Raw genomic sequence first — 72,089 nt, 5'->3', positions numbered from 1 at the left:
TGATGAAAATAATGATGATGACGACTTCGTCGACGGTGATAATAATGTCGATGAAGATGGTTTATTTCTAAGTAGTGGAACTACTTCAACACAAAAATGACACAGGGGATTATCAACGTATCATCACTATTGACCGTTAATACCTGTAAGACATCCTAAAGTATATTAAACCCCAGTGTACTCGCAATCAGCCTTGTTTTTTTTCTAATTCACGATATATGTATACATAATTCAAAACTACTTCCCTTGAATACTGGGCGTGTGTCACGTCGCTTAAGGCTACCTATTCATTCTAATACGCAATGATTCTAGGATATATTATCTTCTACACTGGCACTGATTTTTTTTTCGAAAAAAAAGCAGCAGGCCAGGTCGTGCATTATTGAGTGCCTTTTGCAGGACTGTGGGGTGCGAAGATGCACCGGGACCCATTTAGCGACAGGTGGCTTTGCTAAGTGGTCGCTGATAATATATTCAGTGCTTCTTTCCTTCCGCGGTGCTGGTTACACCGGACCGATTGCGCACAGAACAAAACAAACAATCGGATGTTAACCGTTTGGGCAAATGCATTTGAATTCAGTATGTTCAGGTCAGAATTCCCCGTTTCGTGGTTCTAGGATGCATCTTGCATGGTTCAAGGTTAGGTTTAAGGAATATGGGAAAGTTGTGATATCTGCAACATTTGCAAGGCAACAAAACATTATACACTTTGTCCATGTGAAGTGCAAAATCATAAATGGTCATTATTATCTACCTAATTACTAGTATTCAGTCTAAAATTGCATGTGTTATGCAATTCAAGTTTTTACAATTCCAAATGATTATCCGACCTAGCATCGGATACAAATCTCGTCCGGATTTTTGTTTTCTTCATAAAATGATGCGTGGTTATTATTTCACATCATGACATTTCCTGAAGCCGTGTTTTTATTTTTTTTACAACCAATCCTTGAACTTCAACTTTCAACTCTACACCTGGCAGCCCACCTTTCCTGAGCCGAAACATAAATTATACAATCATGTTGTATCTGTATAACTTCGGGGGAATAAAACGCGTTTAATTCGCTTTCCATGCCCAGCACGCTTATCGCCTTGGTGGGACTGGCGTATTCCGTTGTCCATCGGTTGATATAACGAACTATCCGACGCTTCTTGAGGGTTCGAGAGCTTACGTCACCGGGCAATAGTCCCTATACTATCATGACTAGTAAAGGGTTATCAGATCAAAGTGAAGCGACTGTAGCTTGAAATTTTCGCCGTGATTGATGTTTCTCTTAATGGATGCATCGGTTACTGTACACTCATCTTCATCTTAATCTTTGCAAGTGGCAAGACAAATACTTCCTATTTTGACCATATCGAAACCGAACAATTTATGACCACAGGCATTAACATTTCAGTCGATGCTATTCGTCCTTTTTTTTTACTAGTTTCACGAATATGACGACGATAATGAAGAACATCACCCACCCCCCCCTTATAACCTGCAATATAAATTATGATATTGAATTATTGTATAGAGTAAAGGCCTACAATTGATTATTTTGTAAGGGATTGCTTCTAAAAAAATACTTCTGGATTTGCCACGCATGTTTTGTTATTTTCGCAATTATTCCGGTTGCTTTCACCATTCACAATATATCCCCCACTTAAATGTAAGAGGTGTTGGTTGAGGTCAATTCTGTCACGACATAGCCGAAGAGAAAACAAATAAGATCGTAGAAAGGCTTGAGCACCTTTTAACGGAAGTCCCTTAAATGCATATACAAACCTTCCTTGAGCAGTTGAGTTTAAATTCTCTATCTCTTGAATGGTTTCAAAGAAATGGGGAAGGCCTTTATGGCAAATCAACGAGTAATGATGATGCGAATCCAATAATATGTTTTCCTGGTTTGTTTGTTCATTTCAAAGTAGATGTTATCGTCATCCTTTACTTATTGGTAGTTCTTGTAATTTTTTTCTTGGCGTATAAATGTTACTGGTCATAATTCATCATGGCCACCGTCAGCTGGCCCGTCTGTTTTATTGTGCTTTGTTTTGGTTCGTTTTTAAAGTGGTACCCTTTGCAAGAAAAAAAACCAGCAAACAAAATGTGGATTTCGATGCGTCCCAAATGATAATCACTTAATAAAGCTATCATGATAAGATTTACCCATGTTAAAAAAAAACTATTTTCGTCAGGGGGTTTACGCCAACCCATGAACCGTCCAATAACCGAGCAAGAACCGTCATCAATTTCTTTGGCTTTTCAAAATGATATCATTTTTTCAATGAAAATATTAAAAATAATTCCTGATGTGAATCAGTGAACAGGTGAAGGAATAAACAGAAAGCCTAATTTGACACAGTGCTTCGAAAGAGGTTACTAATCGTTTGAAAAAAAAAGTTTTTATTTTTTTTCCTTCATCGTCCATCTTAAGTTAGTCTTGATAATACAAAAGAAAACAGGTATATTTACGATCTTAGCAAAAATAGGTGATATCAATTCCATAGCGGTTTATCAGTAAAATATTATTTCATATACTGTCAATACCATAAGGTACATTGCGTTTCCTAAAAATCAATTACAATATCATATTGCCATTGCGTTACACGTAACGTGCCTCCATACAGACGATATCAATGAAAAATGCATGCATATCGATATGCAGCCATTGATTATCGATCGCTCGGGTAAATGTGCGAATAACGTGAGAAAATCGCGCCCTTTGTTTTTATTGCATCGCTTCCCCGCGCTCTGAACCCAATAACCGTCTGATGCGCTTTATGAAAACAACCCTGCAAATTACGTCTATTGGCACACTGATACTGATATAATCAAATTGATTAAATAACGAGTCAAGAAAAAGTCAACTGCTATAGTTGACCTATTCGAGGCCCTTTCTTTTATTGACATTATTCGTTCAATCTAACGAAATTGATTTATTCCGTTAAGGTCTCTCTTTCGTCACTGCTTTGGCTGATAATTTATTTGTGGAAAGGTGATGAGTCCTTTCTTCTGAAAGGATATTTAATAAATTAGAATATTACTGAATGATTTGTCGTCATTGCTCTTGGCTACCAAAAATGACGTCATATGTGATAACTAATTAACTAATATAATGATTATTTTTATCTGGAACTAAGTTTTTCATTGAAATAAATAATGAGAAAAATAGACAATGACAAGATGCAGAGAAAGAGAAAGAGGGAGATAGAGGGGGGGGGGGGTAGTCAACGTGAGAGAGGGGTGATAACGATATTTAACTAACCCCGGGTGATTTTGTTTAAGAAAATATAAGACGGTTTAATATTCATGTGTTCTCTTTTCATATAAATTCGATACTATATTTGTACCATATACAATTCATTCATGTTCCTTTAGTTATTTGTATGAACAAGTAGATAGTGATTGACTGGAAAATGTACACGCATGCAATAATTGCTGCAGCTTTTCAAGGAAGTTTGTTCTAAAGTTCGTCACCTACATAAATTTATGGGTAAACGATTGATTACCATAGCGATTGCTGGTTATCATATCTCATTTGCCGTGTGCTTTATCTTGGCCTCTATTTACATGTGTACACGATTCCATCAAATTTAATCATGGTGTATTTACCAGTCTTCGATGGACGGGGGACAGTCACGGCCTTCGTGCAAATTGCTCGCTTCGTGTTTACGCATTTCATTAGTTAGCAAAACTTTAATAAGCCATTTTCTTCGAAGTGAGGTTTATGAACTTGGGATATTACTCTCTTTTTCAGCAAGGATATCTAGAGGGGGGAAGTTCACCCTGGCAGAGGAATGCATGTTTGATGAAAATAAAGTTAAATATGATTTCATTTTAATTTGATGACGTCACATGTCCCTGATTTTGTCGCGTTATAGAAATTTCCATAAAATATTATTTTGTTAGAATAAAATAGAAATTGAAAAGAAAATACATGTGCATCTTCAAACGTGTATCATATCAAACCCTCTTTTGTGAAAGTAATATTGTTAGTACTGTATATAATTTATAGGATTCATACCTACATGACATGATTGAGTAGTTACTTGCATTTGATGTCACAAATTCCAAGGAATTAAAACAAATATTTGTTATTCTTTGATGAATTATCGTCAGTCCTTGATTAAGTTGATCTCTTTTATCTTAATTTGTTAAAACCCTCCTGTTAGTATGGTTATGGCGAATTTCTTCAAAGCACGACAACTTTAACATTTTAATTCTTGATTATTGATAAAATCTTTCTTTTTTACTTGAGACAAGGGGAAAAACAAAGATGTGGTAGGAGAGGGCATGGAGGGTGACATGGAATAAGAATGAAAGAGAGAGAGAGAGGGGGGAGATATAGCGGTAGTAAAGAGAATGGGAGGAAGGAAAGATATGATTTTTTCTGAATTGTCATTTCACCATGGTATGGTTGTTCAAAAAATCTAGATGATCTTGCTCGATCCTCTGCATGCTTAAGACGTTTACAACGATTGAGCAATGACATGACTAACCTGGTCATGTTATACCATCATGTCGCAGTCCTACAACCGAAACCGACCCCCAGACCGATCAAAGCTATCACGTTATTTTGAATAGCATACGATCGATCGGTTTGGAGTCGGGTTTCGTTGGTGTGACTGTTCGCATTAGCAACATCTATTTCAGTTGATTAGAGACGATGAAAACAAGAAGATGAACGCGATCGAATCATCGAATTAGCGGATGAAGTTCGGCACCCTCTGATCTCCATCATCTAAGAACATGATGAGGCACATGCTGTATCAATTAGTGGTTCCAAAATACCTCCAAGTTGTCTCCTTCATGCAGGGAGGAACTCACTCTCCAATACCACCTTCATAACCTAACTCTTAATCTGCTGACGATATGTTAATGTCATTAATGACATCGCTCATTACATCCCCAATATAATGTCTGTGTTATGGAGACGATCATTAAAGAGGAATTTCGACGGAATTCTGGTGGTCTTGTTAGCAATTAATTAGGAAAGGTTAATTAGTTTCTTAAATCTTAACAAGACTGCTGATGAGTCAAGTTGGGTACTGTAATAAACCAGATGATGCTTTTCGCTATACTGATTTCAAAACCCGCTACACGACCTCATCCGCTGGGTTTTTACATAATGAAAGATGCCAGGTCATATTTTGTAAATTAGCTTTTGATTAAAGTTCTTGAAGCTTCAAAGAGTTGGTCAGTTCGCTCCCATTTAACAGGATACAATTTATTGATAGCCAACGACATTTAAGTTCTGAGGTACATGAACTCTGAATTCTGGATGACACTTCGGGATGTCATCAGAGTCCCTCATGATGGTCTTTAATCTGCCGGTGCGGCAGGGCTCTTGTTTACAGGAAAGCTGACAGGCAGGCATCAACAGCTTGTCCGCCACTCCACTTCCAATGTTTGTAATTAAGAGTAATAAATTCCAAAATGATGAAATGACATTTCGTTACCTGCACGCATATATAGCCTTCGTACAGTGCATGCCATGGTTGTTTCCATTGCCGCTGCAATGCGTGTGTGTCATACCCTCCCATTCTAGGGTGGTGCCTGTCTATTTTTATCAGCGATTCATGGAAAAATTAACAAAAGATGAGTTTGATTTATCTCTTATTAGAAATCATGTCTTTCATTTTGTCACAGTCAAATCATCTGTGTTCATTACACTTTTCTTTTCCCTCCATTTTCTTAATCCCCCGTAGCATTGCCCTTTCGTCTATATTATGAATACACGAGCAACATATACCGGTAGCTATATTCACATAAAAACACAGTTAATTAATCCTTAGTGACACGATTTATGTCAAAATATGCATTAAAAAATAATGAAAAATTGCAAATCTATCTAAAGTCTTCATTCTGTCAGGATGCATTTTTACACCTGCATAAAGGACTTGGCTTCTAAGATAACTATGCTGTGTTTTTACTATTTATTCACATTAAATTTTATCACTTGAAATACTTTCATGATAGTGAAATTAGGAAAGCCGACCTCATTCACAATTTAAGGTCGTGTGTTTCTTTTGTATTTTTTTTTGGGGGGGGGGGGAAGGGGGGGGGGGGGTGAGTGGGGGTCATGGTAATTAATAATTAACATGATAGCGGACAATTTTGAAGAATTTTAGATAATTAATATGAGGTAATGAGATGTTCAACGATCATTTTGCTAATAAAAAAGTAATGGGTGACACGTATCATACGTAAATGTGCCCATTTTGATCATTTTGTTGCATATACCCACGCCCCAAAGTTGCGTTTACGCTATGTACTGCTACTGTTTCGCATAAATTATTATCTTATATATGATCGATTTGAAGAAAGTTCATCCCAGATTAGGTCGATAAAAATAGATTTTCTCTATCCCCCATCCGAATGGATATACTAACTCCTAATTCTAACCGGAGAAATGCTGGCGGTCAGCTCTGTAGATTCGATTTTTAAGAAATTATGGATTATTTTAGCAACCAAATCAGACATTAATTTATTGCCATTGACCTGAACCGGAATGTATTGCTATTCATAAGCAGCAAAAATTGTGTTGATTGGTGTACATTGATGACCACACCAGTCATTTTACACTGGTGTTTAATTATTGGTGTTATAGTTAAAAACCTATGGGTGTTATTACAACGCTTTCGGTTATTACTTTTACACTCTTTGGTGTTATGTTCAATCACTAGGTTTGGTGTAATTCTAACACCTCAGGGTGTGGACCTATAGGGACACCAACTGGTGTCAGTTTTTCATTATTTGGTGTGATATTCAATCTCTAAAGTCCATTAAAACACTTCAGGGTACCAACTGTTGTCAGTTTTAACACTACATTTTTTGAATTGTGAATCGTACACCCTTGTGGCGCGGTCACACGAAATAAAATGTCTTCAATCGGATCGTTGCTATGTCATTTAAAATGATACAATACCATTCGTCGTTCTGGTATCAAGTTTGCTTGTGTGACACATTAACAGTTGATTGGTAATAAAAAGGGCTTATTTAATGAATGTCACATATATAGCAAAATTAAATGAAAATTAAGAAACTAAATGAAACTCAATAGAAATTTGAATGAACCTCAATTGAAAACCAAATGAAACTCAATTGAAATTCAAGTGAAACTCAATTAAAAAAACTTAATTAAAATTCAAATGAAACTCAATTAAAATCAAATGAAACTCAATGTAAAATCAAATGAAACTCAATGTAAAATAAAATGAAACTCAATGTTAAATCCAATGAAACTCAATGTAAAATCAAATGAAACTCAATGTAAAATCAAATGAAACTCAATTGAAATTCAAATGAAACCAAATGTAATAATCAAATGAAACTCAATTTAAAGCCAAATGAAACTTCATTGATAAGGAAATGATACTCAATTTAAAATTAAATGTAACTCAATTGAAAATCAAATGAAACTCAATTATTGAAAATCAAATGAAACTCAATTGACAATTCAAATGTAACTCAATTGAAAATCAAATAAAACTTAATTGAAACTCAAACACATCATGAAGATATTATACACCAGAATTTCAAACCTTCACAGTCATGAATACTTAAATCTGAATAAACCACTGGGTGTCTCTTCGTTTCAAATTCGTTTCAACCTTTCAGGAGTGACATAACAATAAAAATGAAGGATCAAGGACGTTCTGTTCTAATAGAGGTCATATTCTATCGCGGATATATAATCAATTTGAATTAGCATTGTGACTGTTATAATGCAAATCGACTTTTTTTTTAACAGAATCAATTTCCGGCTCGTTTCAGACGCTTCATATACGCTAATCCTAAACGGTTACAGTCAGACGTTTCTTAAATCGTCCCGTTGAAAATAATCACAAGAGATTTTGGTTTTAAGGATTATTTACACAATGGTCGCGAATACACTTTCAGGGATGGGGCCAGGTAAGACCCCCCCCCCCCCTCCAATAAATTGAAAGTCGATTTTATATTTAAAGTCTTGCAATGGATAAAAAAAATTGGAAAATGATTGCTAATCTGACACTTGCAAGAGAAGGTGTACAGGACTGGCTACAGTTGAAGTAGATATTGATTTTCTAATTTTATTAAAGATTGGGGGGGGGAATGTTTTAGTTTCCTTTCTCTCATGATTCAAATAATAATCATGCAAATCTTGCTCAAAAAAACCAGACAGATTTTATATGACAATATAAATATATGAAAAAAGGAATGAATTAAGCACAAAGATTTAGCACAAAGTCGATTGTTACATTATTTCCAATTGATATTGGTATTTTATATCTTTGCTTATTATGTAGTTCTTTCACTGTTTACATCTCATTTAAGGACGTTCCACAGTTACGTTTGTGCGCATTATGATCTGCGCATAGTTTACACTCTGCGCGCTGACGTCACAATGGATGTACAGGTGATTAATTAGCTCTGGGTATGAGCTGATTTTTCTCATCATCTGCACTCTAACTACAGATCCGATGCGTTATCTTATGAAGCTAAAAAATGGAATTATTCCATGGACCATTTTTAAAAATATCTCTACAATTTCAAAATACTTAACTCTGCAGTGCTGCCAAGAATTACGAATAAGTCCCCGAGTTTGAATAAATATTTTTTCTTCACATAGATACAAAGCATTCGGCACATTTTTGGTGTTTTAAAAAGCACATTTGCTCTAATAAAAATGCTGATAGTTTAAAAACAAGCACATGAACCCCCATTTTTTAATGTTTGTACCTCTTAGGTATACCTTCCTCTACAACTTTGCAAATTTTGGTGAAAATGACATGGATTTTGAATAAAGTGCAGCATTTATTGTACTTTTGTAGTATGTTATTGAAATTTCACATTTTTTAAGATTGGGTTTTTGTTATCTTTTACGCCATTTTTAAAAACTAACAGTGCTGTTAGACTTAAAACTGCAAACAAATAACACTATAAATAGATTATCCATTCTAACGATACAATTATTAACTCTCTTGCGAAATTTGATGACTTTTTCATGTATTTTGACTGAGTAATAGAGGTTTAAACTCATTGTAGTAATCTTGCGAGGTCTAAAAATGCCAAATTCTTTTGAATGCGCAATTCTTAACAACATTAATTTGGATGAACCTTGAAGCTCTATAGCAAAAAATCAAGCACATGGACCTATGTTAATTTTTGCATATTTCGGATATGAAGGTTCTAAAGTATCTATGTGCAAAGTTTGGTGAAAATGACATGGATTTCACTTTAACTGTGGAACGTCCTTAACGTAGGGCCCCACTCACAAGCTGTGAGCTATAGGGGTCTTAGAAAACCTCTCATATCATACTTTGTATCATCACTTGTTAATTGATTTGTACTTGTATGTCTGTTTTTTTAATAAATTTAACTTGAACTTGATTTGCGTTCAGAAGTTGTGCAGCCCAACTCAGAAACATTCCAGTAGTCATTTTTTTTCCAAAGCTGCATGAACATATTCATAATTACGGGATGAATTGAGCTCGAATCATCTATTTTTTCTCCATTGCCAAAGCTTTGGATACAAAGATCCAATTACGCAGCCCCATGGTTAAATATCAGTTTTCAAATTAAGGCGTCGCACTTTCCTCGCTGATGGTTGAAACATTAAACATTGTCTCGCCCGCAGTGTTTGCCTTAGCCTCGGCAAGGTTGGACGGCCATATTTGATTTTCGGATAGTTTCCGGATTCTTGGCCCGTCAATGAAATATTATATCGTCAGTACATAAACATGTCGCTTAGGGTACTCCCCCTGGGGGTGGGGGCTTTAAGAATGTACTCGTAAAGGGCATTACACCCGTTTTAATTATTCCATTCATTTATTTATCGAGACATTAGATTATCATTATCTCATTTACTAATGATGGCATGGTGATAATTAAAATACTGTTACATATTAATATCTGTAACGGTAGTACTTTGCACATGGATATGATGTACCTCTATGGTAAATATTTGCGAAAGTAATGAAAATATGAGAATTCGAGTGAAAATCCAGTTCCGATATCTCTTCTAATTTTCTTCCTCTTTTGTTTTTAATTTATAGGTGAACAGGCAAGGACGTGGTCGGAAATTTGGTCATATGACGGATTAAAAGGTGAGTTGATAAAGTTCATCCCTCTTATACTAAAACCATCTCATCATGACTTTGTGTATCTCATACCTAATATCCCCCTTATCGTGTTACATAGTATTGTTCAAACATAATTTCTATTGTTTAAATATGATTTTTACTGACTAAAAGAGTTCATATTTTGTCGGCTATAGATCACAAGATTATCATGATTATAGACCAAGTGGATAAGTAAAGAAAAAAAATATGTGTATTAATTAACGAATAATCAACAGATAGAGGGAGAGTTGAAGAGATATCGAATTACTTGGTAATACTAGGATAAAAAATGATTAATGGTATCTATTTTTTTTTTCAATTGATAGAAAATCGAAACACAATGTTTGTCCATTGTTTAAAGGACAAGTCCATCCCAACAAAAATTTGATTCGAATAAAAAGAGAAAAATTCAACAAGCATAACACTGAAAATTTCATCAAAATCGGATGTAAAATAAGAAAGTTATGACATTTTAAAGTTTCGCTTCATTTCACAAAAGAGTTATATGCACATCCCGGTCGGTATGCAAATGAGGGAACTGATGACATCACTCACTCACTATTTCTTTTGTATTTTATTATATGAATTATGAAATATTTTGATTTTCTCGTCATTGTCATGTGAAATGAAGTTTCATTCCTCCCTGAATACATGGAATTCCATTATTTTAACATTTGTGGTTCAGGCAAGGAGGTCCTAATCGTCAAATTCGTAAAAATTGAAATATTGTATAATTCAAACAATAAAAAACAAAAGAAATAGTGAGTGAGTGACATCATCGACTCTCTAATTTGGATGTAACTGGCTCGTTCATATAAGTATTTTGTTAAAAATAAGTGAAACTTTGAAATGTCAGAACTTTCTTATTTTACATCCGATTTTGATGAAATTTTCAGCATTGTGCTTGTCTGATTTTTCTCTATTGATTCAAATCAACATTTTGTTGGAGTGGACTTGACCTTTAAAGGATGTGCGTTCCTGAAAATGATATTCGACTGAATTTATGATCTATAACGAATTTCAAAATCAATATGTCATTCAAAGTAGCTCAATAGACGGAGTATACGTGGTAATTTTTTAATAAAATGAATTATATTAAATCTTCATAAGCATGATTACGGGTTTTTGTGTACAATGCATGGAGTACAATGGTATATAAATTCACGTTAATAGATGAAATACGACTCTGTTATTTCGTCACTTTAGCTCCTCTTTTAGACAAAACGAATGCTAAAATGAGTTGAACCCTCCCACAAGATATTTTGTCCTTTATACATTGCCAAGAAAAATATGACTTTATGGAAAGTGGCTAGGCGCCGAAGGGATATGTGTTTAATAGGTGTCGTGATGGATAGGTCGCATTTATCAAAATGCATTAAAAGCAATTTTTATTTGCAGACGATTTATCAGCATGTGAGTGTATCGATAACGGGAAGTGTTGGAAAGAGGCAACCATTTCTCGCCAAATGTCGAAGTAATGCACAAGTCTGTGTTATTCCTTTTAAGGTTATGTGTGAAAGTCGGGCGAGAGGGGATCGGGATGATATCAACTTACATGATTTTCACACGTTAAGGGTGAAAGGGTTGGCAATAAAGATCTTTGAATCCTGTATTAACGAGTGAAAGAGAAAGAGAGGGGGCAGATATAGAGAAAAGGAAAGACAAAGAGACAGAAAGAAAGAGGGGGGGGGGAGAGAGAGAAATGGGGGAGAGGGAAGAGGAAGAGAGGTTATGATTATAACAAGTGAAAGAGTTACAAGATGACAAAGGACGTTACATACCTTAAAATAATGTGAGAGTGGGGGATTCGGAGAAGGGGTTAGCTTGTAATAAGGAGTGATAGAGTTAGAAGATGATAGGACTTAAAATATAGGATATTTAGAGAAAGAAAGAAAAAAAAAAGAGGGGTAGGGTAGAGGGTTGAGAATGAAGGAACATTTGCTCTTGGCGCTGGCATCTTTCATATTTTAATCCCAACATTAAGCATGAATTTAGGAAGCTTAATGGGTCAAATCTCCATCTTCATCAAAGAAAGATAACTGCTGTGTCATCACTGACAGCAATCTTACCCGCGGTCAAATCGACCACGACCTGCGCACACAGTACCATACATGAACCCATTGTATTGATGTGGCAAGTTCCACAAGTTACTGTCGCATTACCCATATAGCTTATAATGTTAACTTACCTCCCATTTTTATGGTTGTCTTACATCAGTACACAGTGTGTTTGTGGCGCCTCAAAGCCATTCGCCGCCAAATCTTAGCCGTATCACACCCGCAAGCGAGGCATTTTACCCCCACAAAAGTGTATGCGTTCACAGCTTGCGCATCCGTTGATTGCTACCCTCCCCGCCAAAAACAGACGTTTTCCATGAATAATAGAATACCACAAGCTGTTACAGTGGCTATAATAACTTTAAAATGCAAATAAATTGAGTGCTATGAGCTGGAAACAACAGATATGAACACGATATAAAGCTGTTGGTCTCCAATCATAAATAAGTTAAAGATATGTCATGGAAATTATAATTGCCATCTTTACTCTTAAGTTATTATTCTAAATGTGAAAGGTTATTTTGTTTGATAAAGTAGAGTATCTGCTTGTGTGTTCTGTTCAGATGTTTTTATTTTTTCGAACTTTGCCATTGCGAATTCTAGACTCATTCTTTAGTGGCATTATCTATCTTACACTGTAAAAAACTGGGGTGTTAAAACTGTAACTGGGTAAATAAAACTTTAATATTATTATTATCAACCCGCATCATGCTCAGTGTTTATTTCGTCAGACCTCATTCACCTTTTTTTCAACCTTCTTCCTCTAGTTTTCGTCTTATCCCTGTCTTCATTTTGTATTTGATCATTTTTCTATGGAAACCTTACTTGAATTGTCACTAATCTACACTCTTAAAATAATTAAGCAAAAATGCCCAACTTTTAACCAACCCTGGGCAACATATTGTCCACACAACTATTGGTTAAAATCTGCCCAAATTGGGTAATAACAACTAATAATTTGGTAATTTGCTCAATAAATTGGATAATAATTGCCCAGAATATATGTATTTTATACCAACATACATTACCCAACACAGTGGACAGTATGTTGCCCAACATTTTAAAGTGTCTAGATATTGTGTTAAATTTACCGAACGGAAATCTCAAGGTCATTGTCAGTTTTCCAGACCTAATACACAAATGAAACCATGGAAAATAATTTTATTTGGTTATTTAGTATCAAACAATATAATTAATATTACGGTATTTCCTGGTACCACCCCCCCCTCCCCCCTCCTACTGGATCCGATCGGGCGAATTCCTATGGCAATGGCTAAATATACTTTGATACACTTTCTGTTTAGATATCTTTTTTTTGTTACAAAGAAAAACAAGTACTGTCCCCACAACATGAATTTGAGAAAAACATGATACATTTAATTCAAAGAATATGAGGACCGAGGAATGCTATACTAATGATACCTGGCAAAATTGTGTATATAAATTGAAAACACGTGTAGCTATTGTTTTCAATCAATGCTAAATGTGCAATACACGTAACAATCAAATTCCAGAAATTAAACTGATTAACTTCCTCTGGAAGGTGTCGAGGGGATATGTGATTAGATCTCCAGGAAGAAAAAAATGTGTTTGTTGTGAAGGAAAAGTGCCTTCACCCCACGACATTATTTTTACCACGCACTCCCCAAACTCGGCGGTAGCCTGGGGACTATTTTGTAATCATGCGTTCTCCCGCATCCCCGCGTATATAGTATCCCAGGCTCGGTTCAGTTTGCCCGCATATGCATGTACGGGGAGGGGGTGTGCGGTTCCAGTGAACGCCGTGTCGGCGGATCACCCCTTCAAAAGCCAGCTAATTGGTCCTACATTGGGCATTTGATGGGTTACGATCTACCATAGATTAATCTGCATGTTTCAATCCACTTAAATGACACGAAACACGACATCAGCATGACACACCGGTGACGAGATTTTATACAGCTAATTGTTTCAAACATGTTGCGTGTTTTGCGATAGAGTAAAGGGATAAATCATTTACACTAAATTTTATTGAAATTAATCATATTCGTGAAAAAGTAGTAGACCTATGTTTTGTTCTGATGAATAATATAGGAGTAATTAATAGAAAATATATTTTGTCAAGGCTATCTATTGCCGGTTGGGCTATTACATCTCCCCTAGGGGCGGCGGAGCGAAGTTTAAAGTTGGGGGGACTGGGGAAAAAGGCATCTTTTCTTTCGAAAAGGGCACTATTTCAAAACAAGAAACAAATTACTTATCTACAGGTGTGTAATGACTAGTGAGCCAAAATGTTGAGGGAGAGGTGCTAGATATGTCGTATCACGTTAAATTTATAAGAAGCTGTGAGCGAGCAAAATTTTTGATATTCTAAAACGAAAATTCAATTTGTGATAGATTTTGACATAATATTCAGAAAAAGGGCACTTACAAGAAGGCAAGGGGGCACTTGCTCACACATAAACCGGATCCTTCTCGGGTGAAAGGGCACATAACACGTTCGAGAGGGGGCATTTTTTGTAAAAATTGGCACTTATATACGAGAAAAGGCACTTGGTCTTGGTAACACCTTAAAGGGATGGTCCAGGCTGAAAATATCTTTATCTTAATACATAGAGTAGAATTCACTGAGCAAAATGCCGAAAATTTCATCAAAATCGGATAACAAATAATAAAGTTATTGAAGTTTAAAGTTTAGCAATATTTTGTGAAAACAGTCGTCATGAATATTCATTAGGTGGGCTGATGATGTCACATCCCCACTTATAGTTTTCTTATGTTATTACATAAAATCATAATTTGTGTGAATAATATGTCTCCCTTATAATGAAATAAGTTGCAGCAATAAATATCTAATGCACTAAATCAGTTGTCAATCCATTTTTTCTAGTTCTTGGAGGAAAAAAAATGAATAAACCTAATGTCATATAATAAAATACAAAAGAACAAGTGGAGATGTGACATCATCAGTCCACCTAATGAATATTCATGACGACTGTTTTCACAAAATATTGCTAAATTTTAAATTCAATAACTTTGTTATTTGTTACCCGATTTTGATGAAATTTTCGGCATTTTGCTCTGTGAATTTTACTATATTTATTAAACTATAAATTCTTTCAGCCCGGACCATCCCTTTAAACGGGTCCTCATGTGAAAGGGGCACAGTACATGTTCGTGGAGGGACATTTGTTTTCTTGCGTAAAAGAGGGCACCTTTTCAGGGCTTCAAAAAGTGGGGGGCACTGTGCCCCCCGGATCGCCGCCCCTGATCTCCCCCATATTTATTTGAGTAACATCAAGCTTTTTATGTTATTAAACTAATAATGTTTTTGAAAGAATATCAGACTTGTGTTTTTTTACTACTTCGTTCCCCATTATATTGCGATTATGTGTAGAGTCTAAACAACCATGCTCTTATGGAAGATTAGATATTTGAAATTAACCTTTGTGTGCAGGGATTCTTGACAATAGTAAACAAGTACTGTAATGTATGAGAGTATTAACAGCTATTTATGAGAAAATTAAAAACACCGTTTTTGCTGTGTAGCATATGTACGTTCCCACCTTGAAGTTGTTTCCATTCATTTACATTGCAAAAACATTGGTGTTAAAACTACACTATAGTACCACCCAAATGCTAATTCAACACCCCTAATTGGTGTAAATATCACACAATTGTTTTGTTTTTTCATTTCAACTATTTAGTGTTATTATCCAAACTCCATGGTGTATTTGTATACATCTGTTGTTTTAGCACCTTAATTGTACAGTATCTGAACCATAATCTTCCAAGTCAAATGCAAATCAAAAAGCTTTTCATTGATATATTTTCCTTCACAATATCTGAACTACTGAAATTCGTTTTTGTCTCGCCTGCATAGCAGAGCGAGACTATAGGCGCCGCTTTTCCGACGGCGACGACGGCGGCGGCGGCGTCAACATCAAATCTTAACCTAAGGTTAAGTTTTTGAAATGACATCATAACTTAGAAAGTATATGGACCTAGTTCATGAAACTTGGACATAAGGTTAATCAAGTATTACTGAACATCCTGCCTGAGTTTCAGGTCACATGACCAAGGTCAAAGGTCATTTAGGGTCAATGAACTTAGACCATGTTGGGAAAATTATTTTCAAAATCTTAACCGAAGGTTAAGTTTTTGAAATGACATCATAACTTAGAAAGTATATGGACCTAGTTCATGAAACTTGGGCATAAGGTTAATCAGGTATTAGTAAACATCCTGCTCGAGTTTCAGGTCACGTGACCAAGGTCAAAGGTCATTTAGGGTCAATGAACTTTGTTCAAGTTGGGGGTATTTGTTGAATTACTATCATAACTTTGAAAACTTATGGATCTAGTCCATGAAACTTGGACATAAGGTTAATCAAGTATTAGTGAACATCCTGTGCGAGTTTCAGGTCACATGACCATGGTCAATGGTCATTTAAGGTCAATGAACTTTGGCCGTGTTGGGGGTATATGTTAAATTACCATCCTAACTCTGAAAGTTTATGGATCTAGTTCATGAAACTTGGACATTAGGTTAATCAAGTACCACTGAATATCCTGTGCGAGTTTCAGGTCACATGACCATGGTCAATGGTCATTTAAGGTCAATGAACTTTGGCCGTGTTGGGGGTATATGTTAAATTACCATCCTAACTCTGAAAGTTTATGGATCTAGTTCGTAAAACTTGGACATAAGAATAATCAAGTATCACTGAACATCCTGTACGAGTTTCAGGTCACAAAACCAAGTCAAAGGTCAGTTAAGGTCAATAAACTTAGGCCATGTTGGGGTAATTGTTGAAGTGCCATCATAACTTTGAAAGTTTATGGATAGAGTGAATGAAATGTGGACATGGGTGTAGTTGACAGTCTTAAGTCTCCGTTCAAATGTCATTTATGGTCAATGAACATGGTATTATGTCATTATATGAATGATGTTTTTGTGAATGATTATTTTATAGTAGTTTTCAAAGTTAGCACTGCTGCTATATTAAATTGCGTAATGCAGGCGAGACTGCCAGAGGCGTTCCACTTGTTTTGGACAAACATGCTTTAAATCTACACTAACCTGCTAAACCTACTTTTGGAAGGGTCTTTGTATTAAAGACTAAAACATTCATGCACTCACATTTAGTGCCGAATCAATGATAAAATCCACTTTGCCACGGGTGAGAAGCTATTTTCGCTTGACTGCGAGTATGAAGCGTTGACTTCATGTATTTTGTTTTTAGTGTTTTAGTGGTAATATCCATGTTGACGAAATTGAAATTCACCTTCTTCTGTGCCGATGACTATTGCTTAATGCTGCGGTCACATCGGTGAAATCGACTCCAGACCGATCAAAGTTATTACATTATTACCGATGACATACTATCGGTCGGTTTGGAATCGATTGCGTTGGTTTGACTGTAACATTAGCCTTGAATGAAATGTGTGTGATGTAAATACAGAACGGTATTAATGGAAAAGGGGAAAAATACATCTGAAATAAAAAGGAATATACAGCTGGAATTCACTTCATTCTTACTGTTTTATTTTTGTATATAATTTATATCTTTCTTTAATCGAGTTCACGTCTAGAATCTATTTCCAAGATTCAAGTTTTTAAAGTTAACTCTAGATTTGTAAAAATATAAAATGTTTTTTTTTTCATAAACAAGATTTTTAAGGAATGATTATCTCTCCTCATTAAAGAAATATAAAACATATTTAGTAATCTGAAATAATCTGGCTTGGCTCGAAAGAAAGGGTAATATAATATATTGTAATTTTTTTTTCTCAATAACTTTTTTATTTCATTTGGGTTTCCATATCAAACAATTTTCCTTTTACCTGATGGGAATCATGTCGGTATTTCCATGGTCAATAAGCTACTTGATATTTGTTTGATGTATGTTATGTATTTTTTCTCCCCAATGACAAATAAGTATTGATTCAGATTTGATAACATTTTCTTATTTCGCATCCTTGTATTTCGATGCATTTGTTATAATTCAAGGTCCCAGTTTTATTTATTTATTCATGTTTGTGTAATATTGAACCTAAAAATATTTCGTCTACAATATTGTAATTGTCAATCTGTTTATCTTCTCGTGAATATGGAAATAAATTTTCTTTAAAACAACAATTCCAAAAAGAAAAAAATATATATATACGATGGGATGGCTGATATCACTGTAAAGTATTTTTTATATTTAATTTCATTGAAGAAAACTTGCGGTTGCGACCTTTTTAAGATTCAAATCATTTTAAGCAAGCATATTCATATATTGCAAAGTCGACCTCCCCTCCTAATAAATCGACCCTTGCAATTAATAATTGCCCGTCGAATTGGAGTAGTATCACAATCAAAAATATTTTGAGAGAAAACACCGACTCGACTCACACTCTTTATAATTGAGTTTACGTCCCGGGATCTCTCGATCATATAGTGTCCTGTCCTTCTATACGGGTAGGAAAAATAATTCGGCGCCGCGGGGCGGAGGGGAGGAGGGACTTAGAATGTTATGACCCCGTTTTTGAAGGGGCTTTATCTTTTGCATTGACACAGCGGAATATAACGGAGGAAGTGATGAATGAATCGACTTGGGATCTTGAAGAAACCAAATTGACATCTGCACAGGGAATAGATAGTTGTTAACTTGAATCATTCATTCCCTCTGTCAGATTTAATTATCGTTTGAATCCTGAACAAATAGACATGATATTTACGAAGTTTGTACTATCAAATAGTGCAATATGTACTAATACTTGATGTGCCATTACCCCCTGTTTGTTTAGAAGTATAAAAAATAGATTTAATTGTTTTTAATGTTCCTAGAGGATTATTCATCGATCGATCTTAACCATGCAACGGGACCTACAATTTGAAATAATTTGATGCCAATGTATTGTTTATTACCATCTACATGTAAAGAACAGATGTGCTGTTGCTATTATCTCTACTTGATATCGTACGTCTGAAAGGTTGCTTTCATTACGAGCAATTTGTATATTTTTATATCTACACAATTTTACGATCAATAAGATTGATCGGTATGTTTATTTCCACCTAAGATCGATATGTATGTTTTTATCTACCTAAGATCGATATGTACGATCCTATATCTTGGGCAGATTGATACGTTTCTATCATCTGGTTTGTATGTTTCTATCTACCTAAGATAAATTTGTACATTTTTATCTGCCAAAGATCGGTTGGTATGTTTCTTTCTACTTAAAAAGTTCGATCGGTATTTTGTATCAACCTGAGATTGATTGGTATGTCTCTGTGTACCTAAGACCAATCGGTTTGTTTCTATTTACTTAATATTAATTGGTATGTTTCTATCTACCTAAGATCGATAGGTATGTTTATATTTATAAAAAAAATATTTATGGAGGTGCCGTGGCCGAGTGGTCTAAGGTGCCTGGCTATTCATAGAAAGTCCGGGGTTCGATCCCCGGCCGCGGCACCTATGTCCGTGAGTGAGCAAGGCATTTAAAGTTCAATTCTCTTTTATCCTGCTTTCAAATAAATGGAAATGTTATATGCATTATTGGTAAATTGGTGTGCACTTGTTTGTTAAAAAATATATTTTTACCTAAGATCGATCGGTATACTTTTATCTACCTAAGATCAATCGAAATGCTTATATCTACCTAAGATCGATCGGTATGTTTCTATCCACTTAATATTGATTTGTATGTTTCTATCTACCTAAGATCGATTGGTATGTTTCTATCCAATTAATATTGATATGTTTCTATCTACTTAATATTGATTGGTATGTTTCTATCTACCTAAGATCGATCGATAAGCTTTTATCTACCTAAGATCAATCGGTATGTTTCTATCTACCTAAGATCGATCGGTATGCTTCCATCTACCTAAGATCGATCGGTGTGGTTCTAACTACGTCATATTGATTGGTATGTTTCTATCTACCTAGGATAGATTCGTATGTTTCTATTTACCTAACATCGATTCGTATGTTTATATCTACCTAAGATCGATTTGTATGATTCTACCTACCTAAGCTCAAATAATATGTTACTGCGCACCAAAGTTGATTGGTATGTTTCTATCCACCTGAGCTCGATCGTTGTCTTTCTTTCTAAACATAAGTTCGATTGGTACGTTTCTATATAAGAACGATCGGTATGTTTCTATCTACCTAATATCGATTAGTATGTTTCTATCTACCTAATATCGCTTGGTGTGTTTTCTATCCACCTTAGATAAATCGGTTTGTTTCTGTCCACCTAAGATAGATTCGTACGTTTCTGTCTACTAAGATCTATTGATGTGTTTCTATGTACCTAAGATCGATTGGAATGTTTCTATGTATGGCCCTAATGTCGATGCTACTAAACCTATGTAATCAATCGATATACGTTTTCCTTCGCTTAAGATCGATTTATATACCTAGTAGCTACTCATATCGATTTTCATGACATGAATTTTTTTCTCGATCAGATGCCTAGGATCAGGGAATGAAAATGTTATCTATTCTAGATTTCCCCCTGTTTCGTTACCAAGGTAAAAGGAGCGGCTGTGTCTACAAAAACTTCCTAGGCCACACCGGCTACCTTTTAGAAATGTTTATCAAATCTATCTCTGCATTTGCACGAAGATGCCAAAACTAAGACCTTGCAATTGCAAAGTAAATGATCTTGGGATATATTACTTTCGAGCAAATGTATGTGCCTTGAAGTGAACTCACTTGGTAACAAAGTCATTCCTTCGACTGTCACATTTAAGCTGGCTGTGTATATATGCCTCCTCTGCTGTTAAATGGCGTGGAGTTGACTCAGCTGGGGCCGAATCCATTAAATCCGAAGTCACTCTTGGGAGGAGACATTTAAGGATGTTGAGGGGGGGGGGCATTATGTCAGTTAAAAAGGGTCCTGTTCAGAGAACACCCCCTCCCCTCCCGTCCTCCCCAGGTTTTCTTGGAAAATAGTATTATCATTTATTTCTTTTAAATGATTTAGCAACATAATGAAGTTTAGTACAGTTGAAATTGTGTACTTGTAATTTCAAAATTAGTGGGGTTAAAGCAAATTATTGTTTTTAGCATAATTTTGTTTCTAAACTTTGTAGCAATATGTCAAGGTAAACAGAATGGAGAATATCTCGAGCCTTACTGGCTACTCTTGCAAGAGGCACTGGTTGTAATTGTAAAAATTCCAGTAACAACAAAAACAAACAAACAACGAAAACGAGCTAATTTAATCACTCAAAATTTAAACTTACTGCTCGAAGAGTGGAAGATTCTGTCTTATATCATCTATTATCAATGACCGAAATATCAGATCGCTTCGCTATAATTTATTGCTTTTTGTATCATTGTATATTGGTCTTTTTTCTCTCTTATCTTCTGACAGGGCCTGACTTTTGGGGTAGGATGTACTCGGCATGGTACCTGTGCAGTAGAGGCCAGAGACAATCGCCTATAGACCTACGTGCTGAAAACCTAGTCTACGATCCAAACCTTCCACATCTCGAAGTAGAATCACCCATCGAAGTAAGAGATCACACCTTTCACACCCCATCTATCTCTTTTTTTCTCTTTTTTTCTCTCTCACACACGCATGCACACTCCCCTCTATCTCTCTCTCGCTCTTTCTCTACCTTTCTCTCTGTCCCACTACATATCATTAATTAGGAGTAATTTTAGTAGTCTTAAATAATGCAAGGATAGCCTGTCAAAGGAAATATACTTGCAGGACAATATGTTAACAAACTGTGAGTATTTAATTCGACCAATATTGAAAAATGTGGAATGCACCTGACGCGTGATTATCTTCAGACTGTTTCAATCATGTCAAGTAAAATAGAGACCAATTGACACCACATTACTCATTGCAATGCCCAAAACATACAATCACGACCGTTGTAATCCAATGTTTGCATAATATCACAACTAAATATTTCGCATCATTTTTTTGCCCGTGATCTTCGCTCTCTACTTGCGACGGTCACACTAACACATCCTGTCACGGCTCCGTTCACTCTTTGTTTACAAGTTTCTGTTTCAAATAACCCTGTGTTGATCAGGGGTGCGATATATGCAAAGTAATTCCTTATCACGTCCGTCCGTCAGTGGGCGTATCGCTGACTTGGCTTTGTTTAATCTAGTTAGGGGGATAATGAAACGAAATCAAACGCAGAGATCGTCACGTCGTTTAATCCGTTGGCGCGAAGCCGCTCATGTTGATAGCCGCGCGCATGCATGCCACAACTTAGCTTTTCGGCGTTAACATGTTATTGTGAAGAAAAACGTGTTTGATATTTTAACACAAAGACAAATAGCAGCATGATTAAAAAGATATAATTTTCTTTATAAAGCATTTTTGTTATTGTTATACATCAAAAATGAATTCAAATGAATTCAAACCAAAGAATGCTATTTGGGGTTATGTAATACATGCTTTAAGAAAAAAAAAAAAGATGTTTGATATTTTGACAAATAGACGGAGCAGCATGAATGAGAAGATGAAAGTGTTGATGAAGTACTTTTGTTATTGTAATACAACAAAACTATGCTTTTCCGGGGTAATTCATGTCCTAAGATAATGCAGATAAATATGATGCTTTGACAAATACGAAGATGATTAGAAAGATGAAAGTATTGGTGAAATATTTTTTAATACAATAAAAATAATCCAGTACATTCCTTGTCCATTCTACTAGAAGCGCCGTGGTGTAGCGGTTCTTACTCTCGCCTTGTAATCAGAGGGTCGTGTATTCAAATCCCACCATGGCCGAGCGTCCTTTGGTAGAGCGTCAATCCACAATTTGCCAATCTCCACCCAGGTGTTAAATGGGTACCCGGTAGGATGCGAAAGCCTATCTAGTATGCCTAGCAATTGAGTCTTGGAACTCTTGTTGGAATGCTCCCCAGGAAGTGGAGAAGGTACATACGTTGTATGCGGGCATGCAATGATCCAATGACCGGGGTAATCTGTAAAGCGCTTAGAGACGTCGTTCCGATGTGTTAAGCGCTATATAAATGCGGAATATTATTATTATTTCTCTGATTCGAATAAAGTGCCAATATTTGTATTTGAAGATTGTAATTAGGATTAAAAATCAATCAAGACGCCACGTTACATGGAATTTAAAACACATTTGTCTTTCGGAAAAACTAAATAAAATTGGAAAAGTGACAGAAATCGTCACATAATTGCCCCAATTTTAAACGGGGTGCAAGGATGTTTCGTTCAGATAGCAACATCAAATATCAATACTGATCATGTTTGTTGTATTAATTTATTGTATTTTCTATAAAGGGAACCCTGTTGCAAGGCCATACAAATGAGAAAAATATCCACTTTCGTGTCTAAAACGTACCTATCAATATTTCCCACGTACTTTTGGTTCCTAAAATAAATTTCGCCCAGCCTATAACATTTTTTTTTTTTTTTTTTTTTTGGGGGGGGGGGTCAGGAAGACCATTGGAAGCACCGCCTTTTTGTGTTTCTGCCTTCAGTCGCAGCCACCAGCGAGCTCGACTGCGGCCCGCTGATCCTATGGTGATAACGACGCGTAAGGCCCATCACTCGCCAAAGGGCTTTCTGGAAGCAGCGAATAGACAGGAAGATGAAGAATGTATCCAATTACGAAATGAATGAGGAGCTTTGCACACAAGGATAAAGGGATGATGATGGATGCGGCTGCTATAGACAAGCTAACGCTATACCTCGAGTCCGACGATATAATGTTTGGCAGTTCAGTTTGGACATGTTGTCGAGATAATGAAGTCGAATAAATACTGCTTGCAAGATAAAACATAGAAAGTGATGGCTAAATATTGGGGATAAACCAAACGGATATTATTGTTAATAATAAGATTGGTTAATTTTTAGGATGATAGGGAAAATGGAAGAAGGGAACTGGAGATAGGAATGGGAAGATTTTCAAAACTTAAAAAATAAGTTTTGTAATTTTATTAGGCAATATGAAGTAGTGATCAAAGAGTTTGAATAAAATCATGAACTTGAAATGAAATAAACACAATTTATTTCTTTTATAAGTATCTTTATATTAACTTGATAATCGTGATTCTATTTATGGGGTAAAAGGGCGAATTCGGTTAGGAAAAGGCGTATAAAGCATGGTGCCTAATTGACTTGGCTTGCTCACACTGATACAGAAATACTTTACTAAGCACGTAATATAAAAATGGAGAGGTGTACATCACCATGCTTATAAACAGTATATACAAAGTTATGAGTATCACATTTTCATCCTGTACGAATATTTTCGAAATCATTTATATATAATCAGAATTCTATATTTATTTTTTTATTTATTCATTTATTTATTCTTTCATTCATTTTATTAATTTATATATTTGTTTTCATTTTGGTTTTCATTTTTTTTAAATCATTTTTCATCCATTTATTCATATTTTATTTTTAAGTATTTCGGGGGTATCCTATAGGCTTCTGTTCTTCAATTCAATTCAATTCAATTCTGGTTTTACTGTGAAAATGGTACATGACAAAAGTCCGAAGACTCATATTATCATATTTACAAAGTAAAAATGTACATGTATATTATTAAAAGATTACAATATATCACAATTCTAGTGCTAGACAAATAATCAACAAATAAAGCCAGAAAAAATAATTTTTCACAATCTCAAAAAAAGATTAAAATTGATTGAAATTAATACATTGTAAAACTATGATCGTCAAAATTAAATCAGCAAAGTTGCGAGTATTAAAAACATATATAAATTAACATTTACACTTTTAAAATATCATCATATTCAAAAGAAGAAAATATGTATATAAAAAAAAGTGTAAATAGCAAGACAAATTGAATAATATAATTATAAGACCAAAAAAATATAAACCAGATCAATGTAATTTGTGAATAATTGCAATTTCAAATTAGTTTGAGAATACATGTATGACAGTCATAAAACTAAAGAGAAATAAATACGATGTTACAATAGATTGGTATGAAGTCTGAAATTAACCATGTGATATACTGTAGATAGTACACCACCAGTCACAATCCCTTGACCACCCGTTCGCCTGCCTAAACCAGAGAACAAATTCAGTGCACTGAATCCTTTGTTCCCCGGCCGAAACAGGCAAACAGGTAGCCAAAGAAACGTGACCGGTACTGTATGCTTTATAGTAAAAAAAAAGATAAACGAACCAAAAAATTATTAAAGTTGGGCAAAATTACTGATAGAATAGTTATATTACATGTAGGTGGAACTCAATTAAGTAAGTAAAAAAAGAACATTGGAATAAAAAGGTGACAAACCTAACATAAAATCAATAAGATTAAAGATAAACAATAAAGGGGAGTACAAAAAGTGTTACAGTTACTAAAAACAATAAAAATGCATATAAAATTACATTATATTACAGAGTTCAACAATTGCACAAAGTGGGGGATTGGCGACTGTTGGTATCTTTTTGTTCTAGTCCGAGGAATCTCAAGATGATGTGCATTTCTTAGGGAAAGACCAGTTCTAACCCTACGGGTTTCAGGCAAGAAGTGGCGATGTCGTTTCGATTTTAGCAACGAGCGTGCAAATCCTTCAACAAGTTCACTCCGTCTGTCTTTAAGAGATGACACATTCATACTTTGTAGAAGTTCAATGTATGGCAAGACATTTGGCCAGGCAATGATACGCAGAGCCCTCTTCTGAACCCGCTCAATGCTAGCGGATTGTTGGCAGGTAATGCTAGATGCCCAAACAGGCACGGCAAACTCAATCAATGGCCTGATGTACATCTTGTAGATCGTGACAAGTTCCGGACACATCACGCCATTTCTCTTCAGCTTATTAAGAATGAACAGCCTACGAGAAGCATTGCTGATGATTTGACGAACATGCAGTTCCCATCTCAGGTCGTTTTGTATGATGACACCAAGTAATTTAATAGATGTCATGATTTCCAAGTCCGTATCATCAATCCTAAGCTGGGTGTATATACATCCAGATGGCGCACACTAATTTTGGGGGGATTTCCCACGAGACCGAACGTCATCGAGGCCGATATTTTTCATATCTTTTCTTCTCATATTTAGATTTTTATCAACCACAGCTTAGCCAAAGTGTCTATAAAGATTGAATTAAATTGAATGTGGCACGTTTCAGTTGACATTGAACATGTTGAAGAGCAGACTAAGCCGGAAGTCTTCAAATGATTTCAAGTAACATTTTAATATAAAAAAGAAAATACATTATGAGAAAAAGGGCATCGAAGACCCTCGGCCTCGTGGACCCGCCACTTGTTTTATGTGAATGAACTTAGATACCGGGGATGGTACACTATGACCGCAGGAGCGACATGAATGAGATTCCTTGCAGACAGAAAAACTGATGGATGCGACCGCGACAGACATGGCGGTGCAGGCGAGCGAGACTGTGTTTGGGAATAGTCCAGATAACTTGGACAAATAATAAGAAGAGGGGAAGGGGGTATGAGATAGGGAATGCATGCGATGATGAATGTTCAATGATCATAGACAAAAGGAAAGGAGAGGTGGGAGACACGTGGAAGGATGGGTGTAGCTTGAAATAGAGAGAGAGAAAAAAGTAGAAAGAAAAAGACGAAGAGGAGTCTGAATACAGAGACACATGCAGTTGCAAAGACAGAGATGAGGTTCAGAATTAAATTAAGAAATCAAATGTGGAAGGAAACAAAGAGAGAATGTGTTTAAGAATCTCTTAAAGTCATGTTCAAGACTAGGAAAGTAAGATGATAACGTTTAAGCCTTGCAGGATATTAAAATAAGTTGCTTGTCATCTATTTCGAGAGTTTCTACAACATGGTGTAAGATGGCGCACTATAAATCCATGCAGCAGTTGATAGAAATCGATTCGGTCTGAATACACGAATAAAAAAAAAGTTTTACAAACTGTTGTCGAAGGATCGTTATCTGTTGCTCCAGTGGGATTGGTTTGCGGCCTTTACTCTGTTAACAATGACTACTACTACTCTCCCTATTCCTCCTCCTCATCCTCATTCTTCGTTTTCTTCTTTTTCTTCTTCTTCTTCTCCTCCTTTATTTTCCTTTTTAAAAGAATATTTCTTTTTCCCCTTCTTTTCCTCGTTTTTCGTATTCATCATCATAAGGATGTTCCACGCTTATGTTTTTGCGCATTGACATCAATGGATGAACAGCTCCGGGAACAGCTATAGGTATCAGCTTAATTTTCACATGATCTGCATTCTAAATGCAGATCAGATTTTATCAAGCTTATTAGCTAAAAATAATCTGTGGACCGATTTTTTTTTTCAAATACCACTACAATATCTGAATACGCCCTTAATATGATTATTATTCCTTGTTTTCTTCTTCTTCCAGACGAATGGGATTGTAAATAACACTGGTCGAGGAATATCGTTCTTCCCGGATCCTTCAAACGTCACATACATATCACGAGGGCCTCTGAGTTACCGCTATCGTCTCGTCGAAATTCGGCTGCACTTCGGGGGCGAAAACAATCATGGGTCAGAACATACCGTCGGGGGTCGAGCTTTTCCGGGCGAGGTAAGTCGAGAGGAGATGTCCTAATTTTCTTTTCCCGAACGAACTAAACTGGTTTTGATCCACTGTGATATGATTGTAATGTTAGTTGTTAGTAATGTTTAAGCCTCAAATTGTTTGAAGGTTTTTGTTCCTACAGAGTTAACTGTTTATCAGAAATGCAGTACAAAATCCATTTTTGTCACAGATTCGGGGTCGAAATAATATAAAACGCCCACATAAAGAACAAGCTTAGTGTCATGGATCAATTTTAAACTGGTAAAGTTGAAGTGATCAATGCTTGTTTTCAGAGTATCAAATTTGGAGAGTTTTGACTTTAGATCCCAATTCCGCTGGTAAAGTGGTGTATTTTTACACACAAAGATATTTAAAAAATTCTTGTCATTTTATTGAGTATTGTAAAAATGGAATACACATCGTCAAGTTCTCTATCAAAAGTTTGTTGGTGTGTGGCCTAAATTCATAATTTGCTATATATTGTCACAACTGTTTAGATGTCAGAGGTATTACTTCCTCTCCTTGGACCTTGATGACATCACGATAGAATCTTGTGACGGCAAATCTCGTGTAATCAAGATCTCGTGAAGTACGTGATCTCTCATGATCTCGGTCAGAGATCTGTGCCACCGGTAGGAGTATATTACCTCTCCAACACACAGAATACCAGTATACTTAACGTTATTAAGGGAAGAGTGCAAGAATTGGGGAAGTGTTGGATAAGATATATGGCTCCATAAAACTTAAATCAAGCAGTTAAATAGAGACACATTCAAAGCATCGTCAACTATTCATTTTTTACGTGGGGGTGGGACACCTTCATAATCAACGTTTGGATTGAATTATGTAATTCAATAATGATGGGAAAATAGGAGTTGGACAGACTATCCAACACTTGAGAATTAGAGAGGAGCTCCAATGAAATTCTGTTCAAACAAAAACTGTTGTGGACATAGATTACCTCCCAAGTCATTTTCTTTGGTATTAATTTGCCATTTTTTCAAATCAAAATCCGTGGGTGTTATTACAACACCTCTTGTTTCTTTAACACTTTTTGGTGCTGTGTTCAATTAAACTTCAGGTTGTAATAACACACTTTTACAGTGTAAATTGGGAGAATTATCTCATTCTTCGTCTCTTCTCTAATCATTTGTGATAAAAAGAATTGTTTTATTGAACTATAATTCATAGGCTGTCAAAATTGAAACATGTTTGAATGCAATCGTGAAATAATTGGATCTTCACTGGGTGAAAGTATATCCATTCATTCAGAAAAGGGGACTTTCAGAGCTGAATGAATTGGATTTTGGCACCAACAGACACGCCATAAAATCTGATCGTATCAGGTCCTCGATCGTATATGGGATCCGATTTTGGCGGGGAATGGTGATCATGATTAAGTTGGGAACACTCGGCTCGAGTTCATTGAGAAAGGAAGATAACTCGCAATCAGATGCGAATCGCGCTTGAATGAAATCTCAGAAGGCATCCCTCGAAATTACTGAACATTCCTTAAGTCATAGCATGCTTTCGACCCCCTTCCCCTACCTTTTCTCTCACTCCTCTCTTTCTCGTTCCCTTACGCGCACAAATTGCAAATATCTTCCTTCAAGTTCCTTGCACACTTTTTTCCACCCCTTTCTATGCCTCCCCTCTTGTTAAAATTTCTTTCTTTTTCTTTCGCATTCTCTCTCACCTCATGCATCTCACCAGTTTCTCCTCATTCTCTCGCCCTCTCTCCCACCTCACTATTAGCCTTTCTGCTTCTCCACCCCCTCTCCCTCTCTCTGCTTGATATACATGCATGTTGATCAATATCTTTCTTTTTTATCTTCTTCTCTCTTTTTTAATCTAAGAAAAAACCTCTTTGTCTTTTCTTCCTCTAATTGTGGTCGTTTCCCAAGTTGTTTTTCTCTGTGGTTATTGTTAATGGAAATCAGAATCCGAATCAGGCGGAGAAAATCGCTTTCCTGTGTTGGTTAACATACTTTCAGAAATAATGTTTAACCAACCCAAAAGTTGGTTAAGGTATTAACCGACTAACTGTTGGTTTGAAATAAAATCACAATTCAAGTTGCATGCAAGTTTGTTTTGGTTAATTATAGGTTAGTTTAAAAGAATATATAACAGTGCAAATTATCAACTATGGTGAATGAATATCCCTCTCTTCCGTATTGTCATTGCCTCGTTTTAGTTTTATTCTTTCTTCCCAAAACCTCACTATTGTTTCTCCTTTACATTCTCCTCTACATTAATTTTTTATCTCCTTTTTATCGTAATAAGTTTACTTGTCTACTTTACTTCCGCTACCTTTCACATTGCTTTTAAGACATTTTTGCTTGCCTCTGATATTTATCTTTGAAAAAAAAAGGAATCCTTCCTTTCTGTCATAATATTTCTCATTGCATTAGTTCATAGTTTGGTTTACTATATCTCCTTACATGACAGCGCCTTCCGGAAGACAATATCCAATCCCAATCATCTGCGCATCCCAAACTCGATACAACGGATGCAGAACGTCATCTTGATTTATCAAAAGATGACAAGCCGCCTCCTCCCGTTTCCCCGACCAATATTGGTGTTGATTACGGTGCTTTGGAAGTGTCAGTCATTAAAGTGTCTGGTGTAAACAAAGCATGTTGGTATCTTTAGATTAAAGTGCATGATTGATGTGACTCTTGGCGTTGTTTACATATCAACTCCCGATCCAAGGAGTTACATTGCGCTTCGCCCCATCAATCATATCTCTTCATTACAACTGTCTTGTTCTAACATACACCTTTTTTACCTGCGTCTCCCCGACAAAAACATATCGATTGTTATTCTTCAAAAAATATATATATATGGCTTCTGCCATCTTAGTTATGTGGATGAAATAATATTTTAAATATTTTGTAAACTTCTAGCAGAAGTCCGTCTTAATTTGTGTCAATTATGCTCTGGTATATAGGAAAAGGAAAAATGTATTGATATTTTTTTAATTTCTTCTTGCTACAGATTTATAAACTATCTTGAATATTTGAATCCGTAAGTTAACACAATGCATGCCAAGGGCCGCAGGGATCCAGAAAAAAAATTGAAAGAAAAATGAGTCATAACTCTTCGATATCATTTTATGGTTTTCATACACTTTTATCAATGTGTTCTCTCACTCATTTCCTTTCATTTTAATCAGTAAATAGCATGATTATAAGTGTTTGATTTTAATGCAATCTCACCAAATCAATAAACATCACATCTGTGCAGATTCAGGGGCGAGCGCTCCCCCGCCTACCCTCAGTTTGTTGTCTGTCAACATTTTGTACGGAAAAGGCTCTCAAGGAGTGGTGATAATCTTCCCTTCAGTTCTTTTTTGTTATTTTCTTTGCTGTTCCCTTTTTTAAGTACTCTCTCCCTTTTGGACAATCCTGTATACGCCCCTGTCCATATTATAATAGCATTTCTTATATAAAAATTACTGTAACCATGCAGCAAAGCGGTTTGGATTTAAGGAAATTCACTTTCTTGTAATCTTTCGCATCAATACACGAAGCGTTTTTTTTTTTTTTACCACAAATCAACTTATATCTGCAGTTCCACGGGCAGTGACATTTATTTCCCATAAAATATCCTTTGAAAATAATTTCGCCCACATATTTGTGAATTTTGCGCATTTTATAATCCTGCGGCATAGACCTATAAAAGTACGTGCAACCACAATAAAAAGTGCGAACCAATATTAAAAATAAGTTTGTTCATAATAAGTGAATCATGACTTACAAAATGTAGACTTCCTAATGAAAGGAAATTGATTTTAATGTCAATAAAACATGATAACATGGTATGTGAAAGAATCAAATTTGCCACCCCCCCCCCCCTCTTGATTCAGACACCAGAATCGCGGCATTACAACAGCTTCACCAATACAGCAGTGCTTTTTATTCCATCAATTACTCAAAATGAGTCATTAGGCAATTTAGACGTCTCTTTTAGCGACGCCGCTGTAATCGAATTGATGAAATGATGTATATTACTTTCAATGATACTCGCAGGCAAACGGGAGATATCAAATATAATTGTTAATCCTCTGTCGTGTGTTGTGTGCATTCAATGCCGAACTTAATCCATCATTGAAAATATGTCTTTCACTAGAACTGCACATTGTCAAACCCTGTAAGGTGTAAACCTTCTGCGGAAATGCAATATGGATTGACCATGGTTTATATAAATATTGAAAAAAAACTAAAATATTTCATCCATGCCAATACCGTGCATTCAAATCCGTGTTTGCTTCAATGCCAGATTTTCGTCAGAAATGGTTTTATCCAATTGGCTATCATGATAAATACGATCTTACTAAAGAAAATGGATTTACAGCTGAATCATTGAAAAAACTTCAATTTCCGTTCGGTTAATGACATTGCTTTTGTCCTTCCGAACTCGAGCTATGCGCATTGGTTCTTAGTATTTACAGGTCATCATAATTAAGGTTCATATTTTTGCTACAGTAACACCTGCGAAACCGACTCAAAACCAACCGATGAATAGCTATGATTGATCTGGATTCGGTTTCGTTGCTGTGACGGTGGCGTAACCGATAACAAGATTTTATGCCTCAATTCCAAATAATTTTTATTCTAATTTGGAGGGGGGCTGAATTGCAAAATATTTTTAACGTTCTTTCATCTATTAATCATGATAAAGTAAATTTACATGGGACTTGTCCAATTCTTGACTTGAGTTAAGTTCTTGGGGAAAAACCCACCACCCCCCTCGCCCCTTTTAATCATCCGTTATGCGTCTTTTACCTCAGTCCTATCAAAACTTGAAATTCCTTTTAAATCTCTTTCTTATTGTATTCTTACCTTCTCTCTTTCACCTTTGCGATCTCCCGAGTTTTCCACTTTTTTTCCCCCAAAGGAACTTGACACCGGAAGACCTAATGTGTTTTCCCTGTCGATACCTCTACATTTAGAACGATTGATATCGGTCATACATCTTGTCTATTCTCTACAAGATAATGGACCTTTCACCCGAGTTGTCTTTCTCTTGAATCAATATCCGAATTATCAGACAGGTGAATTGATCAGATCGCATAAACTGGGAGACACCAATGCATCTTCCAAGGGGCATCCCAAAACAGCGAATAATAATTAAGTTGTATCTACATAATTTTAGCACAAAACTTCATTATCTAATTCCAGTCATTCTTTTCTGGCTTGAAATGCCTTTTATTATTTATTTTCGTTTTATGATAATGGAATACTTAAGCTTCCTAAGGTGCTACCCGCTTTTAATCTTTGTACATTTTAACATGTTATATTGCAAGATCTGTAAATAAATGAATGGATTGAATGAAATTGAAACAAGAACATGCTAGTATGATGATACATCATTATCATCATCATGATATACAGTGTACTAGCAAATATATTTTATTATTAGGATTTAATATTTTAGCACTTATTAAATTCCTTCCATGAAAGTTCCCCTTCGAACCATATCCATCTCGCTTGTACAAATTAGTTTCATCTCCTGCCAGTGTGGCCCGAGTAGAAAATAGAAAAAAAAGATCGACGGTTTAATTTGTGTAAAATAATCCATAACCATGTTGGTACAATCGACTGTACAGCAAACACTAGGAGCTAGGTATAGCTTGCTCATCATTTTTAGATAATGATGGGGAGAGGGGGTTGTTTTAAAGATACACCAACTTTTTTTTCAGAGGGGAAGACTTGTATGTTTGGGTTATATATATTTGGGGGGCCATTATACTTCATTTATAATCTTTAGCTTCTGGGGTTTTTTTTTTCTCTCTCTTCTATTATTTATGAGCTTATCACTGTCTCATGTCAGCCACCGTCGCATAATCAGCTCCTTTTTTTTTTTCATTTTATTTTCCCCTTCATACTTCCCCTTGCCTGTTTCTTCTTCTTCTTCTCCTACTCCTTCTTCTTCTTCATCAAAGTTTTATATATATATATATATATATACATGTACATGAGAGGATCATCATAAGCTCTATAAGAGCATGAGAACGATGTCCTAAAAATATACCTACATAAATTACAATGGTTAGTAGAAAATAATCAATAATGCAAGCATCAAATTAAAGACAGAAGGAGAACTAGAGAAAAAGGGAGAGAGGGCGTGGTGAAAACAGAGGGGGAGTGGGAGAACTGATTAGAGAGAGAAACATGATGAGAGGACTTGTTCTTCTTCTCTTTCTTCAACTCCTTTCTCCTCGTTTCTCCTCTCCCTATCCCCTTTCTCTTCTCTCACATTTAGTTTAGTTTATTTAGTTTACTTACTTTCCACAATCTGATAAAAGTACAATAGTATCAATAAAACATTCAGAAATACATTTAAATTACGAATACATTGAAATACTAAAGGTTAAAAAATAACACGTTGTTTAAGCCTGTCACTCTAACAAGTTGTTTAGACGTTTTTTGTAATTGTTTAAACTTTTTAAACAACTTGTTTAAAAAGTATAAACAGTTTTAAAAAAGTTTAAACAGTATTTTTATATTTTAAAGACCGTTATTTTCAGTGGCAGATGCCAATGATGTTCCAATAAATTCATTTATTTATTCATTATGAATACAACAAGGAGTGAGTAGTGGTGAACAAATTATATATACTTTCTCTTATATTATATTTCTTGTGTTCCCCCCTTCTTTGTTCTTTGTCGTTTTGTGTCTCTATTTTTTCTGCATATTTATTTCTACTTTCTGTCCTTTCTTGTTCTTTCTCTTCGTTTCTTTTTATTTTCTTTCCCCCGCTTTTTATTCTCTCCTCGCTCCCTTTTCTCATTCTTCATTTTCATTCCCTTCTTCTTTTCTCTTCCTTCTCCTCCTACCTCGTTTTTATATCCGCCTGATTTCAGTCTGTTGGACTTCGTTCATAATTGAATTGCAAATCCTACTTGCATCATGCATTTTTCATGCGATACAAAATTTCACGCGTCATAATAACTAAAAGTCGGAAATAATACTTCAAAAGACTTAGAAAGTTATAATTATATTCATGTGTGTTTCAACTTTCGTGTATTATCTAACAAACAGGAAACTGTAGGATGCAATATGTAATAAAAAAATAAACTATAGAATGAAATGCAGCAAAGTGTCTGAGAAAAAAAGATGAAGTTATTGAACGTATAATATTATGAATATTAATAAGAAAGTATGCATTCGCCGACACCCGGGCATTGCCCTGTTTGGGAATGATATATTCGAGTTTTCCCCCGACATGCCCGATGAGTTATTGTTCTCATTATCACGATGAAAATATTAAATGAATGTGATGTGTCTGATGCAATGTGGTTTAGATATACGTCATACTGTCTGCCAGGCAGTCTGAAAGTGGAAAATTATAAGTCATTAAATAGCCAAAACTTGTGACTGATCATTATTATTCCGCCCCAGCACTGAGGGATTCAAATTGCTGGTAAATAAACTGAAACGCTTCCCCCCAAAAAAGGCATCAAAATTACAACAACCACAGTATATGAAAAGAACGTGTTAACAACGATGAGAAAAAAAAAGTGTTTGATTGTTTGTTACAAATTACATTATTGATCCAAGTACTGGTAACGCATTGGTTCATGTTGATAAAACATGTAAGAACAATATTCCTAACAAGAGCTGCATACTTCTTCCCAAGCCCAGTAGATATACTCCTTCCCACGTCAATTGAAGTTAGTATGTAAGTGTTACCCTGCAGTGCTAGCAAAGCTTTTTGATTACCATATATGGTTCTTTGTATATGCAATTCATTATATTTTTGTTTGAGTGTTTGTTTGTTTTTATTTTCATGGGGGGTCATTGATATGCAAGTGATCGCTTTATACATCTTATGCAATAGCCCTACGTCAGAATACAAATAAGGAGCATGGCATCTATTTTCTGTCTACTGGAAACATAATTATCGTCAAAATAAGAATATCTATTAAGAACGAAGTCTATAAAAGCGAGACTTTGATAGATCGAGTAAAACTTATTGTAGTGATGAGTATTAAAATGTAAGGTTGATCAAAATCCAGCTCTTAATAGTGAAAACAGTCGCACCAACAGAAATTACTCCAAATCGGTTGTATATGTCATTAGAAATAACGTAATTTAGATTTGGTTGGTCCGGAATCGGCTACGGCAGTGTGACTGTGACATACACAGTAAAAAAAAAATAGCAAGTTGTTTAAGCCTGTCACTCTAACAACAAGTTGTTTAAACTGTTTTGGTAATTGTTTAACCTTTTTTAAACAACTTGTTCAAAAATGTTAAACAGTTGTTTAAAAAGTTTAAACAGTTGTCTAAAAGTTTAAACAATAGTAGTTAGTGTGATGGGCTTAAACAACGTACTTGAAATTTTAAACAGCGTTTTTACAGTGTAACTGAGTTGTGCATTGTAAATTCACCACCATCCGCAAAATTTAAAATGTTAAAATCTGCCACAGCAAAACTATATAGTGTAAAGATTCAATTCAATTCAATTTAAAATTGGGTGTTGGGAGAAACCTATGTGTGTACCAAAAGGATGAATAAATGGATATAAACAGTAAACATGGTAAATGAAATGATACTGTAAATAAGATCGTATTTATGTTCAGCCAATTATGTCTGTTTCTCTCATTCCCCCTTTCCTAGTTGCAATTGATATTTTTCAACGATGATCTGTATGATAGCTATGGTCAGGCCGAAAACTCACCAAACGGATTGGCAATTATGGCATTATTCATTAAGGTAAGTTTGAAAATTGCTATTTTGTTGTCTTAACGAGTATCATGATCATGATCGGGATTCCAATTTGTTTCTTGCAGTTACTTCTTTTAGTGGATAGAAGGAAGAGTGGATTTATATATCTAGCTACCTTTGTTCTTATTGCTCGACTGAGCATCATTCGTGGTGCATTTGAGGTGCTTTATAATTTTGTTTGCAGCTGACAATGAAAATGATTTTATTTCTAAAATCATAAATAAATGTATCTTATAATTTCTATCAAAGAATTTTGCTCTTGGTGTTATCGAAAATATATATATGCCGACAATACCAAACGCTATATACATTACATCCAGCATGCCCACTTATGAGGCGGTTTTTCTGATGCGGTTTTCATGAAAATTCTTCAATTTGAATTACATAATTTCCATCAGCTTAGGTTACTCTACTAAAGCGATGAGTTCCAATTTAAGGAGGCATAATATTTTCACTGATTTTCATCACTTTCTAGAGGTGTAGAATCAAACTTTATTTCCCTGAAACAAAGTATTCCCTAGATAAACACGATTTAGTATTTTAAAGTTAGTGTCCTTACAATACAAAGATGCATCATCTATTTTACGCTACCGTATGAATAATTACTCTTTAGCATGCTTAGCGAACATTATAAGCAGTTAAAGATTACTAATTGAATAGAGAAATTGTTTTTTGGCGCGTATTTTCCGATTGCTATCTTCCTTGTTTGCTTTTCTTGCTTTCCTTCTTTTTTTCATTAACTAATTGCGCCAACAATTTTCCCCATCTGTTACGCTACCCTCTCAAAATGATTTTTAATTTCAGTTTATTGGTCCCTTCAGGCGGTACATTAAGTTAAATATTATACCACTGGGCCCCACCAAACGAATCTCCGTCGGGTATATTAAATTGGGGCGGGTAAAGCGTTTATCATTGATCAAATCATAGAAAATATAGTGCTACCCTCAAACGAGTAAATTAGTAAATGCACGCAATGACTTCGGGGAATTAATTGAATCAAATCTCAAAATAACTATTTTTTGCTTCCATGTATCTTTCATGTTTATTGGGTTGGGGAGAAGAACTTGCGAGGAATCTTTTAAATAGCACACAATGAAGTACATCCCGCCCCAAATGTAATAATAGGTAAAATATAATGAATAGATAAATAAATAGGTAGGAGTAGAAAGATAGAGAGATAGATAGATAGATAGGTAGGTAGATAGATAGATATATAGATAGATATATAAATAGATAGATAGATAGATCAATAAAATAAATAAAAAAATAAAAATAAACATGAGTTTGTATATCGTAGCATTTATGTGTGCTACAGCCGACATTGTATATTCAGGTGCGCTGGCTGAAAGCTCTTTTGACTGTAATTAATTAATTTAATGAAATTAATGAAAATTAACAAAATAGAAAAATAAATAAGATAAATGAATACATTAAATGAATAAAAAATAAATCAAAATCTAGAATAATAACGATAAGTAGAAATAAAAAATGATAACAATATTAATCAATGAATAGAGATAAAAGAAATAAACAATTCATATTTCGATGATTGTAATTATCACCGATTAAGCTATATACAAAAGCTGAAAAAGCACCTTTCAAAATTCATCTCATGAGAAATAAGTACAAGTTTAGTTGCACTTTCAAACATTGAGTTCACATGCAGTGGTTTAGCAAACAACGATTTGATAGAGAAAATCGGATGCCTCTGTTTGACTCGCTCCAGAATCAACAACCAGGAGTTCGATGTTCTAATGAGGCACTTTGTAAAATGGGTTTCTTAATTGAATTTAAAATCCCCAGTTTCATCCATCAATTAAGCCCGATGATACCTTCCAATGTTCCAATGCTGAAGTCATGCTACCTATGGCCACACCAACGCGACCGATTAAACCGACCGATGGTATGTCATTGGAGATAACGTAATAACTTTGATCGGTCTGGAGGGGGTTTCGTTGATGTGACCGTAGCATGAAACACGATGAAGAACAAAATACAAGAAAGCGATGGAAATGAAACCGCGAACAGTGACAGCTGGACCGGGTTTCGCTTTTAATCTAATACCCGAGTATTGACTCAAATCAATCGTCCAGATACTTGTTTCCTTTCATACAAAAGTGGCAAGCTAAAGCGATGTTCGATCACAGAAATCGATTAGGCCTACCTAGGGGAATACAACAATCGGAGTGAAGTACTTTTGCCCCTGCACTTTTTGTTGGTAGCTCTTATCAAGCTTTGAACTCCAGTTTCAGGTAATGATTTTTAAAATGGACCGACTCCGGTTTTACGACTCCCCGCAGAGGGCGTTGCAGTGGTTTATTGATTTTCAGGATTTTTGGAGTATTGAGTCAATCACGCTAATGAGGATTGTCGCTCTGTTGTCCATAAATTGTTTAATTACAGGCCTGGGTTATTATACCCTTGTTCGGAGAAGCCAGTGATTAATTAAATCCCTGATGAGGGATAGAGAGAAAGGGTGCTTTAGGAAGTTGTATCGATTTCAATGGGGACATATCTTTTTTTTTTCTTTCTTTTTCATTTTGTAACGTCAGTTTTAATTAGTAGAGCCTTGATTTAGAGGTATGCAAACAGTGGAGGCCGCTCGCCGGAAAGAACATTGGTATTGATTTTCTTGAGTACCGATACACTCGAGCTTATAGTACAAAAAAGAAAAGAAGGTTTGTTCACATTGCCTTGGTATTCATTGGTCCCCCCCCCCATTTCACCTTGGGAGTGTGAACGTGAAGACCTTTCATGACTATTCTAAAAATCAATTAATTAATATCATACTAATGTAATGTTTCATTAACCATGGATAAAGCGGTACACTACGTGGATTTTTATATAGATTATAATAACAAGCATCTGCGCTTATTTGAGCTGTCAAAAAGGTTAACATGAAAAAATATGGATAAAATCAAACAAAATAGACTACCAATATCTCCTTAAGATGGTCTAACAATTACTGCCGTGCAGATCGACTATATACCCCCCCCCCGAGGAAATACCAACAACCCCCCCCCCCCCCTTATTTCCTGTAAAATTCACGAGGAGGGAAATATCTACCGTTTTTGTAATTGCTGAAGTTTCCTTGAATTCTATCTTTGTTTTTCAATATTTTCACAATTGCTATGAACTAAAATGTAAATCATTTGCTATTCCTATATTGGTCCACAGAATTGCCGTGGTTTATTTGATCTTGGGAAATGGAATGAACACGACAACAGATTATATATCTGAATCCCAACAATGTATTGATACATTTCTGTTTTCAAATAGTGACCTTTGCTGCGTTCACTTTATGAATGAACTATAATGTTGTAATTCCCCAATTGTGAAAGAAATAGTGTTGCGTAAATCATTGATAATGTTGTACATTTTTTTTCATATATTCTTGAAAAATAAGATAAATCTTGTTTTAATTATTAGTTCTCTTGTTTTCTCCAACAGGAAGGCAATTTGACTGGTCGAGAATTGGGCAAATTAGCAGGAATTCGAGTTCTTAGATATTTGGTTTACAAAGGTATGTTTGTTCATTTGTTTTTCCTTCATCTGTAATCATTGCAATAGAGACGTATTCATTTTTCTCTCTATCTATCCCTTTCCCCTCCTCTCTCTTTTTCTCTCCCTCACTTCCTCCTTCTTTGATGACTGAAATATTTGTGTTCATATGATAAAATACAAAATAATTATGATGTGTGACGTCATCACATCCTTCATTTGAATAATAAAGCATATATGATGTGCATATCACTATTTTGCAAAACTTCAAAATGCCAATTTAACATCCAATTCATAGTGATGAAAAATTCGGTGCTACGCTTTTTTTCTTTTAGCTAAACTCAAATCGTTGAAGGATATACTTGAGTTTTTCAAATTGAATTCAAATATCTATTTTCTTCATTTGTTTCAAACTACAATTTGTAGATGAGTGTCTAGTTTCTAATCAGAAAGTTTTATAATTGTTATGGAATTACAATAGCCCCTCCCCCTTCCCTTTCATTTTATTTCTCTCTCTCTCTGTCACTCACCCCCTTTACCCCTTTATCGAATGTATCTCTTTCTCTCTTCCAGGTAGTCAAGTTAATGTCACGGGCCTCAGCATACCCCTACTTCTACCAGAAACCAAAGAATATATGACGTATGAGGGCTCAATAACCACGCCCAGGTGTACAGAGACTGTTACGTGGATCATATTCAATAGACCAGTATACTTCACAAGCTATCAGGTAGGTACGTGGTGGTCATATTCCCAGGGAGTGGTTATGGTCCATATTATGTATTTGCCTTTGAGTGAATTCTTCAACCGTTTTAAGAAGAAGAAACCACGGTGGTAAAATGAATATGAGTGAAAGGAGAAAGCATCAGTACTAGCTATCATGTTCCTTATGGGGATGTTCCTCAGGGAGTGGATTTGACGTTCGTGTTATGAATTTTGTGATTAAGTGAATAGGCCAGTACACTTCACAAGCTATCAGTTACATTGCGAGGATATTCCCCAGGGAGCAGATATGGTGCATATGATGTATGTTGTGTTTATGCATCAGCTTGGCCTTAGCCTGCCTGCCAAATTTCATATTTTGATAGGAACGATATATTTTATGACTAATGCAGACTTGCTCTTTTTACATAGGTTTTATATAAATGTGTGTGTTTTTCTTCATTTTGGGGTGAACAGCTAGATACACTAAGGGAACTTGTGAGTACAAGACGCGGAGAGCAGACTGAGCAAATATTACGTAATTATCGTCCAACCCAAAGGATCGGGACGAGATCAGTTCGGACAAACATCGTACAAAAATACGCAGGTGGAAAGGACTGCCCGCTACATAGGAGGGAATATTCGTATAAAAGTAAGTGAGAGGTATACATGTAGGTTTCACACCTGTAATTATTTTTCCATAGACACGCGTTGAAATATAGCAGTAAACAAAATTTTACATTAAATAGGAATTAGATTAGAGATACTAATGTTTACTTTCAATGGACAGGAAATAACTATGACTTTTCACATCTGATCATCAAAGTATATGTTGAACACTTTATTTCGTTGATAAATCAAAATGTATTGAAACATTTCATGACGAGATCTCCTTCATCACCTAAAACAGGAAAGAATAGCTCTTACTCTCCCGCCAGTTAAATGATTACAAAGTGTTCATATGCAAGCAATTTTAGTCAATCATGCAGATAATATCAAATTAAAAATCTTGGGTTTAATGAATACTTTTGCATTCTTTTTGTAGACAGATATTTCTTCCTCGCTTTGGGCAATAGGAAGTTAGTGATAAATTGGCGAATCATATGCATACATATTTTTTGCAAATCATGCAGATATTGTATATCAAATTACAAATTTTTGGTTTAATAAATACTTCAGCATTCTTTTTGTTGTAGACGGATATATCTTCCTCATTTGGGCAAAGGAATTTAGTGAAAATCATGTGCATACATTTTATTGCCGATCATGTAGATATATAATTTTACAAATCTTGGGTTTGTTTAATACTTTTGCATTCTTGTTGTTTAAACAGATATTTTTTTCCTCAGTTGGGCAAAGGAATGTAGTGATAAGATGGCGAATGATATGCATACATTTTTTTTGCAAATCATGCAAATATATCATATTACAAATCTGTGGTTTAATGAATTCATTTGCATTCTTCTTGTTGTAGACAGATTTCTTCCTCATTTTGGGCAAAGGAAGTTAGTGATAAAATGGCGAATCATATATGCATCTATTTTTGCCAATCATGTGGATATATATCATATTACAAATCTTGGGTTGAATGAATACTTTTGCATTCCTGTTGTTGCAGGTGCGTGCGAGACCTTGGGGTAATACATAGTAGCTGATAATGGGATTTTCGTAAATTACAAATTGATATCCATTTCAATACCCATGAATAAATTCATTATTGAGCAGATTATATCTTGAATGTTGGAGAGAGAGAAAGAGAGCGAGAGAGGGTATTTGGACATATTCAATCAAATCAATTTGAAGGTTTTTTTTTTTTTTTTTTTTTTACTAATGGTCATAATTACGTTTTCCCCTGAGATTTGAAATTATCTCATTTAATTATTCACCTTTGTTGATTACATACAATTTGATATTAGATTCCATATCTTAATAATAATTGAGAACAAAAATTGGTTATTTCTAGGTCATTCTGACATTGAGGGCTTAGGATACAATTTAAATATTAAAGTGTATGAAGGTTTTCACACCACAAGCTTTTTATGTATTTTGAAGAATTCCATATCTTCAAAGGTTCCCTGACTTGTATAATACTTTTACGAAAAATTGTGATAATAAAGTAATGTTTTTTTTTTCATTCAACCTGTCATTTACCTGTTATCAATTACAAAGAGTAACACACCTTTATTGAAATATGTGATGCATCGTTTCTTTTGCACCTTGAGAGTTTGTAATTTAAAGACACATATTACCAATTCATTTGTTGGGTTTTATTTTCTCGTTTTTCAGCTCTCATTTCAAGAAGGTGAAGACACGAGAATATCGTACAATATGTTATCTAAAGTCCTCCATCCGGATACCTCTCGTAGCGCCCTCTCTCGAATAGCAAGCGCCATGGGATCCCTCTCCGAAATCATAATGGCTAAAAAACCAGAAACAGAGTGACAGTCTGTTCCATCATCAGACCACTGTTACGATATAACCCCCGGCCATGTCTGCAATGTGAGACCAGTTCGAAAGAGAGTTCACGATTTCAGGACAGGCATTCTCGCAGATGGAGATCATACAAAGCATGAATGTTGTCTCATCAAAAGTTGAAAAACTACGGAAGGTGTAAAAAGTGCCATGGACTTGACAAATTGGCGAGATATCTTATATTTTCATGTCGACTTAGTAGCCTTATTATGTTGACGAGGCAAGATACGTTATCTTGCCAAGCTGACGTAGAAAAAAATATTTGTAGTTATTGCCAAAATTGCCCCCCAAAAGCTGAATGTGATGAAATAGTTATTATGGCGAAACACTTATCCTGTCATAAAGGTTGACATGAAGAGATACTTCTACCATGTATCTTGCGACATTGACATATCTGTCTCGCATACACCTGCTTGTAAGTCAACTTGGAAAGATAATGTATCGCAATATGTCGACAAAAAAAATTGCAAGTCGATTTGGCAAGATAACATATCTCGCTATGTTAACATAGAATGCTATTATAAGATGACTTGACAAGATAGCCTTCTCGCAATGTCGACATTACATAACATATCGGTAATTGTGTCGACATGGGGAAATAAAATATTTCACCAATTCATCAAGGTGATGTTATATACTTTAAAGCATCCAAAAGAAACATCATATCCTGTGTTTTACAACTATGAGCGCACGGGCCAAATGACGTTTATGTACCATTCACACAATGGAAACGATTCCACATCGACCTAAGCCATTATTTCCAATGACATACCATCGGTCGGTTTGGAGTCTGTTTCGTAGATGTGACTGTAGCATAAAAGTCAGAATCAACAGTACCAATCACCGAACGCTCCGACTGGAATGCTTTCTTCTGCGGAAAATTCTTCGTAGTAAAAAAAAAAAAACGACGAAAATATCCCCTTCCTTTTCTTCAATCAAACTGTAAATTTGGTATGCCTCGTGATTTATATCCAACGATATTTTGCTAACGAGACTTATAATCAAGGTGCCGTATGCTAGTCAATAAAGTAGCTTAGATGTTTGATTTTATATATCCTTTGAAAACATTTTTGTGTGCCACTTACCTTCTACGAACTCCGTTATTTATTAATGTTAATGAATATACGATTATGTTAAGATAATATAAGCATGTACTGTTATGATTCGTTCTATTACGCCCTTTCGTATTCGCTTATATTCCAGTCTAGTTTGTAGCATTCCACCCATGTAAATGGAACATAGAAGGGGTTGTATCCCATTGTTTGCTATGATAATTTTGTTATATTCCATATAATTATGATTACACTATTTACTGTTCATTTCAAGAAAAGCCCATTACACAAAGAGCTGAAGTTAATGACAACTCCCCCAATATCGTTTGCAACTTGAATTGGAACCAGTCCGAATTATGCATATGGTACATGAATTTAATTTTAGTTGAAGTTAAAAGCAACCCTTTTTGTAACCTTTCAAAATTGTAAACCTTCCAAATTAATTCTTCACTAATCCCGACCAAACATTAGTTTTATGTAGGATTAGCTTTTTATACAAAGACATTCATTACCAATAGGTCCTAGATATAGAATTTAGGCGGTTTAGATAATAGACTATAAAAAAGTATTCAATAGCCTTTTCTTGTAGATAAATTCTGAAATCTTCTGCATTATTTTGACGATTTCAGTGTGGATTTTGTAAATAGGTAATATACAAAGCTACAACTTTATTCATCTAAAATGTCTATAAAAGTTATGATTAATGAGCAATAATTATTATTATGTGTATTTCTCTTTATATCATTTTATTTCACTGCAAGGGCGTAGGCTGGGGGGGGGGGGTACACGTGCACCCTCCCTCTGAGGCAGAGGAGTTACGACAGTGACAAGCAAAACAAAATTTGTACCCGTTTCTTCTGCTTTCAACAGCTTATTTTCCAAAGTGTAGTTCCACCTCCCCAAGATGTGCGCCCCTCATACCAGATTAGTTCCACCTCCCCAGGATATGAACTTTCCCATGCTCACACCAGTCTACGCCCTTGCACTGGTGGTTATGCATTTATGCATTAATTTTGTTAGATGTATAATGTATATAGGTATTATGATTTTCTGTTACCTTCCAAGAAGCATTCCATGCGTACGGTATTATGGATTGCTTTTATGCATAATTTTATGTCGATTTTAAACGAGCAAATAATTATCCGCTTGAAAAAAATAGTCATAGATCAAATTTAAATTGATAAGGAAAATTTTTGACAATATATAATTTTCTTTTATGTGTTTGTTTGGGAAGAGGATGTGAGAGCACCACTAAAAAGGCACTTTCTAAATACGATTAAAATAGATCACTGTTTGACGAATAAAAATAGTGATATCGTATCATAATTAAGCCATTTTTTATTGTAGACACTAAAAGAAAGAAGCTGTATATTTATAAGATTAAAAAGTGTGGGCTCAAGTTTAAGAGGTTTAAACTATTTCATGACATGCACATTTTCCCTTACTCTCGCGCTTGTTTACACATTATTACGCAAATCAATGCACCAGAGTCACCAATTCATCGAGGTTAGTGCAAAGTGCTATAAACTTTTATCTATCGAAGATAGTATATAGTTCATCGAACTTTTCTGCTCGGGTAACTGATGGACAAACAAATGGCGTTTCATCACATCAACTTTTTACCAAAACAAGTACTAAGAAGGTTCGTATTAAAAAGGAATATGATTATACTTAGCGTTTCGGGAACGTAATATTTTGTTCCGCCATTTTCCTTAATCATGCTAATATTATTTCATAATCGTGTTATTGTTTTATACATCAAGTCGGGTTATTACAGTAGGTATAACATAATATAATTATGAATCTTGTCATACCATTTCATTTATGTAGATATAGTACAGCTCCCTAGAAATTCCAGTCATGTTATACTAATCTATTAGATAGACAATTCTATTTTGGAATAGACCTGTATAAAGACCAAACACGAATGGAATGAGTTTGTTGAATGAGTCACATTTTGCTTGTTATGATGGATTAATATTAACTTATTTCAAGCTACTTGTGTGAATTATATCGTTTCTTGAAAATAAAATTTCGAACATATTCTATTTTATTGTGTGTTTTTTCATTTCTAAGTATATCAGTGTGAAGTATAATTTTAAAACAATTTTTTATGAAGTAGCCGCTTACATGATAAGGAATGATTTTCGATTACTTGCCGACAAAGTTTTGGAGCAACCCTTTCACACTGGAGGGAATAGGTTGGATTATCTTTATCCCAACCCCCACCCCCTTGTCATTAATATTTTTTTAGCTGAAAGCATTGTTTGATTTGAATCTCTGCATGAAAATAAGATTTAAAAAATAACAAAAAGTGGTCCTGTGCATTTTAAACAAAGAAATTAAGGCCCATGCATAAGGGTATGGAGTGCAAACAATCGAAGGAGGGGCGGCGGGGGGGGGGAGTATTTTGCAATGCGGTCATACATTTAAAAGCTATAGCTATAGCTTTGGGCCTCAGACACACTTTACCGGGTTTAGTTGAAATCGATCGAAATAACTCCAATCCAAATCCCTATTTTCTTTGAACGTTCTCCCCCCCCCCTTGTTTTATTTCAGTTACATCATCGTTATCATTGTGTCGGTAATATCATTTACTCAAATCGATGAAGTATACAGCGTTAAGTTCATAATGTTTTGGAAGTGAGGGTGAGTGTATGAGGGATGTGTGTGCGCGCGTGTACGTGATATTTTCGTATGTGAGGGTGTGTGTGTGTGTGTGGGGGGGGGGTCATTCTACAATACCTTTAAAATATGATCGTGGCGGGATATCATGTTATTTATGTAAATATTGGGTCACCTCAATGGCCATGCACAATATTGGTAGGAGGCAGTTGCTCTTTTTTCTGAATTAAAATTGTTTCAAAATTTTCCCCAAATACTGCACCGAATCCTTAACTTTCACAACTGAAATTCACAAGTGCCATCATGATAAGCTAGGTTGCTTCGTATCAGTTGCCCCTTTCTCTTGCTATCACGTTTCTTAAAAAAAAAGCTGTTAAGCGTCTAGATACCCGCTGTAAAGATTCCAAGAACGGCCCTACTGAGTGCCGTCGAAAATTTGTAACATGAGCCCTTTTCCCATTACAAGGAGAACCCACTCCACCAAAATGTTTGCGCCAAAGTCTGAATTGCTTCCGATGTGTCTTGTTATTGGACAGTGGCGTAAATGTTCAAATGCCACGCGCCCTGCGTCGCTGAAAGTCCGCCGTACGTCACTTAGCGGAAACTCGCTAATTATCAAACATGTCAAAGGTAATATGGCCTTACATTTGATTCGCGGACGGATACCATGCTGTCTCCGAAAAATCAATCAAAATTTGACATCCATTGTCATCGATGCACTTTCTTGAGGGGATTGTATATGCCTATACGGAAGTTTTTAGACTGCTCTGGAAAATTGTAAGGTCGCTCAATGTTTAATGAACTAGACCTATTTTGATCATGATTCTTGTCCGATCGATCGACTATAAAGTGATAACTTGTATTGGTGTCACCGTATCTGTGATGGTATACATGTATATTGGGATGATATGGAACGATGGACCTCTCATTTTATTCAGTTATCACATGGGTAAGCTGTCTTCATTTTATGTCTAAACTCCTTTTATGAGAGTAACAAAGTGAAGTTGCAGTTGTCTATTACTTATATATTCGGTAACGACGAGACAAGAATAGCGAGTTTTCGTAATTGCAACGGGGACGGAATGTTCAACACAGTAAAACTGTTGAAACTTTCCACAAGATCACGATGGACAGCTTAGAGGTCATTGTCGAAAATTGATGAACCGGGACAGCAGATCGTCCTAAGATGCTGACGATAAATTGCAGATAGGCCTAAATGTATGCTGTTTGTAGAGTCCAGGGCGACACTGCTGTTTTTTTATTCACCAAGTTTCGACAAAAGGCTTCTTTGTCATGAAGGGCTGTTGACAATAGATTCTCTGCGTTACAGAAGGCGTCTGTGTAGTGGTTGCGAAAACTCCCTATAATATCTTCAAATTCAATTGTTTTATTTCATTTTCAATAGAAGAAAATAAAATGGTCGAATATAATTACAATGACATTTGCAAATAAAACTTATCAAAAAATATAAATCGAGGTACAATATATAATATTTTTTTCAAAAGTAAAAAAAATATATATATAAAAGCAAATTGTCATAAACATTATCAAGATCTGTGGAAATGGAGGGATCCACTAAAATTACAGTGACGGGTTACAGCGACAGACCCAGCGGAGAAGGATGAAGTCACGGCCAGGATATGTGAGACTACGTTTTCAGTGGTATTTTTTTTTTTACACTCTAATATATATTTGGTCGCTCCTATTTGTTTCAATAATTCATATCTTCAACAGTACGTTGATCTTTTTTTCATGCGTGGAGCGAATATCCCATTCGGTCTACCGAGTCGGCCATATTATGAAAATAAAATGAAATATAGCTTAATCTGACCTGCCCCTTTATACTGTTTCTCGATTTCCCTTTGTCATCATGATCAGATGCCATACCTTACAAGAGGGCCCCGATATTCGTCAAGTCAACTCTGAACAGCACAGTCATTCAAATGCTACGGTGAGTTGGACGGAATTCAAATTTAGTGTGGTATACTGATAATTAAACCTAGGTTCAATCCTAGTCTAAGCTAGAAATTCAAACCACACTTATTACGGAGTTCTGGGCTCCAAAATATTTCTTCCATGTTCGCGGCAATTATAATGTATCATATAATTCATTGAAATTCATTATATATTTTTTGTATTTTCCTATTTTTGCGACTCAATCAACTTTTTGCCAACTTTATATGCAGAAGAATAAGAATAACTTTTAATTTTCATTTGGTGAATGAGTTGACAACTGGCATTCCGTAAAAAGTATGATTTAGAAAATAATCCAGGTTAAAAAACCATAGCTATTAGAATGCCACTCAGTTACCTATTGTAACACATTGCTGTTATCCACGTTGTAGTAAAAAGCCTGTAGGTATATTGGTGTTGATGGGTTAAATAGATGACAATTATAAACGTATTTTGTCTAATTTCAATGATAACATATATCTTATACATGTTTGAACCTTAACCAGAAATTGCAATTTTGTATCATTTTGTATATGCAATTGCAATCTTTAAGCAATATTTCAATTCACTTTAAAAGAGACAACACATACAATATTATAGGGCAGCATTTGACAGATACACGTCATGTACAGTATATTCATAGGCAAAGCCAGGGACGATCGTGTCAGAGCAAAGACAATGAAGAGATTAGTGGTAATGTAATGGCCGACATGGCCATTGTACCATTCTCAAAACTGTAACAAATGCACAGAGACATCATATATATATATATATATATTCACTACAAGAACATCTTTTAAACGAATTCGGACATCGTTAAGCCAATATCCGATTGTATGAATCAATTTAATTTAAATTCAAATTCAAAATGTCCAGATAATGCAATAGAGGTCGTTCAAAATTTTAAATAATGAAGTGTGATTATTTAATTTAAAAAATATATATGAACAGGATTGAATTCAAAATTTTAAATAATGAAGTGTGATTATTTAATTAAAAAAATATATATGAACAGGATTGAATTGAATTTAATTTATTTCCGTGAAAACAAATAACAATACGTATAAAATAATGCATGTGAAATTGACAAATGAAAAATGGGACGATGGCCCAGCATCAATCATGGTACTGCTGGTCTACCGAGTGGTCCTCATTGAATGAAGGGCGTGTCATCGGGACACTAAACGTCACAAAAAGAAACCATTGTCTACCGTTTTGTTTACTAACGGAATGAAGTGATTCGTGCAGTCACGTTGGGAACACCACGAACAGATCCATGGCTGTACATATTTGTTTTCCTTAGGGGTAACACAGTGCAAGAAGCATTTAGTTCTTCGAAAAAAACACGCAAAACGAGAGAGCGTAGCGACCGGGACTATCTTGGTGCGCTTTTGCATTTTCGAATAAAAGCGAAATTGAAGGATATCGGGTACTCTTAATAACAATAATGGTGATGTTTTATTGCAAGACCAAAGGTGATAGTTGATTACCCTTTATGTCAAAATTTCATAAACTAGATCTATAAAGTTTCAAAGTGAACAAAGTGATGCCATTCTATATACCCCCAACATGGTCAAAGTTCATTGACGCTAAATCACCTTTTAAGTTAATCATGTGACATAAAACTCATGCAAGACGATCAATAATATTTTAATATCCTTATGTTTAAGTTTAGTGAACATTTCAGAAAATTAAGTTTGGTGAAAGGGATGGTCCCGGCTGAAAATATTTATATCGAAATAAATAGAGTAAAATTCACAGAGCAAAATGGTGAAAAATCATCAAAATCGGATAACAAATAACAAAGTTATTGATTTTTAAAGTTTATCAATATTTTGTGAAAACAGTTATATACACATTGTCATGAATATTCATTAGGTCGGCTGATGATTTCACATCCCCGTCTTTCCTTTTTCTTCTGTTATTACATGAAATCAGAAATGTTTCATTATTTCATACATGTGTAAATGATGTGTCTCCATTATGATGAACTAAGTTGCGGCAAAAATTGCAAGTTTTCCAAATTTCTGGGGGGGGGGGGGGGCAACTGCCCCATACTGCCATGTACAGATCAATTGAATATCGCGCGGTGACTGCAAACACGACGGGATCAGAGTCAAATGAATTTTAGACATGTGAAAGGGGGAAACGAAAAGAGAATATGAGAAGCATGTGGAAGCACTTTGGAATAAGAGAGAAACAAAAAAAAAGTCCCATGCAAGCAAGACTAAACAAACATTCGATCATGTTCAAAATTAAGATATGAATAGGGGAACCATGCAAACAGAACAGTCTCTGTTTTGAACATGTTGAATAGGAAAATTATTGAAGGTATATAGATACACACGGTTTACTAACCGAAGGGGCAAATATACATAGCTAACATGTTTGTTTCAAAAATACATTTTTACTAAATTCTTGTTATTTAGTAAAAATGATACGACACAGAATTCATCAGGGGCCCGTCTTAAAAAGAGTTGCGATTGATCCGATCAATCGCAACTATGGAAAGCCAGGAAAGTCAATATATAAAATACATGTTTGTTTTAAAAAATCTAGATATGAATGTATATTCATAGATTCATTGATTTCTTGACAATTTCGTGTTCTCCTTCATTTACAAAGGACATTTTCAAAATTTCCTTTAAAAAATCATGACACTGATGGATTTCCATGGAGTTACGATTGATTATAACAATCGCAACTCTTTGCAAGACTGGGCTCAGATCTACACCTTTAAAAAATTGTTGCGAAGGACCCACCTCGCCCCCAAAAGTTTTAAACATGTTCATTATGTTACAACGAGCAGGCATGATTACACTGTTGATACTTTCTTTCACTTTTATCTTAACCTGCAGAAAGAAAGTCGGGAAGAAATTGAAATCAAGTAAGCCAATACAGATATTTCATAGTACCGTCAATCTCAATGACATAAAAGTTAACAAAACATCTGCAAGTGAAATTTCAGAGCGGGCGAAGTCTTGCGCTCTTGTGGGGAATTCAGGAATACTTTTGAAGAGCAGTTGTGGCGACCTGATAGACGAATCCGAGCTGGTTATCAGAATGAATTTGGCCAAGATTGGCCAGGCGTATTCCTCCGACGTGGGTTCGAAGGTATCCTACATGACTATTAACGGTGAACAGTGCAGACTCTTGAAGTCTTGCTTCGCAAAGAAAAAGAAAAGAAAGGCATCTTCAGCCTCTGAGTTGTTGAAAAGACTTCCAGTAGTGTGTGGCACAATGATCGACAGGCTCGGGCTACTTAGGGATGATACTGTTCTTTGGCCATGTAGGGGCAATGCTGACAAGATATTTCGAGTTCTCCCTCTTCTACGAAAACAGTTTCATCTGAACTTCAGCCTTGGGATCAATTATCAATCTTTAATGGACGCCGCATACCGGTAATTCATTCAATCCAAACTTCAATGGGGATGGGGTGTGAAATCAATGGAAGTTTAATTAAATGTGCCACCCAGATGTTCAGATAATCATCTCGTGTCATTATCTACAATCCTTCGAAAGAGAATGATGATAGATGACAAGATCTCGTATCTACTCATGTCTTCATCTTTTAGAAAAGGTGGTCAGATGATATGATCATGAATCCAAGATCTTGTCATCAGATCATATCTCGCACAGGGTATAGACATGACGAGATTCGATATCTTGTCATCAGATCATCTCTCCCATGCATAGACATGACAAGATCCAAGAAGTTGTCATCTGGTCATCTCTCCCACCGGATGTGACAGGATGCCATCCAGGGGATGGAGACATAATAAGATGTTTATCTGAACATCTAGGTGACACTTTTAAGCTTCCATAGAAACATAATAGTATATCGATGAAAATGTCACAAAAAATGTTTGTTTTCAAGATATCTTTTATAATATGTGCACGTACCCGGTGTTATGAATTAAAATCAAAGACAGTTTAAATTCGATGGGCTTATCCAATGTGTTCTAAGTTGGGCTAAGGAATTCAATAACGGGGCAATCCATACGCGTGGACTTTACTTCTAGTAACTTCAATCGATTGGAAATGTAGATCCTGAAAAACTATAGAACTTCAGTGGCGTAACAGGCGGGGGGGGGGGCAAGCTGCCCTCTGGTGGATTTCACCGGGGAAAAAAAAAATGGGGAAAAAAGAAAAGGGAGGGAGGAAGAAAGGGAAAGGGGAAGGAAAGGGGAGAAGGAAAGCTTTGCATCCCTCTCCCTATCTCTATTTTTCTTTCTATATTCTAGGCAGTTGTCATCGTACTATTGTCCACCCTCATGTACCGTCTTGTGTTGTGTTGTGTCGTGTTATTGTCTTTTGTCTCTGAATTTCACAATCCTGTATATAAGATTTGTTTGCCCCTTTCGTTATCTTCATGTATTCCTTTACATATATTTCAATATTTTTTCTATCCTAACTTTTTGAGGGGTTCACATTTTACAAGCTTTGCTTTTCAGTGGACCCCTCCATTCTTCTCATGATATATGATTATATTGATTCAATTATATTTAATTATATTGATTATATTGATTTAAATATATTTGAATCACTTATTGAATATGTATATTATTTATTCAATGTTGAATTTTGTTCATGCTTTTATTTGAATTGAATTGATTTATCATGTAATTATTTGTATTATGTTGAAGAATGAAAATAAATTGAATTGAATTGAATTGAGGAAAAGGAAAGGGAAAAGAAAACGAAGAAGAAAAAATATTTTAATGGAAAAGGAAGGAAAGCGGGAAAAGGAACGAAAGAACAAATCATTTCAAAATAGGCCTATGTAATGCAATAGCATGATGGGAAATAAATTAAAAGATGACAAAATGGCAAACAATAGCGGGAAATGAAGGTATAATGGAATTAGTCAAAAGCTAAATTGGAAAACAAAGAAAAGGGACAAGAAAAAAAACCTTAATAACATGACCGGGCTGCCGAGGATAGAAAATAAAGAGCGGGAAGAAAGATGGACTGCATACAACATATAAGCTTGCTAAATTTTATGCAAATAAGCTACCGGGGATTTGCCCCAGACCCCATGCAGTAGGGGCTCTTCATTTATAACCTTCAAATGGCTCTATAACGCCCCCTGTAGGGACCCTTCCTACAATAAGCTTTACGTTCAATCACTGGCGTACAGGCGCGGGGGGGGGGGGGGGGGGTCTTGGTTCCTCACCCAAGAGGAAATAAAATAAATTATAGGAGACGTAAATAATAATGAAATGAATGGAAACAATGAAATGTGTTATTTGCTGATAATAGATATCTATCACATAATTAAAATTTAATTTAAATAGGCACTTTTTTCCAGCTCGCTTTGCTCGCTGGCGACTTTTTACAATTATCCCACATTGCTCTGTTTTGCCCCCTCAAAATATTTGGTTCAACTGGGTTGAATTAATGTGTTGTGTAAAAGCTATATTCTGTATATACCGCGATTTGATTAAAAATAGCGGCAATCTGCGAGGTTTAAATGGCTTTGATATCAAAAGGTTCCGGGGGCTCCAGACGGACCCCAACCACATAGCACTGCCGTATATGAGTATGGAAGGGTTGGGCCATGATCCTCAAAAGTTCTACAACCAAAAAAAAAAAGGAGGAAAGAAAAGCAAAGGAAAAGTGTAGGATATGATTTTATTTACTGAATATAATGTCAAAAATATCTCAAAGTTCAATTCTCATAAAAATGTGATTTTTATTCTCCCTCGCTTCGCTTTTTAGTACATGCGCCATACTGCGCCTCTCGTTTTTTACTCTTCACGCTACTGCCGCAAAGAATCATGTTCACAGTGGCATACAGACCACAAAAAAGGAATGGAAAGAGAGAAGAGCGAAATATATTCTTTTTTGGATATCATGTCAAAATCTATCACAAAATTGGATTTTTGTATTAAAAATTTCAAATTTTTTGCTCGCTCGCAACTTTTTTTTACAGATAAATTCTGCCTGATACGCAATGTCTAGCCTTCTCAAAATCGTCGCCTCATTACACCATTACGCCTGTTCATACCATGATATGACCGGGCAATTTTTGGCTCTTGCCCCCCCCCCCCCCTGGCCACTGACCCCTGTTACGCAGCTGTAGAACTTGGATCTTAGATAAGGCCCTTTTTCTGATATGATGTTTTTATCATATTGTCGATTCCATGTATTTTGATTCGTGCACATCAGTTTTAATTAAGAAAGCACTACTTCTCGATTTACAAAAAAAAAAAAATTTATAATTGATTTGTTTACAGGTTGTGGCATTTTAGGGCACCATCGTCTGGATTAACCGTCCTCGCACCCATGATTCAACTGTGTGATGAGATATCATTGTTCGGATTCTATCCATTCTACACTGACCAGTATAATCGGACAATTCTTCATCATTATTTTGATCCAGAGGTTCGATTGAACTACACGACAAATGCCCACAACATGCCGGGGGAATATCGGTTTCTCTTAGACCTGGAAAATAGAGGCGCGATCAGAATTATCAACAATTGCGCACCAACCCAATAACGTATAGATGGGGGGCGTGGGCCATGGACCCCCCCCCCCCGAATTTTCAGGACCACGAAAAATAAAGAAAACGCTAGGGGAAGGGTAATATTTGACATGTTAAACTATCACAAAATTTTATTCTTGAATACAAATTTTACTCGCTCGCTTCACCCACTCGCAGCTAGATAGAACAATTTTGTCCTGTATACGCTAACAATTTTGGCTCATAATGATACTGCCCCAACCAATGATTTATCCTGATTTGTCCCGAAAATTGCAAAATGTGAATCTTAGTTTCAACAAAAATTAATACAGAAACAGATTCCCTGCGTATCACCAAACAAAATACAAGAAAAATTAAAGTAGACTGGGAGCAAAGCTATAAGAGAGTGTCCATTGCTAATTTAATTTGTGATACAGCTTATATCTAACACATGGATATGAATAGTATACTGTGCAATGTTCAACATTTGTATTAAACAAGTTGGATGTGATATTTTGTTCCTGCAAATGGTGAATGGGGAAAATAAAAAAATCTATGTTCTCTAATTGGAACAAGGAATAACATCATTGTAAAATTATCACAGTGATGCCCATGGTGTGACACAAGAATTCAAAATCGTTTTCTGAATGTGACTTTACCTTTCATATTTTAGAGCTATGCTCAGTTTTTACTGATTTTGAATTTTGTATTCCTCAAAATATCAAACATACCAAATATCTCTCTCTCTCTTTAATATATATATATATATATATAATAAAGTTGGCTTTATAAATCCAACTATTATTATTATTATTAAATAATTAAAAAAAAATCATTGGCAATCAAAGCATTATCTTCAGCATTATTTTGTTACCTTACAGAAGCCAATACGTGAAACTTTAAGATATATATATATTTATAAATGTGAGACATTATATATATATAACATTATATGTATTATATATTATATAGACATTATATATATATATATATATATATAAAGTCAAATGATCTGCTCGGAGATTATAAGTACAGTAGGTTCAAACAAAGAAAAGTATAAAAACTCCGTGGACAATAATATTTAACGAATTTTCGCCCATAGGGCTTTGTCAAGTTATGGCAAATTTATCAGATTGCGTCAAAATAATGCATCATAAAGATGCGCGTATCCTAAACAGTGAGCAAAAGCGCACAAAGGATGACGAAAAGGATACGTTATAAAGTGGAAACGAAAGAAGACAGTAGAAGAGGTAGATAGAGAGAAAATGAGAAAGTGACGAAGAGAGAGAGAGCGCGTGAGAGAAAGAAAGAAAGAGAGAGCGGGTGAGAAGGGGGGAGATAGGGGAGAAAGAAAGAAAAAAGGAGAAGGAAAAGGAAAAGGAAACGAAAGGAAAGAAATACAAGGAAAATAATGTAAAAGAAAAATAAAAAGAAAGTAAAAGAAGAAGAAAGAAATATCTACGTCAGACGAAATGAGTGGAAAGAAACATTGAGTCCATTGGGTTGGAGACATCCAAGGCGATGGATAATCTTCTCTTCCAAAAGCTTTCTGTCCTCATCACTTCCTTTGCAAGATAGTCTTAGAATTCCGAAGATATTCAAATAATCTATGGTGTGTCCTGGCAAATTGAAGTGACGGGCCACAGGAAGACATTGAGTGTTGAGTCTAATGGATCTTAGATGTTCGGTAGCTCTGTCGGCCATCCTATGCTTGGTTTCCCCGATATAGATCAAGTCACAGCGAGAGCAGACGATGGCATAAATCAGGTTGGTGGAGGTACAGGTAAAATCTTCCCTTATTTGCCACGTGCCATTCGGCCCCTTCAGCAGAGTGCAATCAGAAACAAAACGGCACGTGTTGCACCTACGTCTCCTGTAAGATGTTGTTCCTTGCCGCTGGGTTTGATTGACTGCAAGTGGTTCCATTCTGGAGTGAACGAGTAAGTCCCTCAAACTCTTGTCTTTTTTTTAGGCAACAATGGGTGGTTCGTTGAATACCCTCTTCACTTCAGGATCTCTTTCAAGGATAGAGGTATTTCTCATGACGTTGGAGACGAGTTTGACTGTCTGGGGGTGGTAAATCATCACTAGAGGTACCCTCTTAGTTTTTTGACGAGTTCTCTCCTGAAGAGCTTGCCGACGTGTCAACTTGGAGGCATTGCGTACAGCACTTGCTATAACATCTTCCGGGTAACCCCTTCTGCGGAAGAAAGAGATCATTTCCTTCGCTTTGTCACGGTAATAATAATCATCGCTGCTGCACAATCGGCGAAGTCTTGTCAGTTGAGAATAAGGTATCGACCGTTTGCAGTTGGGTGGATGTGATGATTCATAGTTCAGGTAAAGGTGCGCATCGGTCTTCTTGTAGTGCACGCTGGTAGAAATGCCAGTGCCCTCAATACGAAGGATGATATCCAAGAAAGGGACAGTCTGATCTGATATATTATGCGTGAATCGAAGGGATGGATGGTAGTTATTGAAATACTCAATGAAGGAAGTCAAATCTTCCATAGAGCATGTAGCAACACCAACGAAGTCATCAATGTATCTCTTCAGCAGAAGTGGCTTTGGACCTAATAGTCCAGTCAATCTAGCCAGAATAGGGGGGTAACCCACCACTAATTGCAACACGAGATATTCCACTGCAATGCTTTCCAGTAAGGTCCCCTAAACAACATACTAAAAGTCCCAAGAAATCCAAGCAGTGGAAATTTATGAAATTTGCATATTATACAAATTAGCCATGAAAAATTAGAAAAAGAAGGGAAATGATCCAAAGATTACAAATTAAATGTCCAAAATAATTTAATTTGAATGGAAATTCATGATAAATAACTGAATTCAATGTTTTTAATCAAAAGTGCAAAAATTTCTACCTCATTTGCATATTATGCAAATAAGCATCCTTATATGGAAAAAATGTCAAGATATTGTGATTTTTCTCATATAGACTGCTTGAAAACATTTCATTAATGTTGACATTAATATGTTACTATATCACTCAGCATGAGAATTCATCCCAATGCCTGAAAATTAATTTGCATATTATGCAAATTAGCCATTTAAAAAATAGAAAATGAGGAAATTAATCCAAAGATTACAAATTAAATGTCCACAGCAAGTAATATTGAACAAAAGTTCATGATGAATAAATAAGTTTAATGTTTTCATTTAAAAAAAGCTAGCAAATCTGCCTCATTTGCATATTATGCAAATAAGTATCCTTATATGAAAAATGTCGAGAAACTTTTTATCACATTGACTGCAGTGAAAACGTTTCAGTTTTTCAAATTAATATACTGCTATCACTAAGCATTCACATCTATCCTAATATGATTTATATTCAAGGAAAAATACTGGAAATATGTTCTTCGCTTCCTAAGCCGCGTTATTAGTCTGACAAGATGATGGGATTGGCAAGAACAAAGCACAGTATTTGAATTGGTGTGTAGTTTGTTAGAGTTGACAACCCTTTCTTATATGGATGTGAACGACTTAGACTTTCTTGAAATTTCACCGTATAAACATAATAAAGGGAGGCCAGGAAAAGCAAACTTATGGCAGGTAAGATCTGATGAGAAGTCTCATTAAGAAGTGTAGCAGAGATTCCGTCTGGCCTAGTAGCTTCATGCAGGTTGTTTTCTTTAACAATTTCTTCAGTAGTCTGGCTACACCTGCTTGACTAAATAATATGTTATCTGGCCATATCTGGGTCAGGACTGGGTCCCAGGACTTGTAGATCAGCGTCATCATCATCATCATCAGTGGTGAATACTAAGACTAAAAATCTTTGCCTTCCTTTAATAATGCTATTCCAATGTAGTCATAGCTATTGATATTAAGGGCTCCCAACATGTAAATTGTTACAGCCTGGATCATTGTCAATCCGGTCAACAAATTATGTATTATAGGCTTGTCTACAAAGTACAAACCCTCTTATGGTCCTTTTTAATACATTGTAGCAATTCTGAGCTTTACCTTATTGATGCTTTTGGAGCTCTAAAATGTGCAAGCCTTCCAAGCCTTTCTCTAAAACTCTTGACATATTCCGACACAACTTATGTCCATTGTCTCAATGAGGAAACTTGTGTCGGAAGAAGACATGGTTTCTTGTTAAAGTCCTCTTGATTGGCATTCAGTCTCCTATGCTCGACTTGTCGAATTTCAGTACAGAGAGTTGTATGATTGTCCAAAGTACATCTGCATGACACTATTAAAGTCAGCATTCCTCCAGAAGAACATCCTTAGTTGTACCATAATTACTAAAAGGTTTATTCCTCTGGATAACCATGAGTAACACATTGTGGCAAATAATTCCTGGAAGTGGTACACACTGTCTAATCAATGTTCGATGGTATTTGATGGTGATGTTAAGGGTGTTCCATTATGATGTGTCCTCTTGTTGGAAAGGCAATAATCTGGCTTATAGTCCTCCATCTGGTCTGTTCATTGTCTCACTGAGGAATTTCTGTTTACCATAAATATCAGGAAATTAATATTATTATTTGCATACGACTTACTTAGAAACTATAGCTTTAATATTTGGAGATGGTTACCATAGGAGATTTATCAAAGAGGAAAGAAAAGAAAATGGATGCTTCATCATGAAGCAGCAACTGGATTCAGCAAGAACGTCTAATTACGATTCCTGTATCTGATAAAGATGCCTATAATGCACTTTAAGCCTTCATCATGAATTTATAAATGGCTTTCATGTCGCTCTTATAGGCAAATGCCCATCGTAACTCTTATTAAAGCATGCCCAGAGATCTTGTGATCCAAGCAAGTACTCATATTCACCACCAAGACAAGTGATGATGATGATGATGATGATGATGGGTTCTTGTAAAGCGCCGGTATCCGCCTCATCAGCTGCTGGGCGCTCATGGCGCTTGCTCAAAAATAGGAAATATCTCACAAATTTCAATGTCTTCAAACAATGCTTATATAGGATCATCATTCAGTTCAAGTACTGTCCTAGTAATGCTACAATTGAGTTATTCTTGGGATAATGTTGGAATGGGGAACAGAAAGGTCTTCAGGTAAGACTCAAAAGTTGATTGGGTCTCTGCTCTCTTGATAAATTGGGGAAGGTTATTCCACAGCTTTGGTCCAGAGATGTAGAAGGCTCCGTCACCCCAGGTTGTGTGGCTGAGAGATTCCCTCAGCAATGCTTGATCTGCTGATCTGAGACTGTGTGTTGGTCTATGCTGAGATAAGAGCTCTGATATGAAGGGTGGAGATCTATCGTTAAGCGCTTTAAATACAAGGACCCCAAGTTTATAAGCTAAGTGGTGTGCTACAAGGACCAAATATTCGAAGCTAATGGGCTTTTATTTGTATGGGTGTGACATCTTGTCCTGATCAATTGGCAATCCAGGAGCTTGCTAGCGTGGACTATACTCGCAAGAAACGCAAAGTCTCTACAACGTCAAGAAGAGAGCAAGACTTGGATGGAAATAATGAAGCATTCAAGCAGTGGGATCAATGTAGAATGGACTCATCATTGCACAATATGAGTGGGGTAACTGCTCGTGACAAAAGTCAATATCAACCAAGCAAGAAGTGTAGGGAAGGTCATCATGGTTAATACACATAATCTACATGGAATTTTAGAGGAAAGTATCACGTATGTGTTTCCTTGAATATTTATATCATGTCGGATGCTTATTTGCATAATATGTAAATTATACTTCAGATATTAAGCTGATTATTAGTGTATTTGCCATTCTTAGTGATCACATCATATTGATCTAGACTGAAATGTTTTCATAACTGGTTTCGGGAGAAAAATAAAAATTTCTGGATTTTTTTCCATATAAAGATGCTCATATATATGCAAATGAGATAGATTTATTTACGATTTTTTATTAAAAAAAAAATAAATTTGTAAAACTTATCATGGGCTTCAGTTCAATTCGTATTGTTTTCTGCACTTGATTTCCAATATTTGGATTATTTTCCTTATTTGTAATTTATTATGGCTAATTTGCATAAAATGCAAATTTTGTGATTTTCCTATATGCTTGTATATTTAAGGACTTTTAATATGGTGTTTAGGAAAGCCTCCTGTAAGGTATTGCCATATTCCAATTTCAATAGATAATCTACTTGCAATATTTGAGGGATGTATCATCAGTGTGTTTTATTGAATATTTATAACATGTTAGATACTTTTATTTGCATAATATGCAAATTACACTACAGACACTAAGCTGAATACAAATGTATTCAACGTCCTTAGTGATAGCAGCATGTAAATTTCAACATTGATGAAATTTCCAAGCAGTTAATGAGAGAAAACTCACATACCTTGACATTTTTTTCCATATAAGGATGCTTATTTGCATATTATGCAAATGAAGTAGATTTTTTTGCACTTTTGACAAAAAACATTGAATACAGTTAATTATCATGAATTTTCGCTCAAATTCATTTGTTTTGGACACTCAATTTGTATTCTTTGGGCTATTTTCCTTATTTTTCTAACTTTTTATGGCTAATTTGCATAATATGCAAATTTCATAAATTTCCACTGCTTGGATTTCTTGGGACTTTTAGTATGTTGTTTAGGGGACCTTCCTTGAAAGCATTGCAGTGGAATATCTCGTGTTGCAATTAGTGGTGGGTCAAACCCTATATTGACTGGACTATAAGGAGTGGCTTTGGACCTAAGGTCCAAAGCCACTTCTGCTAAAAAATTTGTCATAACTTGACAAAGCCCTATGGGCGAAAATTCGTTAAAATATTATTGTCCACGGATTTTTTAACACTTTTCTTTGTTTGAACCAATATATTATATAGGTTTGAACCTATATATATATATATATATATATATATATATATATATATATATATATATATATATATATATGCATGTATATGTGCGTGTGTGTGAGGGTGTGTGTATAAAAGTTCCTGATATTCAAACCTGAAAATGAGGCATTCTAAGCTCTTGAAGGGGATGCGAATAGGCCTAGCTAACTAAATAATTAATGTGAGAGCGAAATTTTTGATATACTGATATAAAAAGAGACATTTTAATGATTTTTATAAGAATTTATGAAGAATATTCATATCTCTCTCATCGGAGTGCGCAGCACGAGCGGATAACCTTCGACGAACAGATCTGAAAAGGGAATATTTTGAGGATTGTTTTCATGAAGAAGGCATAGGAACTTTCCAGCTTTCGAATCGAGCTGAAAAGTTTGATGTTGAGATGTGAATACGGGACATGTCAAACACTTTTCAATTGTGAATAGAACCTACCTCACAAATTAATCAGGCGAGTCAGTTCTTACCCTCGCCTTTATTAACTCATTTATCTATTGCTTTATTGAAACGATATTAAAATAGGCTGTGCACTGTGAATCATTACCCTATACTAAAAGTGTTTATCCTATCTAGTTATATTTTCAATAAAAGACCTGGATTATCAATACATATACCTACTTGACTTTAAATCAAAGTACTGTAATTTATAATTATAAAAAATAGGAAAAAAATATCATCATTTTGGGGGTTTTATGTTTATTATTTCTTTTTAAGAAAACAAAATTGAAGAATATTTATGCCAGCGAAAGTAGTCAAATTGACTGGTTGCCAAATACTAAGCCCCCCCCCCCCCCCCCCCTCGGCCCCCGCTACAGAACCCCGAATTTCCAGACAGTGGGTCCATGGTTATGCACTGGGGCGAATAATAGCACACAATGGCGGGACATTTGAAAAGCGGATGGGACAGATGAGATTGGAATGCAAGCCTATATATACGACGACAACAACAGCAATGCGCAGAGAATTAAGTAATGAATTTACACAGGCGGCACGTGTTCTCATACAAGGCATCCGTTTGGATTCTCTTTTGCTGATATGAGAGGAAAGTAAAGATGGAAACTTCAAGGACTGATTTCGCCTGTGATTTCAAACACTTTTGATGCCCAGGCGTGGCTCCAGGTAAGTGAAATAAATATCTAAATGTTCATAGAACATGTAGAATGTTTAAACTATTGGAACATTTCACTGGCTCAGAGAATAGAGGTTTGCCAACGCCGAGTACCAATGGCGCAAAAGCATGATAAAGAATTGATGTTTGTCAAGATTGTTTAACAGTGATATTACTTTTTTTAAATCTGAGCTACAGGGTCTCTTTTATCACCCGTGTCTGTGATATATTCTACAGAACAACCTCTGAAGAAAAAAAAAATTGCGCACAGAAATCATTATTAAGTGCTTAAAAAAGAAAGTGAAAAATTAAGTGACCTGAAACAATGATTCAATTCATGCTAACATGTGTTTCATTAATCAGAGTTCCATATTATGTTCCATCCACTAAAATTGAAAAAAAAATACATGGATCAAGTTTCCAAAGTCCAGGTCATAAATAAATGTCTAACAAACTTGATATCTAACACATTTAAGTTGGATACATGCTTATGGCTTTGTTCAGTCATTCTTTTTTTATTCAAGCAAAAGATGTGATTTAATTAGATGAAGATATGATTTATTAGGGGGGCATACGAAACTCTTTCAAATTCATCTGCCTAGTAAATTAATTTTTTTTTTTGGGGGGGGGCTATGCGTTTTAAACGAGCCCCACGGCGGTTTTGCATGTGTGTTTCATATTTTAAGAGTTGATAACTTTGCTATACAGGGGCTGGAGATTTGATTTTGGTCTCATTTTAAAGCCTATTACAAGTGACTAGTATAATAATTTAACACTCCCCACAATGCATTTTAATTCAACAAATTGTAATTAATAACTAATTGAAAAAACCTTTAAAATCTTTGTATAGATTATTAATAACTAAATAAAACGCTGTGAAACGATTGGATGAACTATGATGAAAGTGAAAAAAACTACATGGCTATCATAAAATCTGATACGTTAAAATATCAATTGAAAGAAAAAATAGAGCTTTAGGCCTATTTTTTCACCACGTCGCAAATTGTGATCAGTCATGCTTGGATGATTGTAACTCTTCAAGTGCAATTATTGTCAAACCTTGATCATTAGAGCATAACTCGCATTACGTTTTCATTTCATATTAAATTCTTATCCTTTTCATTTATTTTGTCAGGAAGTGAAATATAAATCTAATCATACCCTTGTACAAAAGTCTATGAGGCAACAGCAGTCAGATATCCATTCACTTAATGATTGCGAAATGCTCAATTCCGACTGAAATACTAAGAATCATGAAAGCATATCATCTCATCTCTCGGAGAAAAAGTCATGATCAAAGAATCTTTGCGAGCTACTCTTGATCACAACAAGGTCTGAACATAATATATAATATCGCATATAGTGACTCATACTTATTCATGTATGACCGATCACAATTGGAACTAGAAGCAAAACAAAGGCCAGACTTTCTTTTTCAAATATTTAATTCATTTATAAATATGAAAAATGAATATGAAAAATGAATCCAATTGCTCCCATGTATATAAGTCAATGAGCTATCAGCATGCAGTCAGATAGGAATTTGTTTAGAATCGTTTGAAAAATGCGTAATGCCGATTTAAATAACAAAAACTGCATATCAAGTGAAAGCATATCATCTCACATCTTAAAAAATATGAAACAAGTTTTGATAATTGAAGCATTGCACGTTACTCTTCAAAAATCATAACAAAGTCTGGAAATATGTATAGTCGCATACAATGTATTATGATTTAAAATCATTCAAGCGTGACTGATTACAATCTGCTAAAAGGTGAAAACATAAGCGCTCGCATTTAAATTTTATCTAGTCCTTATGAAGTACTGTACATCGTCTTGTTGAAGAAAGCTAACATTACACTTAAAACTTCGGTTCCCCCACCTGCGTAGAGACGTGGGGCTTGGGCCATTGAAAAGAAAAGAGGTGAAGTATATAGTTTAAAATACCATGTCAAAATCTATCACAAAATTAGATTTTGCATGCATTCAAAAGGTCACAATATTTGTTTGCTCGCTTCGCTCGCTCGTAGCTTTTTTTCAAAATAAATTTTTCACTGTACACCATGTATACCCCTTAAAATATTTAGACTCTTAAAGCCACTGACCCCGCCACTTAAGCTAAAAGAATAGATTCCTCACAGAGGACAATACTTGTGTCAGTCATCCACCCCCCCCCCCCCCCCGTGAAAACCCATCGACACCTGTGATCTTTACAGGTAGTCGATCTTGGGCTTTATAATTAATTATATTATACATGTAAGTATATCGTAATTTGCTGACACTTCTATCTGTGGTAAGTACTTGAAATAGTAACATCAATACATTTGTCGGAGGGGGGGGGGGGGGGCTCAGCTAATTAAGCTATCCAATCACAGACTTGGCCGGCCAGGAAAGGAAGATGATTTATTTACTATGTTAGGCAGTAGGAGGAGTATTAGAACCATTGCTTCATGGCAAAAAAAAATCGATCCTCTTTTGGGTGATAGACAACATTGTTACTGGGTAAGCAACCTAAAGGTAAGGTATTCCCCATTGAAATTGACAATTTAGATATTTTCTGATACTTAATGAGATCAAAACTTTATCTGTGGATTGGATATTCTTTAGCCAACTAAACATGCTATTCCAAATTGGTTTCACAGGAATAGAAAAGTTAGTTGGTCACATTGACGACAAGCATCGTCATCACTTCTGTATGTTCCAACCCGACAATGAAGACCGCCCTCTAGACTACGTCCTGGTAATTGTCGTCCGTGGTATTCCTTCAGGATCAACATCGAATTCCATACCCGTATGCTGTGACTCTTCATTAACGGGCTGCCTTTGACTTTGGTAAGTAAGATGATGGGATGAAATATATAGTGGGGGTGGTGGTGATGTGATCATGATGACTGTTCATGTAAATGTAGGTAATGGTAATGGTGGTGGTGGTGGTGGAGATGGTGATGATGTTGATGATGATGATGATGATAATAATGATGATAATGATGATGATAGAGATGATGATAGAGATGATGTTGACGATGATGGTGATAAAGATGATGAGAAGTTAGCTAAGCAGCAGCAGACTAGGGAGTAGATCAAGATCCGGGATGATGGCAACAGTGAGATCTAATGGCGGCACCAAGGGGGGGGGGGGGCAAGGGGCATTTGCCCCCCCCCCCCTACCACTCAAGATCGTTTAAAAATCCCGGTGCCGCCACAAATATCATCCAGTTCACCAAACCAGACATCCATGAGTGGGAAAGAAAGTAGGTCCATGGTCCAACTTACACTGACGGCTTTTGTATTGTGTCGGCCACCCCCCCCCCCCCCCTTCCCAACTATGAACACCGATCGACACCCATGGTTATACAAGTAAAGAAGCATATATTACCTTTTTTTTCTCTCAAAATAAAGTAAGTCGAGCACATCTTGAAGAAGAGACAAGTCATATGCCAATTAAAGGTTTAACTTGAATGTTCGAGTAAAAAAATATAAAGGGCTGAAGTCAGACGTCGTTTTGACCGTCCAATTTGATTTCCAACTTGAACTGTTCATTATTGAACATACAGGCCCCCAAGATAGGACCGCACCAATCAATATAGTGTTAGATTATTTGAGTGTTGTTATACGTATAACACCTTTGGATGTTACTTTTACACCCTTTGGTGTTGTGTTCTATCCCAGTAAGTGTATTTTTATCACTCCAGGTATGTAGGCCTCTAGGGACACTAACTGGTGTCAGTTTCAATAACCCAGGGTTTTTTTTCAGTGATATATGGAGTGAAACAAAATGTATTTCATGGCCTGTTCAAAGTCCAGGATTTTCGGATAGTTTTTTATAAAATGAAAATACCAACATAACATGTATGGGTTGAGTTCGCAACTTTTGCATTGATAGTAATCAGCTTTAATTGGGTTTCAGTGTCCTTTAAATTGATACGAGGCACCAGATGACCAGAGTTACAACTATGTTAACTTTGCCATTTTTGTAACTGCCATAATTATAACCTTGATTGTGATTGGCTTCTGAACCATGTTACTGTGGTAGTTACAATATTGAAAGTTGCAACTAATTATGAAATGGATTCTAGGTTCGTTACTTTGTTGGATGACGTAGAAAAGAACTAGAATGTATCTCTTGTTTCACTTGTTTTGTTTTCCAACAGCGCAAGAATTGACCTGGTGTGGACCAAGACTTCAACACCTTTTGGTGGTCAACGATTGCTGACCACCTCGATGCATCATGGGGAGCAAACTTGAAGTGGAATAGGCTTACGCCGTCCATGTGGCCTGGTCAGCGAGGAAGATAGCATGTTTTCAACAGAAGATGATGGCGGGTCAGGTACGGTTGATAGGAGAATGTTGCTTGGAAGGCACCCACGTGTTATCTTACGATGAGATGGATGGGGTACGACGTCATTGGTGACCGGTCTATTCGATTTTCCACTTAATGACCCAATTTCCACACGTGAGAAGGAGGATGTGGATAGAGGATTTCGGTCGACGAATATACCATCCCCATCCCCATGCATAAATGAAGGTTTACCCGATGCAGTCTCATCATGATGAGGGGTGACCAAGGATCCAGTTGGTCTTCTGCACGTCTTCCGCTGGACCAAGCCCGAGTGACTTCACAATACACGATGGGAGTGTTCCCATGGAATGCTAAGATAGGACGGTCATCGTCATAAAATAGGTCAACCAAATTTTGCTCACTAGCTTCCTTAATTTTGCATGCGACAACGTTACTCTTTCCTATGATCTGTTTAAGGAGTTTTTCATGGCGTTATTCAGATAAAATAACGTAAAATTGGTCAAGAACATGGTAACACAACCATCCCTACCTTCTGTAGGGAATCTTTGTATTTAACACATTACCTGTATATCGATTCTCAAACTGAATTCCGTTTAGTATTCACGGGGACATTCCCATGCTGTAATGTAAAGTCTCTAATATTCTCAAGAAGTCGTTTTCTTTATGTTTGTTCCATGCGAAACATGTTCACAAAGATTGTTAAATGCTTCATGAGGATTTCTGGAGAAACACTGCATTCGGAGTTCAGTCTTTGCAGGGTTCATAAAGATTATTATTATATATTTTTTTTCAAATGCTACCAGAGGGCGACAGGTTTAGGGGGACAGAAAAAAGGGGAGGAAGAAAAATAATATTTTTTATGATACAAAAGATAATAGCAATTGTTCTGAAATGAAGCTTGGGTTTTAATTCCACAATTTTCTTTAGCTCAGATGTTTTGCTCACACGCCTACTTTTTTTTTTTTTTTTTTTTAGATGTCCTTCAGGATGTCATTAGATTTTACAGCACTTGAAGGTTAAATATACTTTCCATATTTGTGATTTCGCAAAGGAAACAGCATAGTCGGTGGAAGTAGGGGGACAGGATCATTCTACAATTTCTATAAAAACTCTGTGGGATAAGACCACATTCTATCGAAAATTTTGATAACCTCCTTATAATTTAGCCCCCCCCCCAAAAAAAAAAAAAAAAGGTGGAAGCTTGCGATTTTCCATTAAAAATTTATCTTTGAATTGAAAAGAAATATAACGAGTCTCTCCATTCTATGTGTGGCCGCAAATATCTTACTGTAGGTTCAAGCTCCTATATTTATAGGTGGGACAATCGTTAAAAGTCGTCCCTCCCAACGATTCGGAGTTCGACCGGAGGGAGGGACGGGAGACTAGCATTAAAATTGAGATATTTCCACCAAACTTGGACTTTCAATCAAAATCTAAATCCCAAAACGCCATTGCGCTTTATGCCCATAAAAGTTTCAAAACATACACTGAAATCAAATGGCAAAGATCAAAACTTTCCGTGTTTCAGTTTTAAATAATAGAGCCTATTAATTTGGGAGTAGAATCAGCGAAAATGAGAAATACGTCCCTTCTTCTGCCGGCTATGCTGCGGACATACAATCAGGGTATCTGATTTAAAGCTCAAGTCCACTCCAGAAAAATGTTGATTTGAATAAATAGAGAAAAATCAAACTAGCAAAACGCTGAAAATTTAATCAAAATCGGATGTAAGATAAGAAAGTTGTGAGTCCATGGGTGTCGATCGGTATTCTTGGTTGGGGGGGATGATTGACACAAATGTTCTTGTGGATGGGGATCTTTCAACATTACCCCCACTAAAATCACAAGTTAGTGCATTTGGGAGTGGTTGATATGCATGGTGTTCTTGCAGTGGCGTACCGTGAGTCACGGCATGGGGGGGGGGCCACCAGCAAAATTTTTGAGTCACTTAGTGAGCGCGCGAAGCGCGCTCAGTTGCCAGGTATACTGACCTAATAGGGACAGTTTAAGGACAGTGCCATTAAACGGATATGTATCTCACTGCCCAAATAATGCGAGCGCGAAGCGCGAGCTGAAAATGTTTGATATGCAGACCAAAAAAGGACATTATAAGCAAATGAGCGCGAAGCGCGAGCTGAAAATTTAGGATATTCAGACCTGAAGAGAGGCATTCTAAGGCCTGTTTGTAAGAATTCACTAAGACCATACGATACGTATCTCACTGAACAAATGATGCGAGCGCGAAGCGCGAGCTGAAAATTTTTGATATTCAGATCAGAAAAAGGGACATTTTAAGGACTGATTTTTAGGAATTCATGAAGAGCAGACATACCTCACCAATCTACTAGTGCGAACGTAAGCACGGACAGGAAATGTTTTATATTAACACCTTAAAATGGGGCAATTACTTTAAGTAGTCATGAAAAAGAACCATATGTCACTACATAAAACAATAATAAGTCGAAGTGCGAGGAAATATATTTGGTGTATATTGACTTAAAAACGTTAAACAGACAATGCGAGTACCGGGAACAATGAAGACATCTAGGTCTGAGCAAAATAAAGTTATGAAAAAATGTTTCTTATGTATTATAACATAACATTATAATAATATAACATTATAATGAACAATAATTTCTTCGTTCCCACTACGTTTCTCTTCCTTTCTCCTCTTCCCCGTTTTTTTTGGGCCAGCCGATTGGGGGGACACGTGCCCCCATGCCCCCCGTAGTTACGCCACTGTGTTCTTGGAAATTCTTTCATTGTTGCAGTGTACTGTACTTATATAATTTTTTTGAAAATTCAATTTGTGTTACAAGTAAGCCTATTCTAAACTTATACGAAAAAAAAAATAACAAAAAATTTCTGGACCATGTACAAAGTGATATGTTTATTGAACATGATGTATACAGCTTCTCTCTCAAATCTAACCCGACTGGCGATATCTTTTTTCTTCTTAATGCATGATGATAAAATGCAGATTCGGACAAATTAAGACTAGCACAAATTACAAACTGTGTGGTTTCTCGTGCGCCATCGGGCTTACCGTCATTCCTTAGACGATTTTAACCCAGGATTTTAACATGTTTTAAATGCTTTATAAGTGCATGAAACAAAAACAAACATAAAAACAATCAAAACTCAACTGTCATGCTATGATATTTCTCCAACATTTTCTTGAACCATCAGTGTGTAATATCAGCTAATATATGTGTTAAAATGAAATTTACGTACCGCATGAGTGTGCTCATATAGAATGCAAAACTGTCATCCCTTTCCAAACTCAAAAGAGATTTCTTTTTGCCAAAATAAGAAAAAGTCAATCAAGTTTAGTTATTCAAGTCCATAACAATAACAAGAATAACATGGAAAAAAAACATCCGATGTTCATATCCGAAGATACGCTTTAGAGAGAAATGAATGATTATTCTTTCTGAAACCATTAATTGATTTCACTTATTAAAAAATGTAAAAATATGATCATATTACCACTGGTGGGATGGAACACCCTACCAACAAAAGTTGTTTTTCGTCGGGGTCCTTTTATGTCATGTGTTAAAAAATATCATATACATAAACATTTCATTCTTTTTCATCTTGAACCTCCACCCATCTGTTTAAAAGTCCTGGAAAAGAATGTTGCGAGGGAAACAAACTGATTGATGGCATACTATAACCATCATGATCAAACTTTTCATTTTTTCATCATCATTATTTTAAATTTTCTACCCTAAATTATTGGGGGGGATAATAATACAGGCCACCCCCCACTTGAAATATTGGGGGATATATCCCCCCCCATCCCCCCGTGATCGACACCCATGGTTGTGACATTTTAAAGTCTTGCTTATTTTTCACAAAACAGTGATATGCACAACTCAAATGAGACATTCGATGATGTCCCTCACTATTTCTTTTGTTTTTTTATTGTTTGAATTATACAATATTTCATTTTTTACAGATTTGACAATAAGGACCAACTTGACTGAACCATATAGTATTAAACAATGCTTATTCCACATGTTCAGGGAGGAATTAATCGTTGTTTCACTTGACAATGAGGAGAAAATTAGAATATTTCATATATCATATAATAAAATACAAAAGAAATAGTGAGTGGATGATGTCATCAGTCTCCTTATTTGCATACCCCCCAGGATGTGCATATAACTGTTTTGTGAAATTAAGTGAAACTTTAAAATATCTATAACTTATTTTAAATCCGATTTTGATGAAATATTCAGTGTTATGCTTGTTGGATTTTTCTCTTTTTATTAAAATCAATTTTTTGTTGGGGTGGACTTGTTCTTTAAAGGAGGCCTTCTGTGCATCAGACAAAGGAGCGTGTTTATTGACATCTTTAATATACGGTGGCAAGCTATTGGGAAATTTTAGAGCAAACTGCAAAGGAAAACAAATATTGAACAACACGTTTATTTCTCAAAATTGACCAGATCTCGTCTTTTTTTTTCAAATTTCGAGCCCGCGCATCTCTTTATACTAATGTATTGTTTTACAAATCATAATTGATCCTTGAAAACATTTAAATTATAAATTCACAGACGCTACAGACAATTTTATTTTGTGAGACATTACTTGAATGAAAATAATTTTTGTTTATAAGAACACTATTGTAATTATATGCAAAAAATCTTAAGACTATTTATATACTTATTTGTCCACTAGTTGTTCAGAC

The 72,089-nt window shown here is 35.6% G+C and overlaps 1 protein-coding gene and 1 long non-coding RNA gene across 2 annotated transcripts; both read left to right on the top strand.

Annotated features, from left to right (window-relative positions):
- The first annotated feature begins 21,512 nt into the window (after positions 1-21,512).
- On the top strand, positions 21,513-46,152 carry LOC129261132 (carbonic anhydrase-related protein 10-like). The gene is made up of 7 exons (XM_054899181.2): positions 21,513-21,648; positions 27,468-27,653; positions 36,272-36,367; positions 39,830-39,902; positions 40,454-40,608; positions 41,058-41,232; positions 42,867-46,152. The coding sequence occupies exons 1-7, from the start codon at positions 21,529-21,531 to the stop codon at positions 42,884-42,886; spliced, it is 825 nt and encodes a 274-aa protein (XP_054755156.2). The 5' UTR covers positions 21,513-21,528; the 3' UTR covers positions 42,887-46,152.
- A 16,663-nt stretch (positions 46,153-62,815) lies between these two features.
- On the top strand, positions 62,816-69,551 carry LOC129261133 (uncharacterized). Its single transcript, XR_008584610.2, has 3 exons — positions 62,816-63,104; positions 65,736-65,925; positions 67,245-69,551. It is a non-coding gene; the product is annotated as an uncharacterized LOC129261133 (long non-coding RNA).
- Positions 69,552-72,089: the final 2,538 nt, after the last annotated feature.

Source organism: Lytechinus pictus, chromosome 5 (assembly GCF_037042905.1).
Source record: "Lytechinus pictus isolate F3 Inbred chromosome 5, Lp3.0, whole genome shotgun sequence".
Classification (NCBI taxonomy): Eukaryota; Metazoa; Echinodermata; class Echinoidea; order Temnopleuroida; family Toxopneustidae; genus Lytechinus; species Lytechinus pictus.
The sequence above is the reverse complement of the archived record's forward strand: the minus strand, read 5'-3'. Positions and strand labels throughout refer to the sequence as shown.

Coding starts and splice junctions, on each gene's coding strand:
- LOC129261132 (XM_054899181.2), top strand. CDS start 21,529: ATGTACTCGGCATGGTACCTGTGCAGTAGAGGCCAGAGACAATCGCCT. Junction 36,368..39,829: donor TTATGGCATTATTCATTAAG/GTAAGTTTGAAA, acceptor TTTCTCCAACAG/GAAGGCAATTTGACTGGTCG. Junction 40,609..41,057: donor TATACTTCACAAGCTATCAG/GTAGGTACGTGG, acceptor TGGGGTGAACAG/CTAGATACACTAAGGGAACT.